At 45.1% G+C, this 72,089-nt stretch overlaps 1 protein-coding gene across 6 annotated transcripts; it reads left to right on the top strand.

The window, feature by feature from the left end:
* The first annotated feature begins 8,130 nt into the window (after nucleotides 1-8,130).
* On the top strand, nucleotides 8,131-31,970 carry ILF3 (interleukin enhancer binding factor 3). 6 transcript variants are annotated; one of them, XM_082252942.1, is made up of 18 exons: nucleotides 8,131-8,355; nucleotides 9,602-9,782; nucleotides 9,865-10,021; nucleotides 11,308-11,399; nucleotides 11,826-11,921; nucleotides 12,270-12,381; nucleotides 16,552-16,649; nucleotides 16,754-16,865; nucleotides 16,948-17,058; nucleotides 17,760-17,959; nucleotides 18,033-18,173; nucleotides 18,257-18,394; nucleotides 18,500-18,685; nucleotides 18,763-18,901; nucleotides 19,043-19,105; nucleotides 29,744-30,238; nucleotides 31,109-31,231; nucleotides 31,346-31,970. In XM_082252942.1, exons 1-18 carry the CDS (start codon nucleotides 8,132-8,134, stop codon nucleotides 31,480-31,482), a joined length of 2,805 nt encoding a protein of 934 aa, XP_082109068.1. In that variant the 5' UTR covers nucleotide 8,131; the 3' UTR covers nucleotides 31,483-31,970. The 6 variants fall into 6 exon arrangements, with proteins under 6 accessions (XP_082109068.1, XP_082109070.1, XP_082109069.1 ...); XM_082252944.1 differs by having other exon boundaries at nucleotides 29,744-30,202; nucleotides 31,346-31,969; XM_082252943.1 differs by having other exon boundaries at nucleotides 9,865-10,012; nucleotides 31,346-31,969.
* The last annotated feature ends 40,119 nt before the right edge of the window (nucleotides 31,971-72,089 follow it).

Raw genomic sequence — 72,089 nt, forward strand, 5'->3', positions numbered from 1 at the left:
TTGGCCAGAGTCGCAGGGGCGTCACTCCAGCGCACGTATCGACGGTCACGGGACTCTAAAGGAACGGCACCAGCGGTCGTTCCTTCTGAAGCGCATGCGCCAGTGACGGCACTGGATACATCGAAGGTAAATATCTCCTAAACGGTACATGTTTAGGAGATATTTACAGTACCTATAGGTACGCCTATGATAAGGCTTACCTATAGGTAAAAGTGTCAGAGGAGGGTTTATTTTTTAAAGAGGTTGTAAACCCCCATTTCTTTTAGCAACCTGCAAGAGAAACACATAATGAGCTAGTATGCATCGCATACTATTTCATTACGAAATACTTACCTTAGAACGAGCCCCCGCCATGCCGCCCGCTTACCTGTATGATGGGCGACTGAACAATGTTCAGTCACCTGTCTTTTGGGATCACGGCATCCGGCCATGTGATTGGCTGGAGTAGCGGTGAAGTCACTCCCGCGCTGACAGTCACGGCACGGGGCTCTGAAGGAACGGCTCCAGCGGCCGTTCCTTCAGAGTGCATGCGCCAGTGACGTCACTGGCTGCATGTAAGGTAAATCTCCTAAACGGTACATGTTTAGGAGATATTTACAGTACCTATAGGTAAGACTTATCATAGGCTTACCTATAGGTAAAATTTGCAGAGGAGGGTTTACTTCCTCTTTAAGGCCTGGTTCACACTGGGTTCAGTGTGATTTTGCAGAGAACCTCTGCAAACGCATCGCAAACCGTGAGATTGGATCACACTAATGCGGTCAAACAAGGATCCTGCACAGGTTTGGTCCAGATGCAATGCTAATTTAGCTGAAAAAGTTATGTAGACAACCTAGGGTATAGTGTTACCATAATCCCTGAACAGTTTGGTTTAGATAAAACCCTTGGGTGAATGGGACTTTAAAAGTAACAAATATGTAGACCATATTTCCAGAAAATGTAATACAATATAAGAAAATGCTTTTTATTGAACTGTTGACTGCAAAGGGCTCAACAAACTACCAATTCCTCAATATGTAACACTTGTACATCATACATACAGCCAGATGACATACTGGCTTGTCAAACACATTACATAGATATAAAAACATGTATAGGAGTGGTAGATAATCCCAATGCTAATCAGCTATTCACTGTGTATGGCTGAATTCACATAGACGTCGTATGTGATCTGCACCTCAATGCAATGTCTGGCATTGCACCAGTGTGAACCGGCCCCTAAGATGAAGAATGTCCTTGCTATAGGTGTAGGCCATATTCATTCCTCATGAAGCCTGACTGGAATAACTCCCAGGACGTGGTTAGAACTTTTCGAAGAAAGGCCTAGCTATTGCTGCTTACCACCATCACAGGGCTGAGCTCAGAGCTCCTGCATCAGGGAGAGAGTATGGGGTATGGGGGGGGGGGGGGTTGATTCAGAGACAAAGCTGAGTCCTGTGGAGGTGTGCAGTAATGACTAGGCCTCACTTAGCAGTGTCTTGGGAGTATTCCAGTCAGGGTTTGAGGTATGTAAAAGGACTACCCCTATAGCAAGAGTAAATAACACAGTATTTTATTTTACCTGCATAGGCAGTTTTTTCTATATGTGAACTAACATTTTGGTTTCAATGTTTCTTACTTTTATTAATAAAAACTTAACCTAAAGATGCATTGCATAATAATTAAAAATTACATGGAGTATAGAGAGAGTTGACCACACAAAGAGGTGTCGGCCCCGAACCGTATCTCACATGTCATAAGGGTTGCATAAACTTGCATATGCAAATAACAGCAGTGGTGAGAATTTGAAGAAAACAAGAGAATTTTTTTATTCCTAAAGAACGAGATTATCAAAGTTGCAATGCAGGAAGGAAGGGGCGTATAAACATGGAAATCAAACAATTGAGTCAATGGGTACCACCTGTGCTGGAAGATAACAAATGCATTTCAGCAGAGGCAAACATTAATACATCTGCATTTCTGCTAATTTTGTATGCCACTCTGCCACACGTCCCATCTATTCCTACACGCCTCAAGCTCATTAGCAGCTGTAGCATGCATCATTCATGTGTGTAATATTGATGCATCATATCCATCACCTCTCCTAATGAACTAACCTTTTAGTCTTGGTTTGCAATAGAATGGTGTTTGGGGAAACCCGTCATCCATGCACACATCCTGCACTGCATTTCACACAGGCAGTTGTCTGCAGCGGTTATAAATGATTACGTACCACAAATGGAACTCCCAGGACTGGGTCAGTGTCCCCAAAAGTAGTGCGTGCAATATAGGCCCATTCAAAATTAATAGGCTCAGGCTGTGCTGTACAGAATTGCATAGGAATGCGTATTCCTGTTTCACAGCTGAGGGTTATATCAGAGTGCAGGAAACTGGAGGGGGGGGGTAGTTCGGACAGGTCTGATCATTGGAGAGTACAGAGTTCCCAGCACAGTTGGGATAACTGGCCATAGTGTGCTCTCCTGCTTAGTGTGGTCAGTGTAACAGGAAAGCCAAGGGACTGGCAGGAACACCAGAACTACACATCCCATGAGGCATTGTAAAACTGACATTCAGACATAACTAGGCATGATGGGAATTGGAGTTCCTGAACGGGATGGGGGGGGGGGCATAGTTCATAAAGACCCCTGCTGTAGGGCTTTGTGCTGGGGGGTCAGATCACAGTGCAGGAAACCTGCATTCCAGGTTTTTCCCCAGTGTCCACAACACTCTGCAGTTGCCACCTGCTTCGGTTGTCAGTTACAGCAAAGGTAATAAAAGTCTAGTTTCCTCCTGCTAGAGCATCATAATATGCTAGTATGCATTGCATTACCTTGAAATGCAGCCCTCCAGCGGTGCACTTTCAGTGCTGCAGAGGCTCCCATTTTCACCCAGTCTTCCTTCTGTGTTGGCGGACTCCAGAGTGATTGTGGAGCTGTGGTGAAATCCCTCCCATGGCACGAGTATGCTATTCCTTCAGAGTGCATGCGTTATCACTGGTATTTCCTAAACTGGTGCACGTTTAGGAGATATTAATTTTTGCCTACAGGTAAGCATTATTATAATAGAACGGTTTACTACCACTTTAATGGCACCCCAAACACACTGTCCATGATGTGCATTTGGCCACATCAAATCGCATGTTACTAAAGTACCATGCGGTTGCAGTGTTCCAAAAATAGCGCATTCACGAATTCTGGTGTGACTTCAGCCCAATCTAAATGAATGGACTGCAACGTATCACACAGGTATGCACAGTGCTATCCCTATGTAACTACACTTGGGAACTGACTGCGGTGCTGATCATTGCAACACTCTTGTAATTTCTATCTGCCATTGTGTGAGGTGATGGATTGCCTAACACTAAAGCTGGCCACATGTGGATTGAAACTTGGCCTGTTCTGGAGTGACTGGCCGAGATTCAATCCATGTATGGACAGGCTAACTAAGTCGATCAAATCTATTGACTTGGGTGCAACCAGCCCTTTAGGGTTTTTTACATTCAATACAGATAGCGGCTATAGCTGGCAGTAAATCATTATGTTCTGCTGACCAGGGAGGCTCCCTACACAGTAGTCATGGGGGGGGCTTCCTCATCAACACTGTTGATGGGAGCAAATTTTATTTTTGCTTCCACCTCTATGACCTGCTTTAGGGCGCACCCACTGCAATGCTATGGGGAGAACCAGGCACATGGATGAGGTTTGCACCCCAGGCGTGTATACTAGGCTTATTGAAATGCGTGTCTTTTTTTTCTGCATACACTTGTGTTGTGTTTTTAGAACGTGTTCTGGCTGCATCTTGTGTAAACAAGCACTTATGATGGCCATATTGGTGTCATTCGAACTAAACCATATTTGATTTGACAATGATTGAATTGGACATTGAGTGAGACAAAGATGGCGTTGATGAGCGATGGCGCGTTTAACCCAAGCTGACCAGCTTCAGTGGAATTGGTGTGGTAGAAATCAACTGTAGAGGGTGATTGACTTTTCATACTACCAAGAAACACTATACATGAAGGTCCCTTAATAACCCTGTATTGAGCCCTTCAGAATGGTCCCTGTTTATTGCTCAACCATGCCATTGTCTCAGTGTGTAAATCTGACATCACATGTGTTCACCTTTTTATGGAAATGTGGACTAAAGGTACTCTGCCCCCATCCCTGCTGTACTTGAGGAATGCTGAGCTGTCTGCCCCCACAGCTGGTTCACCAGTCCAGGGATTTGCAGTGCCTCCAGGGCAAATAATTCACTCTGCAGGCACGGACCAATCAGTTTATTTAGATTTTCTGCCTTGCATGGTGAAGACAGCACAGGATCAGCCCATATAAACTATAGTAATAGTTTTCCACCCTGCTTATTATAGGTTGTCAGCCTGACTGTAAGAAGCTTGTGGTGGGGAAAAAGCTGTAAGCTTTTTCACTGAATGTTGTTGTTCAGGCATGGCCAGTGTCCTTTACCTGCAGCCGAGGACCCACACAAGCGGTGTTCACCTGTATGAACAAGTCAGCTGTCCTTGGGCTATGTAGTAGTTAGTCAAATTGGTGCAGAGATCTTGTAATGTTTGACTACCTTAGGGAAGTAAAGAGACCGGCCGTGATTCAGTTTAATTTTTTATTTGCCGATTAGACTTTTATGGCCTTTTCCTCTGAGCCCTTAGCGTGATCGACTTCTTCTTCTCTTGACCCTAGTGTGGGCAAAGTCTTCTCTATTGACTGAAGTTCATTGCACAGCCCAATGGGAATATCTGATAAAGCATGCTTAGGTGCTATTTCCTTTCGCCCCTAAAAATAACCATAAAACGGTAAACCACAGGACAAGCACACAAAGTAGGAATGCACAGTTAAAATTGAGGCTATGTATACTTTATTTTAGTGTAGTCAGATCACCTGCCAAGCTGTTTGTTCATTCACAGGTTTCATAAACGTGTTAAACTGTATCATGCTTGTAGTAACGTTCATTATTGACATCACAAACATGGCAATCAGATGTGTGGTTTATGCACAAAATGCTCAATACCCAGAATTATATGAGCTACATTGAAATGAATGGACTGCCCTATGCATGTAGTGCAAAATTGTGAGCTCACAAAATGCTAGGTGTGAATCTAGCCTTGGGGAAGATTCATCCTCTTGTGGTTACTGGGAGGGGCATGACAAATTTTGAATGCTCACTGCAACAATAGAGTTAATCTTTCAATGAGGACAGGAGTGGCTAGGTGACTACCAGGGATTTCCTCACTTCCTGTTGTGACAGACAATTACTTGAACAAACCTCACTGGTTGTAACTCCTATCCAAAACGTTTTGCCTTCAGCTCTGCATTTATTGTGGAAATGGTGCCTAACATGAGTCCTAGAATATAATTGGGGGGGGGGGGGAGTACATAATATGTAGAAGCTTAGTACACGGTAAAGCATAGTTAAATGAAAAAAGGAAGGTCTCCCATACCAATGCTTCAGAATTAAAGCTGTTTCTCAAAGAGTAACCTCCCCTCTACACAACTGGCCTACAAAAATGTCTATTTGCACTTGAAAGCTACTTTAAATGTGGTGGCTGCAAAAATATTTTCTGCAAATGCAGAAATTACCTGTTTTTGTGGAGGTGAGCACACATCTTTGGCTATCCTGTGTAAGCTACCCTCACCAATCCATGTAATGGATAAAGCAGATGTATCAGGTCAACCTGTGACAACCATGGCTGGCCCGTAAATACTGTGGTGAAAGGGAGCGTAGCTATAAGGGAAGTTTTTCACCTGGTACTTCTGCAGCAGCAAAGGCTGCAGGATCCTGTAAAGACTAAAGCAGCCACTACGTTGATCCAAGTACTTGTAAACTGCAATTAGTAACTTTCTGGGGCTTGGATATGCTTTTGAGAGCTCTAAGCATGTTTTTAGTGAACCTATTTCAGTGGGCACATTTAGGGACTTTCAAATGTATTTGCTTCTGCTCTGGGGAGGAGATGTCCCTTTCCCCAGTGCTTTCAGAGTGGGACTGGAAGCAGTCTATGTTGTGTAGGATGAAGAATAAAAACCTACAGAAGCAAGGTTTTTAAAATGTTAGGTTTACATCTCTAACATGGGGAAAGTGTTGTAGATTTTCTCATGGCAAGGCAGTGCTAAACAAAGGTCTGTGTGACAGATCACAAGATTGCAGCCTCTTTGTAAACTCTTCTATTGCTGCTATGAAGTGGCGCTGCAGCAAAACTGCCCCTCCTTGCCAGTTCCTAGCTGTGCATGCGTGTGAGTAAAAATGCCTGCATGCACAGGTAGCGCCTACAAAATAATGAACCTAGTTTGAGAAGCTGCTGGTTTTACCATTGGGGGTCAATCTACTTGTTTGCAAATTTGCTTGATAAAATGTCTAGTTGGGTACCTACAGCTAGAAGAGCAACTACATAAGTGAGTTCTTGGCAGTTAAAGGATAAATTTACTTTCTGAACAGGTTACTTATATATACGGTGTAAAATGTTCCGAATCGGATTCTTCTCTTGATTAGAGCCATGTATGGCCATACCTGGTCATGAGGGCTTGACTGACTAATGAACTGGCTTGTTGGGGATAAAACTTGCTTAGATGTCTGCTGTGCTGATCACTGTATCCTGATTGTGGGGGGGGGGGGGGTCTGTTTCAGCTGGGTGGCTTACAAAAACAGGAGCATAATAGCCAGCTTTAGGGTTTATAAACTAAAAACCATTGATTCTTAAATTCAGTGTGCTCCATGACCTTGTGTATGTAAGGCATTTGTGGATGTCAGTCTGGGGAGATGTGAGTGTTAGATGGACTTGGGCTGACAAATTAAAACTGAACTCTGAATCACTTTGAAAGCAGCTACAGTAATAGTCTTTTTGGCATTACGGTTTTGCATAAATGAATAAAACCTTCTTTGTGAACACCCCTTTCAGTGGAAAAAGTTAGTCTCAACCTTCCTGCTATTTTGTATGGACATCTTGGTCTGTTAAACTGAGTGGAAAAATAAGACAGTCTGGATCAACAGGTGAAAATAAAGCAAAGCTTAAAGTGCAGCAGACATCACATTGAAGAGAGTTGACGTTTGATTTCTTTGGGCTTCTGCTTTAAGGTGAACTTGCTAAGCTTTGTAGGTTTCCATTAATTGGTCTGTTCAGTGTGGCTTTCTGCCCCTTCCATTTCATATAAACCCCCCCCCCCCAAATCAGTTCTTCTGGCTTTGAAGACTTGTGCCAAGCCTTTGGTTTATCTGCTAAGCATAGATATTGAGTTTTGTACTATATTTAGAACTCAAGTCTCAAGATTAGTTTCTAAATGTATAACATGTTTTCTCTTGCATAAGATGCAACAGATACGTGTGAATCTAATAGCTTGGTCTTGGCAAACTAGGTTGTCATGCTGAGCTATAAGATGTTGGGTGGTATCCGATGCATTCCTTGCTGGTTTTATCTAGACTGAGGAAAATGGTTATAAAGCCATATTGACTAGTTAGGTGCCAGGCTTATTTATTATTTATTTTTTTTGTATGTGGTTATCTAGCTGACTGAAAAATGGCTCTAGAGGATTCAGATCTATAGCGTACTAAAAGTTTCTGCCTATACTTCTATGCTAGTAATGTGCATTTCATCACCTGTACAGTATCTTCTCCCTAGGTTCTCCCAAGGCCATCTTAACTGGCCAATGTGGGATCAAGCATGTGCAGGAGAATTAATTATTGTGGCAGATCTTTATTGATAAGATGGTTAAAAAGCCATTATATTGTAGAACTAGAAGAGATGCTACTAAACCTTTCTGCCTGCACATTTAGACTTGGACTACAACTCCTCTTAAGATTTCATTTGCAACGGCCTGGGGGCTGGCTGTTCACTTTCTCTCTGCCTGGGAAAGGGGGTTTAAAGTGCTCAATGCAAGAGTTTGGGTTCTGGCAGGCTTTTGAAAGTTATGTGAATCTTGTGCAGAAACAGACCCCCCCCCCCCCCATGTGGTACTGTGATTTCCTCTAACTCTGTGTGCTAACTGTGTGGGTTTGTTTTTCTTTTTTGTAGATCACTTTACCCCTGGGGATCAATTCATTTGAGTTTAACATTTAAAAAACCATAATGGTGAGTAAAGAATATTTCTAGGTGTACCATGTATTTCCTACTGTAAGTATCTATCTAACCAAACTTCTTAATTTGTAGCGTCCAATGCGCATCTTCTTAAACGATGACCGCCATGTCATGGCAAAGCACTCCGTGGTATATCCAACTCAAGAGGAACTTGAGGCTGTCCAGAACATGGTGTCACACACGGAAAGGGCCTTGAAAGCGGTGTCTGATTGGATTGACCAGCAAGAGAAGGTTCAGACTGGAGAAAATGTACTGCCAGAAGTTGAGACTCCAGAAGAGACCACAGAAGAGGGAAAGGACGGGTAAATGTTAAATCTGCCTTTAATTTTTTTCAGTCCTTTGACATGCAATGTCTTAAGTTGACATTCAGGCATAGTCTAGTAACGCACAAATCTGTAGCTTTAATTCAGCTGCTTTGTGGCTGCACATCTATCGTACTTTTAATTGAGGTGTAAAGCGAGGAGGTCTTCAATTAAAAGTTAAAGTTCAATGATGGCAGTCCAGCCACAAAGCAGCTTGCTTAAAGCTACAGTTTTGTTTGATCTTTGCCTGTTCACCTGGTGGAGTCCTTGACCAGGCATATGATCATTGTGAGAAATGTAATGCTTGAGTCTCTTGGTATAGCTACAGTTCTAATAATTGTGCTTTAACCACTTCCATACAGGCCATTTCTGGCACTCTGCTTCTACATGTAAAAATCCACTTTTTTTTTTGCCAGAAAATTACTCAACTAGGGATAGAACGATAATGGTTTTTCAGGGCCGATACCGATATTTTTGGTCACTAAGTATTGGTATTGGCCGATATTTGTACATTAAGAGTTTTGAAAAATAAGACCATTTTTTACACAAATCTGGTACTGGCAGGTCTTTTAGCTGTAATGTGCGGTCTTCCCTTCCCTCCCTGACAAATCCCATGTAAACCTAGTTTAGTGTCAATAAAATCCTAGCTTGCACTTTATTATTTTTTTTTATATTATGTCCAGTGTGGTGTTTTTGTAATTTTTACTTTCCCTTATAACCCTTATTACAAGGGATGTAAACATCCCTTGTAATTGGACTAGTGCTTGGCAGGTCATCTTTATGGTCAGGCTGCCAGGGACCATCTGGTCCTTGGCAGTCTTTATGGCATGCTGATCGCATGGGCGAGCCAATAGAAGCACCGAAGGGGGAATTTCCTCTCCCACTTCCTGTAAGAAGGATTAAGCAGCTGATGTTACGGTGCAGGGAATCTCCTGCTAAAAAAATATCTGATAGCTGCAGGCATTATTCTGATATCCCCTTAAAGCCCAGGATGTCATGATTTCCAGCGGTAAGGAAGTGGGTTAAAGTGACCCTTGTCCAAATAAGCTAAAACACTCAAACTTGAGAAACTCATTGCTCTGCTTTTCCTCTGATTTTTATCTAAATTTAGAAGGTTGAAAGCAGATTGGCTCTTAATAGTGTTTGCATGTTGGTGATAAGGTTAACAGTTCAGACAGAAGTCCTTTGCTTTGTCTAGAGGGTGGAATTCATCACCTAATGGTTTTTTTTTTTATCCTGTTTTCAGTGAAGCAAAGACTGGTGCAAACTCAACCAGGACACTTCGTGGTGTGATGAGGGTTGGCCTTGTTGCCAAGGGACTTCTCTTGAAAGGGGATTTGGATCTTGAATTAGTTCTTCTGTGCAAAGACAAGCCCACAATTTCACTTCTGAAGAAGGTGTCTGATAACCTTATTGTACAGTTTGCGGTAAGATTTATTTTTCTTTACTCTTTGGTTGACCATGTGGCTTGTAGTTTATAAATGGCTGACTGTATATGTTCTATTGCAGACTGTGTCTGAGGAGAAGTATGAAGTCCTACCTAATATCAGGGAGGCCACAATTGTAATTAAGAACACAAAGGAGCCACAGCTCACGCTTAACATCCGTCTGACCTCCACTCTGGTTCGGGAGGAGGTTGAAAAGATGACTGCCGGAGGTACGGAAGGTAGAAAACGGCCGATAAGTAGCACAGACCCCCCCCCTAAACCCTCTATTTCCTAATTTCTCTTTTCCCTTCACCCCCCCCCGACCCCCACTTCCTATTTCCTATACTGTTGTAGGCTTCCTAATAACATGTCTGCTCCCTAATGTCTGATTTATTTAATGTACCCTTCAGCATTGGCTAATCAGTAAATAAAAATTCCCCACCTTTCTGGGCTTTGCCAACTGTATATTGTAAGTTAGTATCCCCCATCTGTGGATATTAGTCTCGTCATACAGTGTTACAGGGCCTGTTCAACATGAACTGCAGGTCCCTGTGATGCTGTATCACATTAGATGTTAGATACATGGTGTTTTTTTTTTTTCTGCATGTATTTGATTGGACAGTGTGTGTTGCAGCAAGAATGACAGCCCCTGTCCTTATTTGGAAAGGGACTAGTCAGCATGTGAAGTATCAGGAAACAATGCAATGTTTTGGATAAAGTTAGACTGACTTACACCACACAATTTTTGCCAATAAATTCTAAAATTGTCTTTTCCTTCCCATAGATAGGCTAGCCTTATCTAAAACCCTGGGCATGAGACATGGTCTTGCTGCAGCATAGACTTGCTCTTGATCTGTTGTGCTGCTCTGAATATTTTGCAATATGGTTGACAACTGATCTCGTATCAAGACTTCTAGTTTGTCGATTTTTAGGGACGCTGGACCTTTGACCAACAGGACTCTCTCTGTCATGGGCTGTGGCCAGGGCAGTCGAGCTGGGTGGAAGGTTTAGTGTAGAAATAGTCTTAAGTTGATAGATGCAGCTCATTTTTGTCTTTTTTTTGCTTTATTTTATTTTTTTTTTTCTTGGGTCTCAGTTGTTACTTTAAAGCAGCATTCTGTCATAGAAATGTCTTGATGTATCCTATGTTTAAACTTTATGTATTGTGTGAAGAAAATTGAGGTCTGTAATGACCAAAATTATCTTGAGTTTTTCTAAATATATATCTGCCTTCGATGTCTTGTTATGCAGACTGCTGCTTTATTGTTTTTCATGTCAGCATAGGCTATGTATATAGTAGAGGGTTTAAAGGTTGTGTTTAAGTGATTTTGGGGATGGGGGAGCTGGGGATTATTTTATAAATGTATTGTAGTTGTTGTCCTAGAGCAGTTTAGCAGATTTCCAGGGTAATATGTGAGTGGTAGTACAAGAAGCCCCACTGCCCTCTGGAAGCTGCCTCATCCCCTGTCCACCTGACAGACAACCCCTTGGTCAAACCGTGCCTTGTCTTCTTATCCATGAATAGAAACGCTATCAGTCAGCGATCCACCGGACGTTCTGGACAGGCACAAATGCCTTGCTGCATTGGCGTCGCTCCGACACGCCAAGTGGTTCCAGGTTTGCATTTTATTATTTCTGTCTTAAGTAGTAAATGCCATTTTTATAATTTTCTTTTGTACATCCACTTTAATTTAACACAGTCCACATGACTAAGATATTTAAGCAAATATGAGCAGTAGCTGTGCTGATCTAGCTCCTGTCACTCACAGGCAGCTGAGGAAGCACACATTGAAAATGCACCTTTTCAAAAGGTGATACATTATGCTTAGTTCATAGTTGCTGCTTTGTTTTAAGAGTAATCCTGCCTCTGCTCTACAGTAATTGCTAATGTAACATAAGGCTTATCCTTAAACATAGTTCACACTTTTACCCTTGACAAAGTAGCACTACAAAATATGGCTTCTGTTTTTTAATTTCCTTTCTTTTTTTTCTGGCTTGTGTTGGGGTAGCATTGAAGACTAACAACATTTTCCATTGTCTCAGGCTAGGGCTAATGGTCTGAAGTCATGTGTTATTGTCATCCGTGTCTTGCGTGACCTTTGCACTCGTGTGCCTACATGGGAACCGCTAAGAGGATGGGTAAGTGCTTGTTCTTAATGCCTTAAAATCAGTACACACGTTTATTACGGTCTGGATTCTTTATGGAAAGGGTAAAACCTTCAGGAGCTAAAGTGGTTAATGAAATATCCCAAGTGACAAAGGAAACTTTCAGTGGATGTCTGTAATTCTGCTTTTTGCATGCACTATTGCTGGATTCCTTTTTTTGGATAAGCCTGTCTCTTGGATGCATTCAACATGCCACTTTGGCTCCTTTGGGGTTGTAGTGAAATCTTTATTGCTGGCATGGGATTTATCTGAGTATTAGAAAAACGCAAGTTTGCTTCGAACCCTAAACCTTTTTTTTTTTTTTTTTTTTCTCCCTTGAAGCCTCTTGAGTTGCTTTGTGAGAAAGCCATTGGAACAGCGAACAGGCCCATGGGAGCTGGGGAAGCTTTCAGAAGAGTCCTTGAATGCCTTAGCTCTGGAATACTGATGCCAGGTACATGTCTGATTGCACTTTAACTATTTCATTGCTTATTCACGACTGCTTTGAGGCACCAAGATGACAAGTTTAGTGGAGAAAAGGGTAAAAGTTACATGCCCCTGTTAGGTAGACTTTGTCCCGCTTACCATTACAGACTAAACAGTTTCTTTTTCATTGACTGAGACAGCTCCTCATATTCTTAACCATTGGGTTACACTGCCCCCTACAGGTGTAGGACACAAGGCAGAAAAAATTCTGGCTACACCTATGGGCAGTCCAGGGGGTATACTCTGCTTTAGGTACTCAGTGGTTTATTTTTCTGCCTAGAGTAAGGGCCTAGTACCTTGGATCTCTGGTCCTGCAAACTTCTTTTTTTTATTTTTTCTGTTGGATCTACAATCACAACTGCCAGACTGGGTTAACAGGCTAGATAATCTAGATCCAGTAGTCACCTCAGTATGTGTAGCTGAAGCTCCCCCACTATTGGCACATGCTGGTGCTGAGGATCTGTGGAACTGCAGCTGGGCCTCCACAAAAATTTGGGCCACGGCCTACTAGGCCATGTGGTCAGCTTGGCACCTCCCTTGGAAGGGAAGCGCTTCAAAATTTTGTGGGTTCGCTAGGTGGGCCCTTGGCCGGCGTCCCCTTTCGGATTTGTACTCGGTGGCCTCGCCCAGTTTATGATTTTTGGGGTGATCTTAGTATTTAGTGACCCTACTGGATCTGCGTCAACATTCCGACTGATCATATTAAGGAAGGATAATTCCTCTAGCTGCACTTAAATAGGCGCTGGTGGATGCGTTTGTGTCAGTGCGTGAAACTTTAAAATGCAGGTTGGGGCTCATGCCACGTCGGAGGCACTGGATCCTTTTGGCATCCTCACACCCTCCAAAGCGGCGAGGGTGTTCCTTTCTGCTTACCTTCACAACATTGGCACAACAGTGGGTTGTCAAACGCAGTAGTTGCCAAGCTTTTTTGCTTGCAGTATCCTTATGAGGATTAACTGTTACAGGTGGACAGTTCTATCTGTAGTAGACTCAATGGTTTCCAGGTCAAACTGAGCTTCCTTCATGCCGGTTGACTCTAGCCTTTACTGGTCCAGCTAATAAGAGGGTGGAGGCTCTGGCCCGCCTTATGTGGCTGGCTTAGCGATTACGCCAGTAATATTGCCCTGATGTTGCAAACGAGTGGGCTAAGGTTTTCATTCAAACCTGTTTATAGTTCCCAGGAAGGAGGGCAAGGTGCACCCATAACTGGACCTCAAGGCGCTAAACTGTTAGTGCGGCTACAGAAATTCTGCATGGTGGCGTCACTACATTAGGGGGATTTCCTTACCTGATTGACATCAAGGATGCCTACCTTCACATCCCAATATGGGTTGCCCATCAGGACAGAGGGTTGTCTGCTTCAGTGATTCCTATGCTGTTAAAAGATAGAAAATCTACTTCTTGGAAGGAAGATTTACCATCGCATGTGGACGAGAAGACTTGCATTGCGTGGTGTGAATCCCTCCAGGTTCACCCTCATTCCTTTTTGGTGGCTCCGATCTTGGCTTTCCTCTGAGGGCTTGTGCAGTGCCTGGCCTGAAATGCCATCAAGGGCCAGGTATTGGCCTTGTTAGCTACACACTCCTTGGTGTGTACTTTTCTCCAGGGCGTGGGACACTTGGTTTCTCCAGTACGGTCTCCATTGTTGCCTTGGGACCTCAATTTGGTGTTGCCTATTTTCCAGAAGCCTCCCTTCGAAAATATTCAGATTTCCCTGCATGTGTTGTCACAGCAGGTGGCCTTTTTTGTGGCCATTATTTCGGTGCGCAGGCTCCCTGAACTGGTGGCATTGTCCTGTTGACCTTACCAGGTGATTGTGTCCCATGTCCGTCAAGGTATTCTGACTCATCTGAATGAAGACGCTGTTGCCCTTGCGGTGTCCTAAGCATCCTAAGGCAGTTGCCTTGCACTCCCTGGATGTGGTTTGGGCAATAAGGGTGTAGCCTGCAGCTACAGAGCCTTCTTGGAAATCCGACTTATTTGTCATCACAGATGGATCTCCCAAGGGGCTGGCTGCTTCTGCTGCAACCATTTCCAGATGGATCATGCTTAATTCTATTAAGGGTCGGGTTCCTCCTTCTGTGAAGGCGCACTCTACTCAGGCACTTGGTGCTTCCTGGGCCTTCCATCAGTCGTCCGTAAAGCAGGTTTGCAGGTGGCTACCTGGTCGTCTGTACACTATTACAAATTTTTTTTTTAAAGTGGGGATATGTTATCTGCAGGTGCTTCTTTTGGTTGTAAAGTTTTCCAGGCTGCGGTTTAGAGGACTTGTCCTATTTGAGGGTGTTTTTTTCCTGCTGTTCCACGTTTATGTGCTTGAAACTGCTTTGGGGGATGTCCCTACGGTCAAGATGAAGAGCTATATCTGTCAATGAACGAAGGATAATGGAGATTTTTGTCTTACCATAAAATCAATTTCTCTCATCGTTGACGGACACAACATCCACCCCTCTATGGAGTTGGCTTTTTCTTCTGACACTGCTGGTTTCCAAACTGAATAACCTATAGCTGGAAGTGGGAGTTATACCCTCAGGAACTGCCCTATAGACTTTTTCTCTGCCTAATGTCCTACTCCTGTAGGGGGCAGTATAACCCTACAGTTAAGAGAAGGGCTGTGTACTTCAATGAACATCAGATGGATTTTATGGTAAGACAATTTTTTTTTTTTTTTTTTTTCCCCCTAGAACATTAAAAGGGAAATCTTCACATGGGGACACTAGTTAAGGTGATCAGGGGGGTATTACCTTAATTTGCAGGTGTTTCTCATTTCTATTTTTTGGCAATAAGACGAAGTGGAGGGAACCTCCCTAATGAGGCACACATGGCAAGAAACTGACTTTAGGCACTGTAGATCTAGTGAGGATTAAAGTAGTCATACCCATAAAACTTTCCACATTTTTTTTTCATGTTGCAACCAATAACGTAAATTTTATTGGTATGTGATGGACCAACACAAAGTGGCACAATTGTGATGTGAAAGGAATGATAAATGCATGCCACTTTTCAGATATTTAAAAAAAAAAAAAAATTGTCTTCAGCCCCCTTTACGCTGATACCCTAACTAAGGCTCCATGTACACGGGACGTTGTGAATGCTGGAATTTTTAGGACGTTTGAAACGTCCGTTCGGTCGCGTTTGTACCCGCGTTTCTGGGCGTTTGCGTTTAGAACCGTTCTAGAGGTCAAAAAAATTATTCCCATTTAAAATGGAAAAACGCGAACGCTAAACGCGGGTCATCGCGTTCGGACGTGTTTGTGCGTTTGAAACGCCGGGAAACACACGTTCGAACGCAAATGATTGCGTTCTAAAAAAAAGTCATATCTGCAAAGCTGGTAGACACTCAAAGACTTGCAGTAAAATATAAATGGGGGGGGGGGGGGAGTGCTGAATACAAATGCATGCCATTCTCCTTTAAGGGTTTTTGAACATTTATAATTTTGCTTCCACTTCACAATTATGTGCCACTTTGTTGGTATATCACAAAATCCCAATAAAATACATTTACGGGTGGAACATGACAAAGTAGAACATTTTAAGGGGTATGAATACTTCAAGGCACTGTTTCCAAAATAAAGAAATGTTTGTTTTGAATAAATTGGGATTGGGTTGAACTGTCAGTTTTAGTTGTGGCTAAGATTTCACCTCCTATTGGCTGTATAGGAAGTGAGGCTCTCATTACAATGTAGGAAATGCACTGTTCAGAACAGGTGTGCTGTTGGGTTTTACCTCCCATACCTCTTCTGATGGCAGCTCAAATTACTCATTTCCACTGACTGGGTGGTTTTTGGTGTGAATCTCAACATGGGCACAGTTGGCAATGGAAACATCACTGGTTCTAACCTTCACCACTCTATCCATATCTTGAAAGATTTTCCTTTTGTTATACTTAAAATCTCTGGACACATCTGTATGCATCTACAGGGAGGTAGGAAAGGTTAAAGCTCAAATGCTTTATTTAGTTAGTCTCTGGTGTTTACTGCTCTTGTAGACCTTATTCAGTGGTGTTTACTGCTCTTGTAGACCTTATTCAGTGATCAAGACTGCCCCATTTCACTTTTTCCTAATTAAAAAAAGTTTGCAGTTGATCTGGCAAGCTCACTTTAGTGATTCAATTTTATCTTGAATCCTGTTTTTATAGATGGTCCTGGCTTGTATGATCCATGTGAAAAAGAAGCCACTGATGCCCTTGGTCACCTTGAAAGACAGCAGCGTGAAGATATTACCCACAGTGCTCAGGTATTGTGTAGTTTTGTTAACAAGGAGACTTCATTGGTTTTGGGCACAAATGGGCAACAATGGGTAAATTTTTTTTTTTTTTTTTTTTTTCTTTTTTCTAATAGCATGCTCTCAGATTGGCAGCATTTGGTCAGCTTCACAAGGTATTGGGCATGGATCCTCTACCAACAAAGTTGCCAAAGAAGACAAAACCTGACCCTCCCATCGATTACACAGGTATTTATTCTTGCAGAAGGTTCTGTAGGAGCTGTCCTGTAACCATTCCCATTCTTATTAAGTTTTGAAATTTTCTTTACAGTCCAGATTCCACCTAGCACCACCTATGTTATGCCAGCTCTGAAGCGCCCCATTGAGGAGGATGGAGAAGACAAATCGCCAAGTAAGAAGAAAAAGAAGATTCAGAAGAAAGGTATTTGAGGGCCATTAGGCAGGATTTAACTTTGTTTTAATATACAATTCATACCACCTATGTCCGTTGTGACTGTTGGCTAGCGTCAAAGCAAGTGTTGTAGTCAAGACCAAAAAAGATTCCCCAGGTATATATTGACTCTAGAACTGCTACAAGCAGTCTTGCCTCTTAATGCCTAATCTAATTTGTACAGTGAGGAGTTTAACAAGGTACTGCTAGGGGAGACTCTTAACATGCTGTAACTTTTTTAAACATGCAGTGCATAAAGTGGAAATATAAGTTTACATTTTGTTTAATGGAGGGTAGCTTGTTGCAGAAGCATAGCCTGACATTTTGCAGTAATACAAACTTGGTGCCTGCCTGCAATTTTCTCATCTACGCTGTGCTGCACATTCATGGCACACATTCAGCTATGCTGGAAAGCCTGACTTCTGTGCTCATGCGTGGGATGTCACTTCAAACCACCCACCTCTCTAATGCTTGGCTGAACACTTGCTCAGGCTAATGCTGGATTTAGGAGTTTTTGGAGTTTGCAGTAGGTCTAGTTAATGTAGGTATGCACCCACTTCTCCCCTGCCTTGGGATTTGGTAACGGGTGGTGTAGAGTCATTATCTGGTCTTCTGTTCTTGGGCAACAGGTATTTTTAAAGTCTTTAGACTAAGCTTTGTGTATGGTGTTAAATAATTGTGATCCTTTGCAGATGACAAGTCAGAACCCCCTCAAGCTATGAATGCCCTGATGAAATTAAACCAGCTGAAGCCAGGCCTCCAGTACAAACTGATATCCCAGACTGGACCAGTCCATGCTCCCATCTTTACAATGTCTGTAGATGTGGATGAAAAGAGCTTTGAAGCCTCTGGGCCCTCAAAGAAGACTGCGAAGCTTCATGTTGCTGTTAAGGTGAGAGGACTAAAAGAATTCCATAGTTTGCTTGACTTTCTGTGCAGAAAACTTAATTAGGTTTTTATTGTAGGTCCTGCAAGATATGGGCATTCCTACTGGAATGGAAGAGAAGGAAGAGGTTCCTGAGGAAACGGAGCAGAAGCCTGTGGTACAGACTCAATCTCAGCCAGAATCTGCACAGGGTGACTCTGCCACTGGAGACCAGTCAGAGGTGAGTGACAAGTGGCGCTATCTTCTGCATATGTTCAATGCTGGATGCTGCTGTATCATAACTTTGGGGTGTCTTATTTCTAGAGTGCCAAGACGCAAGGACCTATTCTCACAAAGCATGGCAAGAACCCAGTTATGGAGCTGAATGAAAAGAGGCGAGGACTGAAATATGAACTTATATCTGAAACTGGTGGAAGTCACGATAAGCGATTTGTAATGGAGGTATATCACACTTGACATTTTGGTCTCTAAATTGGCCTGTGTTGCCCTTATCAATCTGACTTGGTCTTTTAAGTTTGCATCTCATAAGGTTGCCTTGACTTGTAGGTTGAAGTGGACAATCAAAAATTTCAAGGTTCCGGCTCTAACAAGAAGGTTGCCAAGGCCTATGCTGCGCTCGCTGCCTTAGAAAAACTCTTCCCTGACTACAACATGTACGCTGAGGCCCCCAAGAAGAAAAGACCACCAATGATGCCGAGGGGTGGTCCTAGAGGTGGAAAAGCTGGCTACGATGTAATTGACTCTCTTTATCTGGTTTTGGCTGGGTTTGTTTGGTTTACTCCTTACTGAGAATGTGACCTTCTCTACAGCATAACCAGGGTTTTGGAATGATGTACAATGAAGCTCCTCCACCACAACCCATGCGTGGACGTGGAGGCCGAGGAGGAATGAACCGTGGTAGAGGACGGGGTCGTGGCTTTGGTGGCAACCATGGTTACATGAACTCAGGTATAGTCTTAACATTTGAAGTTGGGTTTTTAAATGCTATGTTAACCTCTATGGTTGATGTATTTCACTCAATTTGGAGAAAAAGCTTGTGTATTATGCTTTTTGTATGGATGAATTTCTAAAAATTTTTAATTCATATAGGTGGCTATGGAGGAGGCTATGGTGGAAACTACAATTATCAAAATTCAGCAACTGCTGGATACAGTAAGTAAATTCATGTTCTACATATTACATGGCTGTACACAAACCATTCAAATTGTATGTCTTGTTGCAAAGCATAATCCCACATCAGACCTATGATCTCGTTCAGGAAGCTTTCATTTGTAGTTGGTATTTCTGCTTGCTATAGGGCTTAAAAATCCACAAATGCAGGTAAAGAATTTCAACTACATCGTTAACTTGTAAATACTTTTAAAGCTGTGATACAATGTCTGCCACTGCTATGCAATACTAGTTTTTAAGATGAACCGTCAGGTAATTGTAAGTGTGTGCAGTGGCCTGATTAGAATTCTAATCTTTGCGTATGTTGGCCTGGTTACATAAGTTCATTATTCTGCCTTCTGATCACTAGACACTCCAGCCGCACCCTTTTCTTTATAAAACCATACAGAATCCTGTACAGGATGCTTCTTGTAATACCCCCTTTTTCTCCTGCAAGAGGACAGGAATCCTTCTGGAAAGGCCACTTGAATAGAGGACCAAGACTACCTTTTTTGCCCAGAAAGTGGACGTGTTACTGCACCTTATTACAGCAAATGTTCATGTATCACGATTTAAACGGTTTTCCTTTGCATGTTGCAGTAATGGCCCACTATGCAAACTGAAAACAGTTTAATGTTTGACAAGCTAAAATAAGCTGCTTTTCTGAGAATACTGCAAGCAGAAAATGTATCCAAACCGGTTTTTAAATGTGGTGGCGTGTATGGATTATCTTCCAATACGGATCATTCTCTGCACTAATTGGTCCTCAAAAGTAGATTGGTGCACAGAAATTGACCGTTGAAGCACCATAGGCACTATCGCATGTGGCTTTTGCCTCCTGGTCAGTCTTCTCAGAATTGAGCAGTATGTATATTTGGCTGTCTTTAATAAGTGTACCATCTTCCCTATACATAGTGGAGGCAGTCATTTTGTGACTTGGAATATTCAGCCTATTCACAGGAAACTGGGCTCCCTAGTCTCCTTTTGATTGGGTGGCTGCCTCGCCTATTTGTAGGTATTGCGTACATCTTAAGGTTTGCTCAATCCAAATCTGTTATCTTGGTTCTGCATGGTGGTGACTAGGACTCCTTCATAAAGAGGTCTCTCCATGGCTCTGCCTACCACTGAAGTTCACCAGTCAGCATTTTGTTGATGCTTTTGTAGTCTGTGATTAGTGCCCTTCAATTGGGTTGTCTGACACTGACGGCAAAGAGCTGAACCTCAGTTGGATGTTTTCAGGCCAGAGCCCAAGTTGGAGATGCTAGGAGGGTTCCCTATTCACCACCTTCCAAAGCCAACTTGCTAGATTTAGGTGGCATTCCTTGAATTGGTAAAGTAATAATGTGCGTTAATTCTGTCAGTCATTTTACATTTCTCTGCTTTTGTGAGAATGACTCACACCTCCAATTTTCTATTTAGTTCCCCCAATTCCCCTGTCGCCACCAGGAAGATCTCAACAAACTTTTTTTGTTGTGGGGAGACAGGAGCAGAGAAATCTAAAAAAAATCTAAAACCATCTGTGGCACAATGGCCATTCTACAGAGGATTCTAATTTTATTTCTCTCTGCTGTCTCCCCCTTTTTGTAGGTGACTTTTTCACAGACTGCTACGGTTATCATGATTTTGCCTCTGCTTAGAACATCTCTAGCGTATTGCACCCCACCCACTCAAAACCCACAAATCAGCTCTTTACTCCTGTCTCTTAAACCCTGCAAGATGAACAATTCTTCACCATTTTGTTTTCCACATACGTTTTTTTGGACTGTTCACTTCAAGCTTTCAGACTGTAGCCTGTGGCAATGTATTGTGGAAGTGTCAACCTTCCTCAGGATTCTTGATGATACAAGTGGAACTTTATTTTTATGGTTACTCTACGGTTGATCTTTACATTTGGGCAATTGTTCTGTCCCTGAACAGTGGAGGCTGCCCTGGCAGTAAAGACTTTGTGGGCAAAGATTTTTTTTTTTCCTTTTTTTTTTTTTTTTTTTTGTTTTTTTTTTACCTAGTGTTTTTATTGTTGCAATTTTTTTGCATTTTACTTTGCGTGACCATGTTTTAATAAATCTTGTATAAATCAGTGTTCTGGAAGTCATTGAAATATTGCAGGAAATCCTCAACTTGATAAGCAAAGGGAGTTAATAGTGCTTTAGGAAGTTATTTTAGGTTAATGCCACCCACCGGATACATTTGCTATCTGCAGTTTTTATAGTGCACCTTTTTTTAAAATGAGATGGCATACCTGAACAGTGGTGCTTCCGTCTAAAAACTTTGGCAAATTCAGACTTGAGTTCTTCCACTCAGGCCCGAAACATGACATTGCATGCTTTTTGCTTTTCAGTGGTCATAGTTAAAGAGGTTGTAAACTCGTTTGAAAGTTTTTTTTTTTTTTTTTTTTTTTTTTTTTTCAACCTGCAAGAGAAACTCATAATGAGCTAGTATGCATCGCATACTAGCTCATTATGAAATACTTGCCTTACGAGCCCCCGCCGTGCCGCTCACTCACCTGTGTGACGGGCGACATGTTCAGTCGCCCGTCTTCCGGGATCGCGGCATCCGGCCATCCGCCACTGTTCTTTCAGAGCTTCCAGGGTGGACCAGATTTCTGATTTGGTTTGTGCACTCAATGTTAACTGCACTGACCAATATGAATCCTATCTGGTCCACACTGGTGAACAGCAGGCATTTTATATTCTGGACTGGCAGGGGCCCTGTTGGCTCAGGATTAAAAAGTACAATGGGGTGTGAGGAGGATGTTGGGTTGGTCCTTTGACACTGTCAAGAAACGAACCACAAAGTGGTTCACAAACAGGTAAGTAGCTTGCCCTTTGAGTCACTCTGGTATTGGTTTCAACAGTTTTGCCTGGAGTTCCTAAAACTAAACTCCATGCTTTAAGCTAACTATGCTTTAAGCTAACTATCTACATTATTGGTAGGTTCTAAGGTGTCAGGTGGCATTGGTTTTCTCTTGGCTATGCCAGACCAATTTAAATTTGGGTAATGGATGAAAATGCTTTGGACAGGATGGGTCTCATTTAATGGAAGCCTTAATGCAGGCAGATCAAGCTGGTTTTAGAAAATTCACACAGATCTTTTGTGGCTTTAATCAGATGAATTGCTCCCACTTGCCACTTAGAACCTGTTAACGTTTGATATGTTTATGCCCCCTTTCTCGAATATTCAAAGACTATCTTTCTGGAAATTGGGTACACACAGCCCTGTTGGTGCTCCCTTCAGCCTACTGTTTTCATTTGAACATGAATATTGTAGTTGGGCTGATGTTTCATTTTGGAAATGCTAGGTGCTTGCTACAAGAAAAACTAAGGCTTTTTGTCTTAGAGCTGCTAAATCGAAGCATGCTTGTCAGGTCTTTGCCATTGTCAGGAACCTCTAATGGAGTCAAAAAAATTGGTAAGCTTTACTTATGTAAAGGTGCTGCATTTTCTCAAACAGGTTAAGTGTTCAAATCCCCTATGATTTAGCGCCTCTAGTCTTAAACTGCAAAAACTGTGGCTGTACAGCATAAATGACAATAACCGCATCTTAAAGATCCTGCTTTAATGTTTGTTTCCATATACATAGTTTTAAATATGCAGCACATCTGTAATCTCAGTTTGTCAAATGCAACTGGAGGCAGTATATGTTGTAAGTAAGGGGTTGATTTACTAAAACTGAAAGTGCAAAACCTGTTGCAGCTGTGCATGGAAGCCAGTAATTTAACTTTTAGCAACTAGACTTGGAAAATGGAAGCGGGTTGGTTTCTGTGCTGAGTTAGACCAGATTTTGCACACTCCATTTTTGGTAAATCTACCAGTGTGTGCACATCTCTAAGCAAAGTCTCTGCAACTAGCTTATGGACCTTGTGTCTGCAAAATGGCACCCTTGGCTGCGCAGGAATGCCAAATTGATACGGACTTCCTAAAACTTCTCTTACTCTGAGCAGACTTGTAATTGGGTCATTCGCAAGTCTCTTTTAGAGCAAGAGTAATTTGAATGTGTAACCTTGCGATTTAGTATTGCCAACAATTGATATCCTTGCAAGTGCCATTTATCCTTTAACCACTTAAGGCTGGCTCGGCTGTGCGTACCACCCTACCTGTACGGCTGGCGCGCCCATAAGTCGGCAGGGGACAAATAGACAAATTTTCCCCTAGTTTTGCGCAAACCAAAATGCACTTATGGGATTTTTTTTTACCAAAAATATGAAGCGGAATACAAATTGGCCTAAATTTATGATTTTTACTTTTTTTTTGATGTTTTGTATAGCAGAATTTTTTTTTTTATGAGAAATTGCACAGGTGATCAAATGCCACCAAAGAGCTTTGTGTAAAAATTGGACATCACTTTTTGGTAGTGTCGCACAACCGTGCAATATCTGTTAAATGCATTGCAGAATCTCAAATGGCCTGGTCATTAGGTGTGGTTTTACACCTGTGGTTCCAGTCCAGAAGTGGTTAAAGTTAACACACAGCTGTGTTTGTGCTGTGTAAATTGGCCCTTTTGTATCTAAAATGCCCGATTGCTCTTGGCTGGTGCTGCCCTCCCCCTCTGTAAACTGACTGTATCATGGCTGCTGATCCATGCCATGGTCAGTTTACGTGTCAGTCGGCTAGTGACTTTGCCAATCTGCTGTGGAAAAAATGTATACTCCGCGCATGGGGTCAAATACTCTATTATATAAATAGTTGAATGTGTATTGACATAGGGCCTAATTTACTTACTACAAAATTGTTAGCGAGCTGCTGCCCCCAGTTGTCCCACTACAGGAGTGGGGTCTGTTAAAGTATTGGGTAGAGGCACTGCCTTAAGTATTGCCTGAATTGGTCATGCTAATTGCCGATTCCATGAGTGTGCTAGGTGTAATGTTAAATCTCAAACAGGATTAGTGGATAATACTATAAAACTAAAAATATAAATCCTTATGTGCAAACTGCCACAATCAGTGCAAATCGCAAAGACTAAAAACCAAAAACAATCGTGCAAGAATTGTAATAGGGATTAATGTCCAAAAATGTCACGGTCATCCAGATAATGTGTCCATAAAAATCCAATGTGTGGTTTCTGTAATGTTGGACTTGCTGAACCTTATAGTGCCATCTGTGGGGGAGACATTATTGTGGCAACACGTTAGAAAAACCTCGGTGTTTCAACATGCAGTCTGTATCCCCACTTGGGCCCCCCATCTGGTATTGCACTCGCCAGAGAATCCTACCCCTTTGAACAAGGGTGTTTTGCTTTGGATAAATATACTGGTGTTTAGTGTAGTTCATAATTTCAGAACATGGGTTGTGAATTAGAGTATATACACTAATGACCTCTATAATGAAGGCTGGGGTATCGTTGAATGCAGTGTATAGAACGTGGGGAAGCAGTATGGTGTGTGTATATATATATATATATATATATATATATATATATATATATATCTCCCCATCTGGATGAGTTAACATTTTTGGACCTTGCGCACCAACACTTTATTGCATTTTTTTTTTTTTTGCACAATTGTTTTCTCTGCTATTTGCACAGAATTGTAGTATTTTGCGTAAGGATTTGATTTTAGCATAATTTTAGTTTTATAGTATTTAATATCCACTAATTGTGTTTAAGTTTTGCCATTACACCTAGTACTCGTACCTCAAAAAATTCAGGTAATACCTAGGGCAGCACCTTAACCCAATACTTTAATTTTTAAAGTGCCAATCTGCTACCCACTCAGTCCCTCCTGCTATAACGGTCTTATTCCTACAAAACCCTGCTGTTGCACTAGGTCACATAATTTATGTGCGCTTTTTAAATATGCGTTTTGGTACCTTATTTTCATAATGCCGCTCACGTGACTGCCTGCCTCTCTCCTCCTGAGTGAAGGGGGAATTCTTAGCCCTTCCCGCATTAGTTATCCGGTCGGGAGAAGAGCATCGGGCAGTCATGTGGGTGCTGGGTGGCGCTATGAAAGTATAAAGCTGCTTTTTTTTTTTTTTTTTTTTTTTTTTTTTTGGGAAGCCATATGGTCATCACATCTCCCTTGGATCAGGTGGCACTGTGGGGTCTTCTTTTTTTTTTTTTAATGAATCTTGCTGCTATTGTGTGGGGCACCTGCCTTTTTAGCGAGGGTACCATGCCTATGTTTATGGAGGGTGACTAGTATAGCGACCCTACTGGGTCTGCATCCATGCACCCTGAGTGCTCAGATGGTGAGGATGATTTCTTTGCTCCTCTAGCCACGCTTAAATAGTCACTGGAGGATGCAGTTTTTGTCAGTGTGTGAAACTTGGAGGTTGCGGCTAATGCGGTGTCGGAGGCACTAGTTAGTTTTGGCACCCACAGGCCCTCCCAAAGCGACGGTGGTTCCCCTTTCAGCTAACTTTGACCACATTGTCACACAGTGGGGTTGTCCAAAATGCAGTGGTTGCTAGGCATTATTTTGCTTGCTGCGGTATTCTTGATCTACAGCATAAAAGGTGGATGGTCCACCTGCAGTGGACTCGCCGGTTTTCAGGTCAAATTGAGTTACCTTCATGCTGGTTGAGGAGTCGCCAACCTTAACAGATCCAGCTTGTAGGGCAGATGCTCTGGCCTGCCATGTGTGCTGTGGCTGGCTTGAGGATTAAAGTGGTTGTATCCTCATCGGAGAGAGGGGGGGAAAAAACCCTGCAGGACAAAGGCATAATGAGCTAGTCTGAATCGCATACTAGCTCATTATGAAATGCCTTAAGCCCCAACACGGTCGCCCGGACACCGCTGAGGGAGCTGTTATGTTCCCTCGGCGGCTCCGGCGCTGTGAGTGGCCAAAGCCGCGATGGGAGTCACTTTCTGGCAAAAAGGCTCTGAAGGTCAGCCGGACCTTCAGAGCGCATGTGCCGCTGGCTTCAGTAGATGCATGCAGAGCAAATATCTCCTGAACCGTGCAGGTTTAGGAGAATTAATTTTACTTGCAAGTAAGCCTTATAGGCTTACCTGTAGGTAAAGGGTAAAAAGGCGACGGTACTTCCACTTTAAGCTGGTAATTATTATTGCCCTGGTGTTGCAAACTGACCGAGTGGGCTGAGCTTTTAGGCTGTCTTTGCAGAGCTGGTGCATCAGTTGGTCCCGGGGCTACAGTTTTGTCTGTGATACCTCTTTGGATGTGGCTCCTTTGATTCTTGGCTGTCTGTATCTACAGTGGTCGTTTGGTGTATTGTCTGGCTGAAATGCTGGTCTGGGGATGACTTCTAAGAAGGCCACATCTGATTGCCCTCTTGTAGGGGATTGCCTGTTTGGAGCTTACTTTGATGACATTAAGGGTCTCACGAGGGGAAGAGTACTCTTCCGCAGGCTACCAAGGGCAAGGAGCCTTGTCAGACTTTGGCCATTCTCCTTGGGCTCCTAAGCGGTCTCTCAGGATCCCAAGTTTAGCAGTCAGTCATGGTCTCAACCAGAGGTTCCAAGAGGACCTGGTCTGGCAAGCCACGAGCAGGCTCTTCTAGACCTGCGGACAAGACTGCTCCTGCATGAAGGGGTTCACTCATCTGTATCTAGGATGGGGGGAGGCGGCTTTGGCAGGGAAAATCCTTCTCCTGTACTGGATGGTTGTCTCCACGTAGGCCAGTCTGGGAGGGGTTGGGTCCTCGGCACAAATGTACTGAGGGGGTCTGGACTCTGGCAGAGCACAGACTCCCGCTTTATGTACTGGAACTCCGAGCAATCAGACTGGCTCACTTGGACAATTTGCTTTAGGGATGTCTGGTCCGAATTCATTTGGACAATGCCAGGGCCGTGGTCTGTCAATCACCAAGGGGGCACAAGAAGTCTCCTGGCGGCTCAGTGAGTAGCCAGCATTCTAAGGTGGGCTGACTGATTAGTTCCAGCCCTCAAACTTCAGCCACGACTCCTGTGCAGGTTTCAGGCAGAAGGGATTCTGTTCATCTTAGGGGCTCCAGACTGGCCTTGCCGGTCTTGGCACGCTGATCTGGTAAGGCTGTTGCTCCTTGGGAACTTCTCAGTAAGTAAGGATCTGCTGTCCCAATGACTGATGCTGATCTTCCATCCTGCCTTAGTCACTTGCTCTAATGGCTTGGCTGTTGAATGCCGGGTGGAGGTTTGTTTGAATCTGGTTCCTATGCTGTTAATCTAGGAAATCTGCATCTAGGAAGATCTACCATTGTACGTGGAAGATGTACATTGCATGGTTTAAGTTTCTTGGGGGTTTATCCTCGCACCTTCTGATCGGTCTTTCCAATGGCCTTTGGCCAAATGCTTCCCTGTGCTTTTTTTTTTTTTCTCCCTTCAGGGTGTCCGACATTTGGTTCCTTCAGTGCGGGCTCTGCCTCCCTGAAATCCTATTGTGGTGATGCTTCTTTGAAAATATTTTGGAGGTTTCCCTGTTGCGTTGCTACAGAAGGTGGTGGCCTCCTTTTTGGTGGCTATGCTTGGTCTCCTGGGCTTCCAGTTTTCAAGTGTCAGTGAAGCCCGGTTTGCAAGGCAGCCACCTAGTCATCGGTGCACACTTTACAAGTTTTTTTTATTTTTCTTATTTCTATTTTTTTGTGGTTGGCATCTTCGGATTCCTGTTTTGGCCGCAAGGTTTTGCTGGCTGCTGTTTAGAGGTTCTGGTCCTCTGAGGGTGTTTTCAGGTTAGCTACAAGTTTAGCCTTGAATTTTTTTTCTGTTTTCCCACCCCTCAGGTTTAACACTGCTTTGGGACGTCCCAATGGTTGAGAATCAGGAGCTGTGCCTGTCGAACGATAGGGGTGGAAGATTTTTGACTTGCTGTAAAATCAATTTCTCTTAATTGATGGACACAGCACCCACCCCTCTGTGGAGTTTGCCTGTAACAAACGGTGCCTATAGCGGAGTGGGTGTATACCCTCTGGGACTGCCCATAGGCGTAGTCGAGCGTTTTCTGCCTAGTTTCCTACTCCTGTAGGGGGCAGTAAAACCAGTGGTTAAGGGGAATCGAGAGCTGCATCCGTCAATGAACAGAGAAATGGATCTTACTGGAAGTCAAAAATCCCATTTTTGCAGTGTGCTCTGCACAATTTGAGATGGAGTGCATGCAGCTGGTGACATCACCAGTATATTGCTCTGAAGGGCCAGCTTCAGAGCCCGTTCTGTAAACAGCTCCCACACACATACATGGGAGTGATGTTATCACGCCTCAGGTCATGTAGCCGGAGGCTGCAGACTGGAAGGAAGAAGTCAGACCTGTCAGCGATCTAAGGAAAGTTCCTTATGTGCTAGTATGCGATGCTTACTAGAATATTATGACATGGTTCTTTTAGACTAGTTTTTCTAGTCCAAAGATGAGTATGTTAACTGACCTATCTTTTGCATTTTTTAAATGGATACAACTTAACACTGTATTGACCAAAAGGTGCAATTAAAGCTCATTGTAGAGGTTTGTTTTTCCATTGCTCACTTTGTAGGAATCTGGTGGTTTTTGTGGGAGTCTGAAAAAGCATTGCAAGTGCAATGCAAGGGATCCTGTAGACTCGGTGTAAGCGGTTTGCTTGCACAGGCAAGGCAGGCGGTTGCACAATGACAGGAAGAATCAAGTATCTAAAGCGCTCAACAGCACCCTGGTAGTTAACTACAAGCTGCCAGCTACAGAGGCGTTACTTGACATTCACAGCATTTTGTGAATTAAGCGGCCATGTGGGCAAGCCCTACATGGTCATGCTTTTGTCAAATGGTGACAGTGAGTGTGGAGAGAAGATCCCCCCCCCCCCCCCCCCCCCCTGCCTGCTGTTAGAGGGGAGGATTGGGGAGTGACTGCTTATTTGACATGGAACATGTTCCCAAAGGTCAGCTTGTCCTTTAACAAATCCAGGCATGTGCACATCTGTCCAGTGTTGCTGTGAGTGCCTTGTATGTCCTACACCATGCACGCCCTAGCCAAGTTATATCAGCCTTTCAAAAGATTCCGTGCTGCAAATTTACAAAGTGATTCTAAAATCAAACGGTTTACCTTGATGTGTTGCCCACTTAACTGTCTCTGTGTTGCCCACTTAACTGTCCCTGCCAATCTCCATTCATAAACGCTTGCCTGCCTCTCGTTGTTCCATTGGTCTTGGCTCCAGCACCGCTCTCCTTTTTTCTCTTACAATGAGGGCAGTAGGTGCCTGCTGCCATTAAATCCCTGTGAGGGAGAAGGCATGGTTTAATGACTGCATCTGTGGATGCAAATAGTCTGGTTCAGGGGAGTGCCTGCATGGGTGTCCCATAGCACACAGCTTGCTAATGTGGCACCTGAAGGAAGCAGCAAAGGGTTCTGAAAGGGTTCAGCTGAGATGGCACATGACCATGCTATGAAGAAATTCTTCAAAAAGCTTTTAGTGGACAAACCCTCCCATCTTTAGCCAAGGGCGCTTCAATCTTGACCTCCATTTGATACTCACCTGCCAGGATGCTGCACAAGTGCTTAGTTATTATAATGGTTTGACAGTGGTTCAGGGCAAAAGTAAATTTCATGGGTTTAGTTCCACTTTTAGCTTCACGATGTGGCTTTATAGTTTCTGTTCTGATAAATGGGGAAACTGCCCAAATGCTTTGTTCGAGTTTAACAGCTTAATTGTGCTGGTGCGTACCTTCCAGACTTAATGCCAATCTATTTTGTTTACCAAATTGGTCCTGATGTGCATATAACCTTTGGCTCCAATTTATTTACAGGTCAATTTTACAGCAATGGCAGTGGATCTGGCAATTCAGGTGGCGGCTCTGGCTCTGGCGGCTATGGCTCCGGCTCAGGCTCTGGATCTGGAGGCTATGGCTCCGGCTCTGGCTCTGGGGGCTACGGCTCTGGTGGCTACAGCAATTACTATCAAGAAAGCTATACTGCACCAACTCCCCCTAAACCATTTGTGAAGAAGCCACCACAGCAACAGCAACCAGCACCACCACAGCAGCAACAGCAGGCCCCAGCCCAACAGCATTCACAACAGTCCAAGCCTTCCTACAATCAGGGCTATCAGTCACACCAATCCCAGCAACAGCCGAGCTACAACCAAAACCAGTACAGTAACTATGGACCACCACAAAAGCAGAAGGGAGGCTACAACCAGGGAAATCAAGGAGGCGGCAGCGGTTCTTATAATTACTCCAACACATACAACAGTGGGGCTTCGTCAGGTGAGACTGGAGTAGACAACAGTGGGGCTTCGTCAGGTGAGACTGGAGTAGATATGGAGGTGTGGGACTGACATTACCAGCCTTCTGCAGCTTCTAAATGGTTCTTTGAATGCCTTACTAAAGGTTAATCCCTTTAAAATTTGAAATCAGTTTTATCTGGTTCTGTTCATTGTGAACTGAACAAATCAAATCTTTTCTAATAGATCGACTTCCCAAATCAAATGTTTACACCTAAGCAAGTGGGAGTTGCATTGCAGCCACTGGCAATTTCACCAGAATAACTCTAGGTTAAATTAACCACCTAGACCAATGGGGTTGCTCATTATCCTACAGATTCTGGATGCTTAAGTGATTGACTCCATAGGAAAGTGGATCTATGAGCTGCTCTGTGGCTGGAGAGTTGTCATTCCCAATGGGTGCCTTTCTGGGACTTCAGATCTACTAGCCTGAAGGTGATATCTAAGCTCTGATGGGCAGCAACTTCACCCTCCTCGCCCAGTTTTTTTATTAGGGTTCATATGACCATATGAAATTCATCTAAGCTTGGGCTTGTACAATTTTTTTTTTTTTTTTTTTTCTAGCGGCTACATAATTACTCTCAACACTTTAGTGCTAATGAAAAATGTTCCAATGAGGTATGGATATAGCTAAGCTGTTACTAGGCAATTTGACTTTCTTAGTCATTCAGTTGGCTCCTGCTACTGAATCAGTAGTGACCCTAATGAATGCAGTTATCAATAACCATGGTGCACTGTGTAGAAGCATTCTAGTCGGCTTCATATTGCCAGGAAAAAGTGGAAAGGTTGGTAATGAATGCAAACATACCATAGTGATGGGGCATTTGCTCCTATGCTTCTATGACAGAATTGTCAAGTCCTGTGAAGTAACTGCAGCTTCTTTCTGCAGGCTATAACTCTGGCGATGGATCAGGTGGGCGAGGTGGCAGTTCATACACACCAGCCAGCACCGGCTACAGTTCTGGCACAAATACAAACTATGGCGGGGGTGCCAACAATACCTCTTACCAAGGTAAGAATGGTTAACAGCCTGTTTTTCATATTGTATCAAATTCTGTTAACTTAGAAATTATCCAGTCAAATCTTTTGCTGTAGATTTGAGTACTTTTTCTTTCTTATCCTTTAGGTTACTCGCAGACCGGCTACAATCAAGGTCCTGCACAAAACTACAATCAAGCTCCCCCTTCTTACCAGGCAGCTCAAGGAGGAACTGGCAATTATGGCAGAACTGCAGATCACAGCATGAATTACCAGTACAGATAGACTTTGTGCCCAAAATTCCCCTTCAGTCTCCCCTCTTGACCCTCCTTCCCCCCTCCCTGTTCCAAGAGGGGCCCCAAACTTTTGTTACCACTTGATGGTTTTACAGCAGCTATGGGTAAAGGTTGTTTGCCTTCCACCCCCCCCTGACATTGCAGTGCTTTTAGGTCATAACATTACCCCCCCGTTTGTGAAAAAAAGTTTCATATTTGGTCCCAGTGTTGTATCTGTATCACCCTTTGCTATAGCAGAAGTCCTGTTGTGCATATTTTATTTTTCCATAAAGACTTATGTTTTTTTTTTAACTTTAGTTCTGGCAATTAAGTTCACTAGAAATTGGATGTCACTTCTGTATTTGGGTCTTGTCATGACTTACAGCATTGTAGTGTAAAGGTTTTGTCACAGATGTAACAATCACTCTGCTTGTTGTGGTGCAGTGAAAAAATGTTCTGATAAAACTTTGGTCCTGTGTTAAGCTGCACACAGTAGGCCTAATCACAGTATCTGACCTGGGCTTGGCCTTGTAAACCATAATCTCACTTTCATTTTCTTAGTGCATCTTGGGTGCATGCAAGGGGATTATTGTTTACCACAAAAGGTTTTTCCTATACTTTCACCAGGCTAAGAGCATTTTTCTAAGGTCAAATCTTTAAACCTGCAGCTGTCAGTGACCACATGACCAGGCATTCAAGCAAGGTGTCAGGTTTATGAGCTATGCTTTTTAGCAAAAGTTTTTGTCACCTATTCCATATTTAGTCTACAGATGCGGTGTTGCTAAAAAAGCAAAGATTTGCAGCCACAACGTTCCTCTGGTTGGTACTACATGTGTGTAGCCAGCCCATTTAAAGCTTCCTGTATAATTTAATGGCAGTTGTTGGTTTTGTAAAGTTCAAGACCAGTACATAGTCATCTACACCTGTTTTTTTTCCTTGTTAAATGATTCTGTGAAGTGACTTAACAAGCTTAATGTAATTTTAATGCGTTAGTGTTGCGATTTTGTTTTCCTTTTTGCTATTGTTTTTTAAGTGAAGATATATTATTTTAAGACAGTGGGTCGTGTCAAGGGTTTTTTTCAGTATGTCTCGTTTCATTCAGGCAGTGTCTGGAGTGAGCCGAAACAGATAAATAAACATTTAAACTAAACCTCTTGCCTGTTTTTTTTTTTTTTTTATTTTTTTTGCATGCTTTGTAGTCTTGATCCTTTTGCTGCCAGGTATGCACCTGCTTCCAGCTATAGGCACTCAGTTTTCCCTTGTCTTTTTCAGGACAGGCATTTCTGGGAGAACCTGGCTCCTCCCCTCTTAGGAAACACTGCCCCAATCAACAATTTAAGCCTCCCTCCAGCTGGCTGCCTCTGTTCTGATGTTTCCTCCAGCAGGGAGACTGTCCAGAGGAGCCATAGCTGAGGCTGAAGCTACAGGGGAGTCAGGTACTCAGAAGCGACAGAGACAAAGACCGGGAGGTAACCACCTACCTGTCAGCCACAGAACGTTTGCCATCACTTTCACCTGCTCAGGGGAGCTTCCAGGCTGGGGGGGGGTCTGGAGGGTTGTGTGACGACCCTCCACCCCCGCTGTACGTCTGGTGTGGCGCAGCCGGGCTGTATGAAAAGGCCGTCACTTCTGGTAGGGGCAGGCACTCTGTCTGCACCAGCGACTTCTGGTTCCTGGTGGTGGTGAGCGGGTCGGATAAAGAAGGCTGGTGCGGTCAGATGCACGGGGACAGCTGCAGAAGAATGTTCGTGAGCCATGTCAGAGGCACAGGCCTCGAGAGAACAGCACCAGCCACCATAAGGTAAGGAACACTGGGGGTGGTTCTTCCTTGTATTCTCCCACTAGCTCCACTATATTTCCCCTAGAGGCTCTTTTAACCACTTGCCGACCGCTGCAAGTACATATACTGTGGCGTTCAGCCCCGGCCAGGCAAATCGATGTACCGGTACGTCACTGGCTTGTGAGCCAATAGTGGGCGCGCTCGCCGCGTCTCGTTCCCTAACAAGTCGGTGCGTGTGACCGGCAGACCCGATGTCCGCCGGTCACTAGCGATCATCTGCCGGGAAGGGAGAAAGGCAGGCGGCTAATGTAAACAAGCCGTCTGTCATTCTCCCCTGTGTAAAAATGGAGATCAGACGGTTCTACTATGTAGGACTGTTGATCTGTTTTTACACTAGTAGCCATGTCCCATCAGTTAGAAACACTCCCATAGGACACACTTAACCCCTCCCTCTCCATATGTATAGCACTGATTACTGCAGTAATGTCACTGGTAACCCCAAAAGTGTCAGTCAAGGGTCCGATCTGTCCGCCGCAATGTCGCAGTCCTGCAAAAAAATTGCAAATCACCGCCATTACTCGTTAAAAAAAAAACAGCAAAAATGACAATCTTTCCCTTTGTTAGTAAACGCGATAACTTTTGCGCAAACCAATCAAAATGCGCTTTTTCCCCCAAACATATGTAGCATAAAACAAATTGGCCGAAAAAAGTTAAATTTTAAATTTAGATTTTTTTTACATTTTTTTTGGGGAATTTCATATAAAAAAAATTTGAAAATTATTTTTGCAAAATTGACGCTGGTGATCAAATACCACCAAAAGAAAGCTGTTGAGAAAGATGTCTACTTCAAATTCGTTTAGGTACAGCGTCGCACGACCGCGCAAAATCTTCCGGGGTTTAAGTGGTTAAGGGGACGAGGGAGGCTTGAGGGTTACACTGTAGGATCTTTTGGTGGTCGTCCCTAGCAACACACTCTTTTGGGGGCACTAGTGATGGTGTGTATTTTACTATGTTTTTGTTTTTCAGAATAAGGCCCCTGAGAAATCAGACACCCCATAATCCAAAGAGATGCCCTTCCTGCAAGGCCAATATGGGGAATCCTGGACTAAACCTTTATGCAGGGATTGTTTAGACAGTTTAGTCAGGGAACATACTGAGTCATAACTCAGACTTAGCCGCATCTGTTAAGGAGCTTGCTAGCACCTTTCAGTCCTTCAAGGACTTATTTGCTAATATTCAGCTTCTGCAGAGTTGCCCCCAGTCGGCATGATAGGAAATTGCTCCAACCCTGCTGGTAGTACCCTCCACAAGTGGGGAAGCACCCAGGGGTTCTGAATATCAAAGGGAAGAGTGAATAGCACACGCCCCAATTCCCATGGGGAATCCAACAGAACCTCCAGATACAAGTTGTCCCTGGAAGACGTGGAAGGCCTTCTAGGGGCTATCTACACTACATTGGGAATTCAGGAGGAAAATGAAACCTTATCCCTACATGATCAGATGTATGTGGGTTTAGGCAAACCCAAGATCTTTTTCCTGTACACAAGGTCCTAGTAGATGCAGTTAAGGAAGGAATGGCAGGATCCAGAAAGAAAAACATTTTTTTCCCCTAGGGCTCTGAAAAGGGTTTCCTTTCTCTGAATATGACTCGGCAGTCTGCAATAAATCACCAAAACTGGACTCGGCTCTTTCACGCGTCTCCAGGCATACAGACCTGGCCTTTGGATATGGGGTGGCTTCCTGATCCTATGGACAAGCGAGCAGACTGCTTCCTGGAAAAAAAAGCATGGGACTCCTCTTTGGGAAACTTAAACCTGCCATGGCGATCAGTGGTAGCCAGAGGGGACCACCCCCTGGGGGTGGGATATGCTAAAAGCTTTGAGGAGGAGGATTTTGTACTATTAAAAACCCTCTGGCAGTTTCAGGTTGATCCTAAAGCCCCTGAATTGCTCGATCAGGTTCAGGATGGGCTAGCCTTCCACCAGAGTTTCATGGCCTCTATAGACCTCAAGGATGCCTACCTGCACATTCCCATTGCAGAGGGAGGCAAGATATTCCTGAGGTTAGCTGTAAGAACAAAGGAGGGCATACAACATTGACAATTTCAGGCCCTCCCATTTGGTCTATCCTCTTCACCCCCCGAGTGTTTACCAAAGTCATGGCAGAGACCTTGGCATTCATGCGCCTACAGGGTTTATCGGTCATTGCTTACCTAGATGACCGGTTACTGTTCGCTCATTCCCAGGAACAATTGTCTAGGGAACCTCAATAGGGGTTCTGGAAAGTCTAGGTTGGTTACTGAATTTTGAAAAATCATCCCTAGTACCAATGCAGATGATCGTGTTCCTGGGCTATGAAATAGACTCCACTATCCAAAAAGTTTTCTTACCCCTAGACAAAAAGCAGAGGATAGACAGGGCAGTGGGCCGGTTGCAATCCAACCAAGCAATCTTGGTCAGTCTGTTGATACTGAGGTTGCTAACAGCCACTATCCCAGCAGTTCAGTGTGCAGGCCTACATTTTTGTCCCTTACAGCTATTCATCTTGGAGGCCTGGGATTGCACTCTGGTCCACATCCCAGCAGGGGTGAAGAGATGTAAAACGGAGTGATAACTGCGCCAAAGGTGAAAAAAAGGTTAAGAAGCAGTGACTTCAAGTGTGACCACACCCTTGAATAATAAATAGAAAAAATAAGTCGCGCTGAGTGAAAAGGAATAAACAAATCAATGTCCAACAATCAAATGTCCCAAATAAAACTTGAATAGTGAATGGTGTTGAAAGAGCGAGAATCTTGAACAACCTCCAAGGTCTCTTAGGAAATGTGCTTACCGAACGAACAATAAAAATCTGCGAGATTCATAAGTCGAGGTACATTCACAGGCCAGGGAGATTGACTGGAGTTCATGTGCCAGGATCCTCAATGGGTATTGCCATATATTAAACATGAAAGAAATTCTCCATAGTGTGATACCGTACAAAAATGAATTGTAATGATCAAATGTATGAATCAGATTAGATTCCACCACCACGTGTGTGCAAATCCTTGACCAAATGTAAAGCAGCTTACCAAATAAAAGATTAAGCCAGTAAATATCCCAGTGTTAGGAAAAGAGGAAGGGGAAACCACCACCGAATGTGAAGCCTCTTACCAAATGGAAATAAAAATGAGTCCGTGTACCACGACCGGCGTGGCCAGTCTGGGGCCACCAGAATCACCAACTTCGGTTCCGAGACCAACCTGCGAAGGAACCTGGACAACAACTGAATCGGAGGGAAGGCATAAATCAGGCGATACTGATTCCAAGGCACCACCAGCGCATCCAAGGTGACTGCCAGAGGATCGCGCATTCTTGCCACAAACCATCCCACCTTGTTGTTTAGCCGAGATGCGAACAGATCCGCATCCGGGGTTCCCCATCTAGCACACAGCATCTGAAAACACCTCCGGGTGTAGGGACCATTCTCCCTGGTCCAGGGTCAGGCAGCTCAGATAATCTGCCTGCCAATTCTCCACACCTGGAATGTGAACTGCCGAAATCGCCGGGACGTGCGTCTCGGCCCAAGACAATTTGTGTCACTTCCTGGGCCGCCCGGGCACTCCTGGTGCCCCCTTGGTGATGGATGTAAGCCACCGCAGTGGCGTTGTCCGTCTGGACCCGCACAGGGCGGATCCGAAGATGATCCGACCAATGGAGCAAGCACCGTCTGATCGCTCGCAGTTCCAACACGTTTATTGGCAGGGAGGATACCTCCTCCAACCAAGTGCCCTGGGCAGACAGAATGCCCAGAACGTCACCTCAGCCTGACAGGCTGGCACCCGTGACGATTACAGTCCACAACAACGGCCGGAAGGGAGTCCCCTCCGTGAGACTGGAGCTCTCAGAGAAGATCCTCTCTGACTTGGCGACTCAGAGATATCCTCCTTTCCAAGGATTGAGGATGCCTGTCCCATCTGGCCAAGATCTCCGCTTGAAGAGATCGCATGTGGAACAGTGCAAACGGTATTGCCTCGAAGGCTGACACCATCAACCCCAGGGACTGCAAGCAGGCCCTGAGTGACGAGAAATCCTTGTCCCGGAGGGACCCGACCTCGTCCAGCAGAGTCCGGAGCTAGTCCTCCGGTAGCAAGACTTTTGCTTAGGCAGAGTCCAGGACCATTCCCAAGTAAGGGAGACGAACAGAAGGGGACAAGGTCGACTTCTGAACGTTGATGGGCCACCCGAACTCCTGGAGCGTCTGAACGGTAGTTAACAGATCGCGTAATACTCGGGCTGGCACTCGATCTTAACAGGAAATCGTCCAGATATCCCAAGATCGCAATCCCCTGCACCCACAACAGGGCCAGAACAGGAGCCAGCACTCTGGTAAACACCCTTGGTGCGAATTGGAGGAACCTCTGATGACCCCCGAATATGGGGATGCGTAAAAAAACGCATCCTAGAGATCAATGGAAGCCAGGAAATCTCCCGGGCTTAAAGAGGCCACCACCGAGCGGAGGGATTCCATGCGGAACTTTTGAACCCGCACAAAGCGGTTCAGAGCTGTCAAGTCCAGAAATGAAAGTACATTGCCCTCCTTTCTGGGCACCGTGAACAGATTCGAGTAAAAAAAACCCCCCAAGACCTGTCCCGATGAGGCGAGGAGATACAGAACCGCCCGAAGAACCCCGATCTGGGGTCAAATGAGGAGTTGAGGGAAAATCTGTCTGCTGGACGCGAAAGGAATTTGATTGTGTATCCTGAGCGAATGATTTCCTGAACCCACCTGTCCGGAATCCAGAGCAGCCAAGGCTAGAGAAAACCGCGCAGACGTCCCCCTAAATGTAGTGTGTCCTAAACCGAAGCAATAAGCGCAGACACAGCAGCGCGTCCTGCAACTGCTTCAGGGGAAGAATCATCCCCATCCTCTTCCCCACCTCCCTATCAAAACGAAAGGACTGAGACCCCTAAGGGGTAAACTGTCCAGGGCAACCATATCAGAGTCAGAGGATAATGAAAATCCTAGCTCTTTTTCTAGAACCCCGCTTGGACATCAATAAATCCACCTTGGACGCTAAAGTCGCAAGTGCAGCAGCAAGAGAAAATGAAGATTCAGGAGTTCCTGAATCATTCACCAAGGCTGGGGGGAATATGCAGTCCTGGGTCTCCATGAGAAACATACTATGGCGCTGGCCCTTTAAGACGCGATCGCGGAGACCCACCGCAATGCACCGCAATAGGGATCCCACTAAGGTACCCCCCTGAGATGGGAAAAGCACTGAAAACAGAAGAATATTCCCCAAAACCAGCAAAAAGATCCCCCAGAAGTGTTACCACGCTGCTGGAAATGATCTCTGCATACAGTAAAGGAAGTGATGTCACCAGCTAGAGGCTGAACAGGAACTGGTCTAAGGGAAAATGGTTGCCAATGCATCTTAATGGGAGGCTCCGGGAAAATGGCCGCCGAACATGTGCAAAGAACAACACCTTGCCACACACAAGATGCCGGCCGAAGGCGCCAAAAACACTACATAGAGAGCTGCAGAAAGTGCCCACAGTGAGGCCAGAGCAGCTGCCCATACCCAAAATGTCCACACCGCCATGTCTGCACCCCCAAACACACTAATAAAGCGGACAGGGATAGGGACCCCCACATGGTGATACCTGCGCCTAGAAGCCCCCGCAGGGACCGGGAGGGATGCGAGCCCGGACACAGACATGAGGGGAGAGCACAGACACATGCAGACTGTCATCCCCAAACATAGACCCCACACAGAGGTTACTTACCGCTCCATACGGCGTGGGCGCCTCAATATCGCGGGAACCCCCCCACCCCAGATGATCCAACTAACTAAGCGCAGAAACAAATAAAAAACTAGTATTGCAAAGAAAAACACATTTGCAGAAAATAAAAGTAATAAAACAGAAGAAAGGCTGAGACACGTAGCCCCAGCACAGGGAAAGCCTATCTTACTCCTTGCTAGGCAGAAGAAAAACTGAATTGGGAATGAGGCTATCCAGGGGTATTGGACCAGAGGGACAGCCCCCTGTGGGTGTGTCTATGTAAATTGCTTTGTTTTTAACAAGTCTTATCCCTAGCTTGCTTCTGTGGATAAGAGGTCAATACCCATTGCTGAAGACTGTATGAGTGGGCGGCGACTGTCAGAGGACGTAAGAGAAATAGAATTTGTGTAAGAACTTACCGTAAAAATATTTTCTGAGTCCTCTGACAGTCGCTGCCCCTGCCCCTCTTTTGGGGTTCATGGACTATCTACTGCTTGCTACCAAACTGAATTGGGAATGCTGCTAGCAGGGGGGTATTGGACCAGGGGGACAGCCCCCTATAGGTGTGTCTATGCAAAGTTTTTGTGAATGTTTCTTACAAAATCTTCTGCCTAGCTTACTCCTATGGATAAGACCAATACCCAGTAGTGAAGACTGTAAGAGTGGGAGGTGTCCGTTAAAGTCACGCAAAATAGGCCCTGGTCAGGAAGGGGGTAAAATCTTCCGGGGCTTAAGTGGTTAAGGCCCCTTTCACACCTGGCGGTCTGTCGGTGGACTCCGTTTATCTCAGCGGGGGATCGATCCGCCGATCCCCTGCCGAGCAGGCGGATGGCAGCTCTGTCTCCGCGCTGTGTGCAGAGACAGAGCTGTCAGGTCCTCGCTGTTCTCTATGGGGAAATCAGATGAGAACGGACCGTCTGTCCGTTCGTTCTCATCCGATCCGATCCGCTGGACGAATAGAAAAAAGGGTTTCCATCCATCCAGATTTGACGGATCGGATGTCAGCGGACATGTCTCCGCTGACCTCCGATGCCCCATAGAGATGCACGGGTGTAACGCTCCTGCGTTTTTATTATAGGCTGGATTTGCAGCTGCAAAATCTCCACTCAGTAGTCATGTAGAGATGTGTTGAATACCAGATCCAACTCTCCAGGACTCATCACCGTGGGCCTGTCAGCTTCAACATACAGATATATACACACTCAATGAGATGTTCCTGGAGTGATAGGATGTATATGATAGTATGAAGGTGATGTGCTGAAGGGACAGGTGTGAACAGTGACAAGGATGGTAATCACTTGATAGGTTTTGTATAGGAGAGTTCAAGATGGTATTTAGGAATGCAGATAGGTTAGTATCGAGTATGCTAACAGGTGGTGAGGACAGCAGATGACAAATACAGGATAGTTAACCCAGTGCAAGGATAGATAGTAGTAGACAGGAGAGCTAGCAATCTATGCAGCAGTGCAGATGATAGATGGTAGTAGGCTCAAGAGCTAGCAATCTATGTAACAGTGCAGATGATAGGATAGTATGGATAGGTGGTAACAGTCCTTAATGTGCATAGGTAGATAGTGCAATAAGGTTATGGAGGGTTCCCCTGCGGGGTACTTATCACTTGTAATGTTAGTAGTTTAGAGAGGTCCAGTAGATAAGGAATGATCCGGTAGCGAGATACAGGGATCAGTAGCGAGGTTCCGGTCTGCTCCAGGTAAAGGGAATAGCTGGAGGTTCCGATCGAGAGACAGGCTTGAAAGCATGTGGATAACAAGGCAGGTTGAACGAACAATGTGAGTGAGACCGCCGGCGGTTGAAATAGCCGCTCTGCGGCGCTCAGCAGTGACATCATCGTTCTTAAAGGTATATGCGTACCACCTGAAGAGAAAGGTGGGACGCATTACAGAGAAAGTGGTGATTAAGGGTACCGGAGGTACCAGAATCTTACAACGGGACATCCGTTCAGATCTGCCAAAAAAACTGAACGGTCCGCCTGTGTGAAAGGGGCCTTATAGTTTGAATTGCTTCAGATGGGACAGTAATATTTGTCAGCAATATCTTCATATAGAAATATGAAGATTTATTCCCACTTTACACTGGGAGACTTAGACTGTTATAGACCATTGCCATAAAGTCTGAATCCTAAATAATGTGTTTATTCCATGTCCCCCCATGCCAGACAGGCTTCCCTATTGTTTGTATATTGAAATAGAATGTGGATTGTGCCTGTCCCATTGTTAAATGTTAATGACCTCACATTGTTCTGTCCAGATGGCCAGCTAATTAGTTCAGGATTAATTCTCTTCCTGTATATACTTTCATCTGCATATGATAATGTAATCATTCAACCCCTGACCTGTGTGTAGTAATTTGATGAGGAGGGGGATGTGCTCGTGTGTATAAATTGAGTGTGTGTCTGTTCATTAAACAGTCTCTTTTCTTCATAAAGTCTCGACTCATGTTGGGGGGGGGGGATATGCTACAAGGGATTGCTATGCTCTTCATACTCCCTTGCATAATCGCAAAGCTCATGTAAGAGCTTGTTCCTGCTTCACTCTCTGGGGAAAAAGAGGGTCACCCATGGGAACCTGGAGCCTTGTCGTAGGTCCAGGGTGGGTAGGAGACGGCGGAACCCCAACCAAGCTGCATCGGTTTGTGGGGTCTGAAGTAGTTATGGTGTCTGGTGGAGTGCTTAGAGCCCTCGGGAAGCACTAGGAGCATCTGTCAATAGAGGTACCAGGTCGGGGTACCGGTTGATCTGTTACAGTTCTACTTTAGTTGACTGTACTGGAATGCACTGAATTGGTGTAAAGTAGGCAATGGGAATCAATGGTAAATGCTAGTCAGTTCATGTATTTTTGACCCAGAATAAAAACACATTGGACTGCATCTGGTGTGAACCAGTCTTGAGTCCACTTTTCAATCCATAGGATCCCTAAAGGTATTGAAAGGCAAAGACACTTGTGCACCAGATGCTTAAGGGCCCCATCCACTCCTGGAAGTGCATTACTTAAATATGCAACAGCCAGCTCATTGGATAAAGTTTGGAGAACTTTTACTGTAAATTAGTCTTCTTATCAGATATCTCCCATTCTTTATCAATGAGCTTTGAACTCTGTCATTATGGGAAAAGAAGACCCTTCCTTTTTCACATTGGGAAATATCTGTGTGCTTTTTGCGATGGAGTGGCCTGTGTCTTGCCTGTGGCATGGATATTTGCCACATAATTTCCGCTACAGCCTCCTCAATCTAGGCTTTGGAATTTTTGCATCTGCTTCCTTATTCATTGTGATTTGAGGCAATCTGTGCAAATGGATTTCCCATAACTGCAGACTGCATTCAGGTCCAACTTTCACCCAGGGCTGGGCAAGGCATCCCCTATTGCGCTGATTTAAACGCCTGTGAGCCATTGCCACGTGAGCTGCTTGGGAAGCATGAAAGCTGCCCTGTGCGGGAATCTGGGGAATGCAGATTTTCCAGGTCAGGAGATGACCAGTGGCGGATCTTATGTTTTTTGGAGTTTGTTTGCGTTTAGGGCTTCTGCTCCTAAAATAATGCAAAACACCAAACTTTGCATTCCTTGAGCCACGTTGCCCCCTTGTACCTTTTGCTAGTCTTCTTTGCCACTGACTGGTGTGGTTAGCTCATATTTGCACAAAAAATATGGAGAAAATCATAATTTTCTCACCAAGAAAAATAGCTACACTGTCCTTTTAGGACCCATCTGCTTTCATCCACTTACTTCAGAAGCAGTAGCAGGTAAGCCCAGACAGCCCTTCCAAAAGGGCCATACACACTATAAGATTTTCTGAAGACTTTTTCCTTCAGACTTACCAAAACCATATAATATGAGATCAAACCTAAACACTTTCAATTTGTATACAATCTTGCAGGCCCTTGCACTACATAGAAAAGGTAAATCTGAAGGAAATCTAACCACAAAAGTTGGATAGTGTGTATCCAGCTTAAGGCAAACAGGAGACACAGAATCTGAGACAAAACCACATCCGGGAATGCACAGCAGGGGAGCAAACAGCAACAAGGCTTTACCTCACAAGAGAAAAATGGCAGGACTGCAGAGAGAGAAAGGGGGAAAAGCCAGTCCCTCTGCTGGCTCTAAGACTGTTTAACCACTTCCGGACCGGAAGGACTTGCCCTCTTAATGACCAGGCTATTTTTTGCGATTCAGCACTGCGTTACTTTAACGGAAAATTGCACGGTCGTTCAACACTATATCGAAAAAAAATGAATGCCCTTTTTTTTCTCACAAATAGAGTTTTCTTTTGGTGGTATTTAATCACCTGTGCGATTTTTATTTTTTGCGCTATAAACAAAAAAAGAGCGACATTTCTGAAAAAAAAAAAAAAAAAACAATATTTTTTAACATTCTGCTATATAACATCCCCCCCCCCCCCAAAAAAAATTAAAAAATTAAAAATCTAAATTTTTCATCCTTTTAGGCCAATTTGTATTCTGCTACATATTTTTGTTTTGTTTGCGCAAAAGTTATCGTGTCTACAAACTAGGGGAAAGATATATGTAATTTTTATTCATTTATTTTTTTTATACTAGTAAAGGCTGCGATCTGAAATTTTTAGCAGGTACGGCATAAGGCTATCCTTCATATAAGATAGGGCCAGGGACTATTCATAGGATTCAGATATATTGGGCAGACTAGATGGGCCAAATGGTTCTTATCTGCCGACACATTCTATGTTTCTATAAGCCCAGGACTCACTCACCGCTCTGGTAGAGTGCGCCTTGACAAGGAAGGGCTGTACAATCGTCTGTATGATCCATCTAGAAATGGTTGCCGCAGACGCAGCCATACCCTTCCGAGGTCCCTCAGGAAGGACAAAGAGAATCCGACTTTCTGAAGGATTCCGTGGACGACAGGTAGACCCTGATCGCCCAGACAATATCCAAGGAATGCAAGGCACACTCCTTCGGATGCTTAGGGTTCGCACATAGCGAAGGTAAGACAATATCCTCGTTAAGGTGAAAATCAGAAACCACCTTAGGAAGGAAGGATTGGTTAGGTCGCAAGACCACCTTATCCCTATGAACCACCAGGTAAGGGGAGCGGCAAGAGAAGGCTGCCAACTCTGACACACTGCGAGCAGATGTGATAGCCACCAGAAAGGTAACCTTTCTCGTCTGCAAAACGGACAGGACCAAGTTTGAGTCCCAAGGAGGTAAAGGCGCTCTCCGAGGAGGAGCCAAATGAAGCACACCTTGATAAAGGTGCCTATCAATGAATTAGATGCCAAGGGGCGCTGAAAAAGGATGGCCAGTGCAGATAACTGGCCCTTAATAGTGGTCAGCGCAAGACGCTGGTCCACACCAGATTGGAGGAAGGCTAACACCCTTGTCACTGAAAAGGAGCGAGGATGGATGCCCCTGGATTCACACCAGGCAAAATAAGCCTTCCAAGTACAGTAATAGATCTTACTGGACGAGGCCTTCCTAGCCCTGAGCAGGGCAGGAATGACCGACAAGAGACCCCGATCTTTCAAGACCTGGCTTTCAAAAGCCACGCCGTTAAAGCCAGCGACCATAAAGCAGGATGGAAGATCGGCCCCTGAGACAGCAGATCGTCCTGTAATGGGAGTCGCCACAGAGGCTCGACGACCAGTTGTATGATGTCCACGTACCACGACCGGCGTGGCCAGTCTGGGGCCACCAGAATCACCAACTTCGGTTCCGAGACCAACCTGTGAAGGAACCTGGACAACAACTGAATCGGAGAGAAGGCATAAATCAGGCGATACTGATTCCAAGGCACCACCAGCGCATCCAAGGCGACTGCCAGAGGATCGCGCATTCTTGCCACAAACCATCCCACCTTGTTGTTTAGCCGAGATACGAACAGATCCGCATCCGGGGTTCCCCATCTAGCACACAGCATCTGAAAACACCTCCGGGTGTAGGGACCATTCTCCCTGGTCCAGGGTCAGGCGGCTCAGATAATCTGCCTGCCAATTCTCCACACCTGGAATGTGAACTGCCGAAATCGCCGGGACGTGCGTCTCGGCCCAAGACAGAATTTGTGTCACTTCCTGGGCCGCCCGGGCACTCCTGGTGCCCCCTTGGTGATGGATGTAAGCCACCGCAGTGGCGTTGTCCGTCTGGACCCGCACAGGGCGGATCCGAAGATGATCCGACCAATGGAGCAAGCACCGTCTGATCGCTCGCAGTTCCAACACGTTTATTGGCAGGGAGGATACCTCCTCCGACCAAGTGCCCTGGGCAGACAGAATGCCCAGAACGTCACCTCAGCCCGACAGGCTGGCACCCGTGACGATTACAGTCCACAACAACGGCCGGAAGGGAGTCCCCTCCGTGAGACTGGAGCTACCAGAGAAGATCCTCTCTGACTTGGCGACTCAGAGATATCCTCCTTTCCAAGGATTGAGGATGCCTGTCCCATCTGGCCAAGATCTCCGCTTGAAGAGATCGCATGTGGAACAGTGCAAACGGTATTGCCTCGAAGGCTGACACCATCAACCCCAGGGACTGCAAGCAGGCCCTGAGTGACGAGGAATCCTTGTCCCGGAGGGACCCGACCTCGTCCAGCAGAGTCCGGAGCTAGTCCTCCGGTAGCAAGACTTTTGCTTGGGCAGAGTCCAGGACCATTCCCAAGTAAGGGAGACGAACAGAAGGGGACAAGGTCGACTTCTGAACATTGATGGGCCACCCGAACTCCTGGAGCGTCTGAACGGTAGTTAACAGATCGCGTAATACTCAGGCTGGCACTCGATCTTAACAGGAAATCGTCCAGATATCCCAAGATCGCAATCCCCTGCACCCACAACAGGGCCAGAACAGGAGCCAGCACTCTGGTAAACACCCTTGGTGTGAATTGGAGGAACCTCTGATGACCCCCGAATATGGGGATGCGTAAAAAACGCATCCTAGAGATCAATGGAAGCCAGGAAATCTCCCGGGCTTAAAGAGGCCACCACCGAGTGGAGGGATTCCATGCGGAACTTTTGAACCCGCACAAAGCGGTTCAGAGCTGTCAAGTCCAGAATTGAACTTACATTGCCCTCCTTTCTGGGCACCGTGAACAGATTAGAGTAAAAAAAAAACCCCGAGACCTGTCCCGATGAGGCACCGGGACGACCACCCCTGGGCGAGGAGATACAGAACCGCCCGAAGAACCCCGATCTGGGGTCAAATGAGGAGTTGAGGGAAAATCTGTCGCGAAAGGAATTTGATTGTGTATCCTGAGCGAATGATTTCCTGAACCCACCTGTCCAGAATCCAGAGCAGCCAAGGCTAGAGAAAACCGCGCAGACGTCCCCCCCACCCCTGGAATGGGTGAGGGCGTCCCTTCAGGTTGAGGCGGAAGGACCCGCAGGACCAGCGTGGGTGGAATTTGGTTTACCCGCCCAGGGCTTCCTCTGACCACCCAGGCCCTTAAAGGGTTATCCCCTTATCCTGTGCCTAGAAGGCACGAAAGGACCCCTGATTTGGTTTAAAATAAGGGCCCCGCTTACCGTGGAAAAACTTACCCTTGGGGTTCTGGGGAAGCAGAGTGCTCTTGCCCCCAGTGACCCCCATCACCAACTCGTCCAGGAAGTCCCCAACAAGACGATTCCCCGCATAAGGGATGTCAGACACCGTCTCTCTGGAAGTCTGGTCAGCTGACCAGCTCTTGAGCACCAGATGGCCGTGCCACTAGAAGAGCCTCATCCAAGGCCGTGTCACACAGGTACAAAACCGCCAGACGCATCTGCTCCACCACCTCCACAGTAGTCTGAAGCCTCAAGAGTGGGTTTGAGCACCTGGGCCCAATCAGCCACAGCCTGAGAAGACCATACCAGAGGCATAGATGGGCATCAGCAAAGAACCCGCCACCATCTAAGCGTGGCGAGTAAGAGATTCCACCCGCCTATCCGTAGGGTCCCTGAACACTGGAGAATCCTCCGAGGGCAGGAGAGTGCCCTTGTTTAACCTGGACACTGTGTGATCCACCTTATGGGACACAGTCCATCGCGAAAGGGTAATGGAATTGAAACCGTTCTGGTACCACAAATGGGCGCTTTAAATGACGCCATTATTCGTTCACCGTTTCGTGAAACTTAGCGGGTCAAGGGAACACCCGTGCCGCTTTTTGGGTTCTGCGAGTCCCAAGGGAAGACTGCTTACCCGGTGGGTTGGGCTCATCCTCTAAATGTAGTGTGTCCTAAACCGAAGCAATAAGCGCAGACACAGCAGCGCGTCCTGCAACCGCTTCAGGGGAAGAATCATCCCCATCCTCTTCCCCACCTCCCATCAGAACGAAAGGACTGAGACCCCTAAGGGGTAAACTGTCCAGGGCAACCATATCAGAGTCAGAGGATAATGAAAATCCTAGCTCTTTTTCTAGAACCCCGCTCGGACATCAATAAATCCACCTTGGACGCTAAAGTCGCAAGTGCAGCAGCAAGAGAAAATGAAGATTCAGGAGTTCCTGAATCATTCACCAAGGCTGGGGGGAATATGCAGTCCTGGGTCTCCATGAGAAACATACTATGGCGCTGGCCCTTTAAGACGCGATCGCGGAGACCCACCGCAATGCACCGCAATAGGGATCCCACTAAGGTACCCCCCTGAGATGGGAAAAGCACTGAAAACAGAAGAATATTCCCCAAAACCAGCAAAAAGATCCCCCAGAAGTGTTACCACGCTGCTGGAAATGATCTCTGCATACAGTAAAGGAAGTGATGTCACCAGCTAGAGGCTGAACAGGAACTGGTCTAAGGGAAAATGGTTGCCAATGCATCTTAATGGGAGGCTCCGGGAAAATGGCCGCCGAACGTGTGCAAAGAACAACACCTTGCCACACACAAGATGCCGGCCGAAGGCGCCAAAAACACTACATAGAGAGCTGCAGAAAGTGCCCACAGTGAGGCCAGAGCAGCTGCCCATACCCAAAATGTCCACACCGCCATGTCTGCACACCCAAACACACTAATAAAGCGGACAGGGATAGGGACCCCCACATGGTGATACCTGCGCCTAGAAGCCCCCGCAGGGACCGGGAGGGATGCGAGCCCCGGACACAGACATGAGGGGAGAGCACAGACACATGCAGACTGTCATCCCCAAACAGAGGCCCCACACAGAGGTTACTTACCGCTCCATACGGCGTGGGCGCCTCAATATCGCGGGAACCCCCCCACCCCAGATGATCCGACTAACTAAGCGCAAAAACAAATAAAAAACTAGTATTGCAAAGAAAAACACATTTGCAGAAAATAAAAGTAATAAAACAGAAGAAAGGCTGAGACACGTAGCCCCAGCACAGGGAAAGCCTATCTTACTCCTTGCTAGGCAGAAGAAAAACTGAATTGGGAATGAGGCTATCCAGGGGTATTGGACCAGAGGGACAGCCCCCTGTGGGTGTGTCTATGTAAATTGCTTTGTTTTTAACAAGTCTTATCCCTAGCTTGCTCCTGTGGATAAGAGGTCAATACCCATTGCTGAAGACTGTATGAGTGGGCGGCTACTGTCAGAGGACGTAAGAGAAATAGAATTTGTGTAAGAACTTACCGTAAAAATATTTTCTGAGTCTTCTGACATTCGCTGCCCCTGCCCCTCTTTTGGGGTTCATGGACTATCTACTGCTTGCTACCAAACTGAATTGGGAATGCTGCTAGCAGGGGGGTATTGGACCAGGGGGACAGCCCCCTATAGGTGTGTCTATGCAAAGTTTTTGTGAATGTTTCTTACAAAATCTGTCAAAATCTATTTGTCAGCAATATCTTCATATAGAAATATGAAGATTTTCTCCCACTTTACACTGGGAGACTTAGACTGTTATAGACCATTGCCATAAAGTCTGAATCCTAAATAATGTGTTTATTCCATGTCTCCCTATGCCAGACAGGCTTCCCTATTGCTTGTATATTGAAATAGAATGTGGATTGTGCCTGTCCCATTGTTAAATGTTAATGACCTCACATTGTTCTGTCCAGATGGCCAGCTAATTAGTTCAGGATTAATTCTCTTCCTGTATATACTTTCATCTGCATATGATAATGATCATTCAACCCCTGACCTGTGTGTAGTAATTTGATGAGGAGGGGGATGTGCTCGTGTGCATAAATTGAGTGTGTGTCTGTTCATTAAACAGTCTGTTTTCTTCATAAAGTCTCGACTCATGTTGGGGGGGGGGGATATGCTACAAGGGATTGCTATGCTCTTCATACTCCCTTGCATAATCGCAAAGCTCATGTAAGAGCTTGTTCCTGCTTCACTCTCTGGGGAAAAAGAGGGTCACCCATGGGAACCTGGAGCCTTGTCGTAGGTCCAGGGTGGGTAGGAGACGGCGGGACCCCAACCAAGCTGCATCGGTTTGTGGGGTCTGAAGTAGTTATAGTGTCTGGTGGAGTGCTTAGAGCCCTCGGGAAGCACTAGGAGCATCTGTCAATAGAGGTACCAGGTCGGGGTGCCGGTTGATCCGTTACAGTTCTACTTTAGTTGACTGTACTGGAATGCACTGAATTGGTGTAAAGTAGGCAATGGGAATCAATGGTAAATGCTAGTCAGTTCATGTATTTTTGACCCAGAATAAAAACACATTGGACTGCATCTCCTGGGACTCTACTTCCCGCCAAAGACGCTGCATCATGAGTTCCTTCAGAACTTATACCCACTCCCAGAATCCTCTGCGGCAGAATCTGCCTTCTGCGGTAGATACAGGCCTGAGTGTGTCTCTCATTGGGTTTCCTCCACTGTCCAATGAGACTCCTCTCTTGGAGCCAATGGGGAGACTCCCCTCTCAGCAGACATACCTGGGAGACATGAAAGCCAGCGGAAATCAAGGCCCTGCTGGTAGGCAGCCAAGGCCCACTATACTTTTACCTAGCACCTACCTGTAGGGTGCTACATATATATTTATATACACATTTTATTTTTCATTTATCACTTTGTATTTCTGTATTTATTTTTTGATCTACTAAATTCTGGGTATTTTATCCATTTACTCATTTTTCTATTCATTTTTCTTTTGTTTGTTAAGGTTTTGTATATATTTAGTTAATTTTGTTTCTCTGGATTATGGTTTGTTTTTGTCATTTACTATATGTGTAAGTGTCATTGAGATTGCAGTTAGGTCTTTCAGCACAGGATGGCACACTTTCTTTTCCGCCACTCTTTCTTAATTATTTATTACTTAAGAAAGTTATTATTATAATATATACATGGTCACTCTGGTTTATAAGAACTGTTCCAATTTTCTGATAAAATGGTCCTTCTGTTTTCCAACTCCCTGGCTTCAGCGTATGGAACGCAAATTGTATTTCTGCCTCCTGGATATTTAAGGCATCTCTGTAGTCACTTGGCCACGCCCCTGGTAATGTCTTTTTGATGGCAAAACGTGTTGGGTGGAGTGCTGGCATGTGACGTCATGGGGGAGTAATTCACTAAGCTGAAAGAATTGCACTGCTCCAGTTCTATTTTTTTCTCGCCGCGTTAAATTTACATTTACTTACATTTACCTTAAGGGCAGGTGTCCTCCTCCTCCCTCTCCTCCTCCTCCACTGTCTCCTCCCCTGCCTCCTCCATCTCCTCCTCGCCCTCCTCCTCCTCACCCATCACTGATGCTACATAAACCACAAAAGAGAAAAAATACAACACAAAAATGCAGTCTTCCAAGTTAGAACAAAGACACAGAGCACATTCACAGTCAAAGTACTTACAGTGGGCCTGAGGGGGATGAGCCTCCTGCTGCTCCTCCTCATCTTCACTTGTCTCTATAGAAATAAACAGCACAAGTTAGACACAATTTTCGGACACACACCTCTCCACATGGTAGCAATATACTCAATGCCCCTACAATTTCTAAGACAAAGCTAGGAATACATTAGGGAATGTCCTTTGGACATTTACTTGGGGCAGGCAGTACATACAGGAGCAATGACATCAATTAGATTTATTGGGCATGTTTATAAACAGGAGGTCACTGTCCATCCACTATGGTGCCCCCCCCCATACCCATACCCATACCCATACCAATCCCCACACTAAAGAATGTAGTGGCTCCCACTTTCAGGTCACTTGAAGCAGCCTGAATATCATGTGTTCACTATGCAGTCACATTAGCCCTAGCTCCACAAAGCTGACCTGAAAGCAAAAGCTACCTGGCCAAATCAGACCACTTTTTACAGTACAATACAATTCTGAGTATTTTAAAACATTGATGGTACACCTCCCCTCAAGAGTAGTTGACTGTTACCATGTTGCTCCCAAACTGTCCAGATAGAAGTGTTTTAAACCAAAGGAGCCAAATTTAAAACCAAATATTACAAAAACATTATTTAGGCTCCACAATACCCCCAAAGTAATTTCAAATTAACATTTCTAAAATTAACATGTGAGACTGAGAGGACCCTGCGCTTATGGAAAAAGTGCTTGAGTGCAACAATATACTAGTGAATTGTGTGTAAAAAGCTGCTAGCTGCAGTGTAAAAGTGCTGAGTGCTCTTTTGAAATGTGTAAAACTGTGATTTGCAGCGCTGCTTAAATTGGTTTATAAATATATCAAAAATTCATATAAAATAATAGAATAAATGGAATACTTCATATAAATTAAATAAATAATACAATACATAAAACTCATAAAGTGCTGTAGTATTGGTGAAAATAAATATATGGCTCAATGTCCATTATATCATCGTGTTGCCGTGATGAATCTTTTCACTTGAACTCATACAGGTGCTAAAGTGCTTGATTTGTGCTTTGTTCGGGGTCTCCCCCTTTGGTTATCTACTCACCGCTAGATGGTAGTTTTCAGGCATGTAAGGATAGTTTTGCCCTGCTTCTCCGCTTGATGTATAATTATTTCTGTGAGTATTAATTCCTCCCCGATGTCCTCATGAAAAGAGAGTCATTCATGGTGAAGATCGTTTAAAAAGGGGCGTGTTTATTGAAAAAACAATGGGAATATACTCACAAACATAGTATAATATCATGCAAAAAAATGAATGAATGAAGAGAGCGGCTCGGCGGCTGACTGCTCCCGCAGCATCCACTACACCGGCCGGAGGTCACGTGATACGCTCGACCAATCACTAGACGCGTTTCGATGTGTAACACATCGTCCTCTGTAGCTACAGAGGACGATGTGTTACACATCGAAACGCGTCTAGTGATTGGTCGAGCGTATCACGTGACCTCCGGCCGGTGTAGTGGATGCTGCGGGAGCAGTCAGCCGCCGAGCCGCTCTCTTCATTCATTCATTTTTTTGCATGATATTATACTATGTTTGTGAGTATATTCCCATTGTTTTTTCAATAAACACCCCCCTTTTTAAACGATCTTCACCATGAATGACTCTCTTTTCATGAGGACATCGGGGAGGAATTAATACTCACAGAAATAATTATACATCAAGCGGAGAAGCAGGGCAAAACTATCCTTACATGCCTGAAAACTACCATCTAGCGGTGAGTAGATAACCAAAGGGGGAGACCCCGAACAAAGCACAAATCAAGCACTTTAGCACCTGTATGAGTTCAAGTGAAAAGATTCATCACGGCAACACGATGATATAATGGACATTGAGCCATATATTTATTTTCACCAATACTACAGCACTTTATGAGTTTTATGTATTGTATTATTTATTTAATTTATATGAAGTATTCCATTTATTCTATTATTTTATATGAATTTTTGATATATTTATAAACCAATTTAAGCAGCGCTGCAAATCACAGTTTTACACATTTCTAAAATTAACATGCTTCTGCTTACCATCAATGATATGGAGCCACTGCAATGGTCCCCCCCTGGGGCCACATACTACAGGATTGCCGTCCTCCTCCTCCCCTACTTTACCAAGCAGACCACTGCTTGGCACCAATCAGCTGTGTCTAGAACAAGAAGACAAAGAGGATATAATTTAATGACAAATTCTAAAGGAAGTTCCAAAGGCTGTGAACACACACACACACACACATCCACATCTTTTGGCATATTTCTTCCACATATTGACTTACCAGAGATTCTCGCCATGGCCTTCTTCAGCGCTCTTGGGTTGCGCCTCTTTACGTTGCTCCAAGAGCGCTGAAGATCTTGCAATGATGTGCGGTGGCGGAATCCCTGCCACAGCTTCAATCTCAGGTGCCTCATAATGGTCTACTTGGCAAAGTTTTTGATTGGTGAATCATAGCGGTGGAGGAGGAGGATCTGTGGAAAACAAAATGTATGTTTTACTAACATTCCAAAAAATTGTGTTAGCAAATCTCAAAACACAGCCTTCAGACTAAATTTCTCATTTAACTTCCTCACTACTTATCACAGTTTCAGAAGCTCTGAAATGTCAAGATAACACAAACCCTTGCCCCAAGAGAGACCCCTTTTCTGAAAGTAGACTATCTTGTGCTATATTGGCATTTCAGGGCCTCCGCAACTGTGATAGGTAGGGAGGAAGTGAAATGAGCAATTTACACCCTTAGAGAGCCTGAAGGCGGTGATTGGTTTTCGGGGTCCTCTATGCAGCTAGACTGCCAAAAAGTCTCACACATGGGGTATCCCCGTACTCAGGAGAAGCAACAGAATGCATTTTGGGGTGTAATTCCACATATATACATGGCCTGTGTGAACAATATATATTTTTAATGACAACTTTGTTTAACCGCTTGCCGCCCGCCCGCCGTCATATGACGGCGGAGCGGAGCGACCATTATCCTGGGCCGCCGTCATATGACGGCGGCACTTTAAGCAGGGCAGGCGCGCGATCGCGTGCGCGCCGCCCTGCACTGCCGGTGTCGGGGTGTCCCCGGGACACCCCCCGTCACCGGCAGGGGGGAAACAGCCAATGGGCGTGGCTGTTTCCCACGTGATCGGCTGTGTTCCAATGACACAGCCGATCACAATGAAGGCGCCCACTAGATGACCGCGCATGCGCGATCGGGAGCGCGCAGCGCGGTCATGTCGGTGGCACTGTGTTCCGTAGGAACACAGCTGTCACCTGCGGTAGTAAACAGTCACTGATAGTGACTGATAGTGACTGTTTACTATGTGATCGGCTGTGAATCCATTCACAGCCGATCACAAAATGTAAACAAAGAGCAGTAACTCACTGTTACTAACTCTTCTCTCCTCATACAGCTTCCAGTATGAGGGGAGAAGAGCTAGAAATAGTGAGTTACTGCTCTGTACACATGTCACAAAGTAAAAATCACACAAATAAAGGTCCCCACACAGTCCTCAGCCCCCCAATGTCACCTGTCACCCAACAGTCACCTCATCAGTGCCCAGAAATTGACACCCATAACGTTCACATGTGAGCGCAGCGATCGCAGGCAGAATCACAGCGATTCTGCCCGCGATCCGGAAATCATTGCATATCGCGGGACGCCTGTGCGTTGCCCCTGATTTGCAATAGCACCCCAAACGCTGTGCGATGTTGCCGCCATTTCCGCCTGCCGAATCGCGGTAACATCGCGCAAACATCGCATGACGCCCAAAAAAGGTACAAGAGTTTCTTTGGAGCGTCATGCGTTGTTTGCGCGATGTTACCGCGATTCGGCAGGCGGAAATCGCAGCAACATCGCACAGCATTTGGGGTTCTATTGCAAATCACAGGCATTGCACAGGCGCCCCGCAATTTGCAATGATTTCTGGATCACGGGCAGAATCGCAGTGATTCTGACCGTGATCGCTACGCTCACATGTGGACATAGCCTAAAGTTCACCGGTCACCAGAGACTGCCATCAGTACCGCCGTGCACCATCGCCCGTCACCTGTCACCCATCAGTGACCATCGCCGTCACCTGTCACCCCATCAATCACCGTCACCTGTCACCCCATCAGTCATCGTCACCTGTCACCCCATCAGTCATCGTCACTTGACACCCCTTCAGTGATCGTCACTTGTCACCCCATCAATCATCATCACATGTCACCCCGTCAGTGACTGTCATCTGTCACCCCATCAATCATCGTCATCTGTCACCCCATCAATCATCATCACCTGTCACCTCATCAATCATCGTCACCTGTCACCCCATCAATCATCGTCACCTGTCACCTCATCAATCATCATCACCTGTCACCTCATCAATCATCGTCACCTGTCACCCCATCAGTCATCGTCACCTGTCACCCCATCAGTCATCGTCACCTGTCACCCCGTCAGTCATCGTCACCTGTTTGCTATATACATGCAATCACTTACTGACCCCCTAACGACTATATGCGTTGGCCATTAAAAGCTAAATACTGGGGTTATGGCAGCAGATAGCCCCCATAACCCCGGTATTTTTTGAAACGGCGGGCGGTCGGCTTTCAGATAAGGGTGGTCCCAGTGGCGGATTCGCCGCGGAATTACCCTTACGGTGCAGGGGAAGAGGTGCCCCCCCCCCCTCCTGCTGTGTCCCAGACGTTTTCCCAGCTTACCGGACCCGCCGGCAGCGGGGAAAACTATCCGGTCCCGGATCCTCAGAGACAGGAAGTCGAGTGAGGGCAAGATGGCCCTCACTCAACTCTATGGTCTTGGAGGACCGGAGCTACGTCAAAAGACGTTGCCTAGCAACCGGTTTAAAGGGCCGCTTTTTTTTTTTGCTTTTTTTTTTCCCTCTTTCAACAATTTTTTTTTTTTTTTTCTTTTTTAGTGTAGTTGTGAGGTGTGAGGTCTTTTTGACCCCAGATCTCACAATAAAGAGGACCTGTCATGCCAATTTCTATTACAAGGGATGTTTACATTCCTTGTAATAGGAATAAAAATGATCAAAACATTTTTTTTTTTTTAAACTGTGTAAAAATAAAAAAATAATAAATAAAATAAATAGGAAAAAAAAAAAAAAAAAAAATTAAAGCGCCCTGTCCCCGTTAGCTCGCGCGCAGAAGCAAACGCATACGCAAGTCCCGCCCACATATGTAAACGGTGTTAAAACCATACATGTGAGGTATCGCCGCGATCGTTAGAGCGAGTGCAATAATTTGAGCCCTAGACCTCCTCTGTAACTCTAAGCTAGTAACCTGCAGAAATTTTTAAAATGTTGCCTATGGGGATTTTTAAGTACCAATGTTTGGCGCCATTCTGTGAGCATGCGCAATTTTGAAGCATGACATGTTGGGTATCTAATTACTCGGCGTAACATTATCTTTTATATTATGGAAAAAAATTGGGCTAAATTTACTGTTTTCTTATTTTTTAGTTCAAAAAAGTGAATTTTTTTCAAAAAAATCGCATTTGGAAGACTGCTGCGCAAATATGGTGTGATAAAAAATATTGCAACGATCTCCATTTTATTCTCTAGGGTCTCTGCTAAAAAAAAAATATATAATGTTTGGGGGTTCAAAGTAGTTTTCTAGCAAAAAAAATTATTTTAGCTTGTAAACACCAAGTGTCAAAAATAGGCCCAGTCTTAAAGTGGATAAATGGACAACTTTGTGTAAAGCGCTACTTGGATGTGAGGCCTATGTATGTGGCCAGGCTGTGAAAAAGTGTTACACATGTGGTATCGCCATACTCAGGAGGAATAGCAGAATGTATTTTGGGGTGCAAGTTTTGCTATGTACATGCGATGTGTTAGAAATATTGCATAAATGGACAGCTTTGTGTAAAAAAAATGTGTTTTCATTTTCTTTCCACATTTTCCAAAAACTTGTGGAAAAAAATGACATATTCAAAAGACTCATTATGCCTCAAAAATTATACGTTGGGCTGTTTGCTTTCCAAAATGGGGTCATTTTATGGGGGTTTCCATTGTCCTGGTGCTCCAGGGCCTTCAAAAGTGCGATAGGTTGTCAGGAAATGATATGTGTAATTTGTGCTCCTAAAATGCCGGACGCTGCTACTCGGATGTTAGGCCTCTGTATGTGGCCAGGCTGTGAAAAAGTCTCACACATGTGGTATCGCCATACTCAGGCGGAGTAGTAGAATGTGTTTTGGGGTGTAGTTGCAAGTATACATGTGCTGTGTGAGAGAAATAACCTGTTAATACGGCAATTTGTAAAAAATAAAAAATAAAAAAAAAAAAATCTTCATATTGCAAAGCATTGTGGGAAAAAATTACAACTTCAAAAAACTCATCATGCCCCTTATTAAATACCTTGGAATGTCTACTTTCCAAAAAGGGGTCATTTGGGGGGTATTTGTACTTTCCTGACCTTTTAGTGTCTCAAGAAATGAGATAGGCCTTCAGTACATCAGGTGTGATCAAGTGTGATCAATTTTCAATGAATAGCACCATAACTTGTGGACTCTATAACTTTCACAAAGACCAAATAATATACACTTATTTGTTTTTTTTTTACCAAAGATAAGTAGCAGTATAAATTTTGGCCAAAATTTGTGAAGAAAAATGACTAATTTGCAAAATTTTATGACAGAAACAAAGAAAAATGCGTTTTTTCACGATATTTTCAGTCTTTTTTTATTTATAGCACAAAAAATGAAAAACCCAGTATTGATCAAATACCATCAAAAGAAAGCTCTATTTGTGTGAAAAAAAGGACACAATTTTTGTATGGGTACAGTGTTGCATGACTGAGTAATTCTCAGTCAAAGTGTGAGAGCGCTGAAAGCTGAAAATCGGTCTGGGCAGGAAGGGGGTGAAAGTGCACTGTAGGCAAGTGGTTAAAAAAAAATAAATTATTTTTTTGTCACACTTGTGACAAAAAAGTAAATATTCAATGGGCTCAACACGCCTCTCAGCAAATTCCTTGAGGTGTCTACTTTCCAAAAAGGTTTTTTTTTGGGGGGGTTTGCAGTGCCCTGCCATTTTAGCACCATAGATTGTAGACGCTATAACTTTTACGCAAACCAATAAATATACGCTTATTAAGATTTTTTTTATCAAAGACATGTAGCTAAATACATTTTGGCCCAAATGTATGAAAAAATTTCGTTTATTGGATATTTTTTATAAAAGAAGGTAGAAAAGGATTTTTCTCAAAATGTTTGGTCTTTTTTCGTTTATATCACAAAAAATAAAAATCCCAGTGGTGATAAACTACCACCAAAAGAAAGCTCTATTTGTGGGAAAAAATGGACATAAATTAAACCAAATTGTACCCAAAATAAGTTTGGATACAGCATTGCATGGGTACCCAATTACCAGTTAAAGTCACACAGTGCCAAATTGCAGAAAATGGCCTGGTCAAGAAGGGGGTAAAACCTTCCGATCGTTAAGTGGTTAAAATGACCCAAAAATAAAAGAGGAAAAAAAATATGTGGAATGCATCCGGAAGCACATAAAAAAATGTTTTAAAAAAGTGCATGCAGAAACGCATCCAGAATGGATCTGGACGTTTTTGTGGTGTGAATTGGCCCTGACAGTTAATACATATACATAGCTAGGGTGACCAGATGTCCCCAGTTTCTGGGGACAGTCCTCGGACCAAGTCTGTCCCCGGTTTTGTCCCCGGATTGGATTTGAACAGGGGCCTGGGCAATTTCAAAGACAGTCAGTGCAGATTAACCACTGACCAGCTGCTGTAGTTTTACTGCGGCAGGTCCGCTCTGTCCCAGATTCTGACCCTAGATTCTAAACTCCTTGAAGGCAGGGATTGGTGTGTGTGTGTGTGTGTGCGTGTGTGTGTGTGTGTATATATATATATATATATATATATATATATATATATATATATATATATAGCACCGTGTAAATTGATGGCTCTATACAAGTATCTGAAATAATATCCATTTAAAGTTGCCCATTTAAGAGTCCCATAATCATTTTAAATCCTTACTAATTAACTAAATTCCAGTTTATCGATATATATCTATAAAAACGATATTCGATGTTTATGAAAGTGGGCATAATGCAAAATAAATAGTTTATTACATTACATTCTGTCAATTTCTATTAACCTGTCATTGTAAAAAGTAATGCTCAAGTTAGTCACTAGAGGTCACTCTATCCCCATTTTCTGTGCCTTAACAGAGTATAAAAGCAAGCTCAGATCTGTAAGCATAGATCCCTACAATATTAATCTTTTTATTTATCCATATTGATTGCAAGCAGTGGCGTAGCGTGGGCTGTCAGCACCCAGGGCAAGGCAAGTAATTTGCGCCCCCTACACAAACCTACTAGACCACTACAAAGACCTACCTTACTCCTACACTGACCTACCTGATTACTATACTGACACCTACACAGACCTACCTGACCTCTACAGAGACCTGCCTTATTCCTGATCTGACCTACCTGAGTACTATACTGACACCTACACTGACCTACCTGATCACTACACTGAGCTATACTGTATAATTACTATACTGACACCTACATTGAACTACCTGACCACTACACAGACCTACCTGACCAATACACTGACCACTACACTGACCTACCTGTTTCCTGTACTAACCTACCTGATCACTATACTGACACCTACAGAGACCTATCTGACCACTACAGAGACCTACCTGACCGCTACACAGACCTACCTGATTACTATACTGACACCTACACAGACCTACCTGACCTCTACAGAGACCTGCCTTCTTCCTGATCTGACCTACCTGAGTACTATACTGACATCTACACTGACCTACCTGATCACTACACTGAGCTATACTGTATAATTACTATACTGACACATACATTGAACTACCTGACCACTACACAGATCACTACACTGACCTACCTGTTTCCTGTACTAACCTACCTGATCACTATACTGACACCTACAGAGACCTATCTGACCACTACAGAGACCTACCTGATTCCTACACTAATCTACCTGGCCACTACAGAGACACCTACACTGACCTACCTGATTCCTGCACTAATCAACCTGATCACTAAACTGAGCTACCTAATTTTTATACTGACACCTACACTGACCTACCTGGCCACTACACAAACGTACCTGACTACTACACATACACCTACTCTGACCTACCTTATTCCTTACACTGACCTACCTTATTCATGCACTAACCAACCTAATGTCTATACTGACACACAGACGTACCTGAACACTATACAGACGTACCTGAACACTATACAGACGTACCTGACCACTACACAGACGTACCTAACCACTACACAGACGTACCTGACCACTACACAACCCTACCTGACCACTACACAAACCTACCTGACAATTACACTGACCACTACACAGACCTACCTGTTTCCTGCACTGACCTACCTGATCACTATACTGACACCTACAGAGACACCTACAGAGACCTATATGACCACTACACAGACCTACCTGATTCCTACACTAACCTATCTCATTACTATACTGACACCTACACAGACCTACCTCACCACTACACAGACCTACCTGATTCCTACACTAACTTACCTGATTACTATACTGACACCTACACAGACCTACCTGATTCCTACACTAACTTACCTGATTACTATACTGACACATACACTGACCACTACAATGACTCCCCCCTACATTTCCACATACACTGACCCCCCCTACACTGACGCCCCCATACACTGACCCCTACACTAACACCCCCTACACTGACCTCCCCATACAATGACAACTATACTGACCCCCCTATACTGACCCCCTTACACTGACCCCTACACTGGCACCTATACTGACCCCCCCACATTCTCACATACACTGACCCCCCCATACACTGACCCCCCCCATACACTGACACCTACACTGACCCCCCTTCACTTACCCCCACTACACTGACACATACACTGACCCCCCCATACACTGACCCCTACACTGACCCCCCCTTACATTTCTATACACTGCCCCCCCATACACTAACACCCCCTACACTGACACCTACACTGACCCCCCTACACTGATCCCCCCATACACTGACCCCTACACTAACACCTATACTGACACCCCCTACACTGACCCCCCCATACACTGACACCTATACTGACCCCCTTACATTCCCACATACACTGACCCCTACACTGACCCCCCCATACACTGACCCCTACACTGACTCCCCCCTAAATTTCCACATACACTGACCTCCTACACTGACCCCTACACTAATAGCTATACTGACCCCCCCATACACTGACACCTATACTGACCCCCCTACACTGACCTCCCCATACACTGACACCTATACTGACCCCCCTACACTGACCCCCACATACACTGACACCTATACTGACCCCCCTACATTTCCACATACACTGACCCCCCTACACTGACCCCCCCCATACACTGACACCTACACTGACACCTATGCTGACCCCCCTACACTGACACACCCTCCTCTACACTGACCCCTCATACCAGGGGCGTAACTAGAACTTTCAGGGCCCAGGTGCAAGAAATCATGAAGGGCCCCCCCCCCCCCCAACACTGCCTTAAAACTCCTTCAAGACCCTCAACCTCTCACAGGCTTGTAAGGCCCCCTGGACACCGATGGGGTACATACAAAAAAAAAAACGACTGTATATACTTTATATATAATATTCTTTCATTAAAGGGAATGTGAACCTCTACAATCAATTTCTTTGATTTGCCTCCTTAGGATCGGTAAAATCAGACCTGGGGAATGAGACCAGTAATAGTGCTGGTGGGGAAAGGGGTGTGTATGGGATCAGTGGCAGGACTGGTGGGGAGGGGGGAATGAGACCAGTAATAGTGCTGGTGGGGTAAGGGGGGGTATGGGATCAGTGGCAGGACTGGTGGGGAGGGGGGAATGGGATCAGTAATAGTGCTGGTGGGGAAAGGGGGGGGTATGGGATCAGTGGCAGGACTGGTGGGGAGGGGGGAATGGGACCAGTAATAGTGCTGGTGGGGAAAGGGGGGGTATGGGATCAGTGGCAGGACTGGTAGGGAGGGGGGAATTGGACCAGTAATAGTGCTGGTGGGGAAAGGGGGGTATGGGATCAGTGGCGGCGGTGGTGGGGAGGGGGGAATGGGACCAGTAATAGTGCTGGTGGGGAAAGGGGGGGTATGGGATCAGTGGCAGGACTGGTAGGGAGGGGGGAATGTGACCAGTAATAGTGCTGGTGGGGAAAGGGGGGTATGGGATCAGTGGCGGCGGTGGTGGGGAGGGGGGAATGGGACCAGTAATAGTGCTGGTGGGGAAAGGGGGGGTATGGGATCAGTGGCAGGACTGGTAGGGAGGGGGGAATGTGACCAGTAATAGTGCTGGTGGGGAAAGGGGGGTATGGGATCAGTGGCGGCGGTGGTGGGGAGGGGGGAATGGGACCAGTAATAGTGCTGGTGGGGAAAGGGGGGGTATGGGATCAGTGGCAGGACTGGTAGGGAGGGGGGAATGTGACCAGTAATAGTGCTGGTGGGGAAAGGGGGGTATGGAATCAGTGGCGGCGGTGGTGGGGAGGGGGGAATGGGACCAGTAATAGTGCTGGTGGGGAAAGGGGGGGTATGGGATCAGTGGCAGGACTGGTAGGGAGGGGGGAATGGGACCAGTAATAGTGCTGGTGGGGAAAGGGGGGTATGGGATCAGTGGCGGCGGTGGTGGGGAGGGGGGAATGGGACCAGTAATAGTGCTGGTGGGGAAAGGGGGGGTATGGGATCAGTGGCAGGACTGGTAGGGAGGGGGGAATGGGACCAGTAATAGTGCTGGTGGGGAAAGGGGGGTATGGGATCAGTGGCGGCGGTGGTGGGGAGGGGGGAATGGGAACAGTAATAGTGCTGGTGGGGAAAGGGGGGGTATGGGATCAGTGGCAGGACTGGTAGGGAGGGGGGAATGGGACCAGTAATAGTGCTGGTGGGGAAAGGGGGGTATGGGATCAGTGGCGGCGGTGGTGGGGAGGGGGGAATGGGAACAGTAATAGTGCTGGTGGACTAAAGAAACACCTCCAAATTCACCCATAAAAGGCAAACAATTGCGCTCAGGAGTATAGGACAATGTTGCTACTTATATAGAAGTAATTATAGGTAATGAAATCATGTATAAATGTTGTAATATGAATTAGATCACACAATACAAAATAGAAAAATTATAGTAGCGCAGGAATGGTGGTACCTCCTAGCCACCTTTAAGGCTCTTTCACACGGGCGTTCCGATCAGATCGGCCTGTCATTGTTTTAGGCGGATCTGATTGGATGCCCCATTCAGCCCTATGGAGCAGCGGATGTCAGCGGTGACATGTCCGCTGCCATCCACATCCGATCCTGTCCGTGAAATCCGGACGGATGGAAACCCTATTTTCCATCCGTCCTGGGGATCGGATCGGATGGGATCGGATGAGAACGGACAGGCGATCCGCTCTCATCTGATTCCCCATAGAGAGCAGCTGGGCTCTGACACCTCCCTCTCCGCACACAGAGCGGAGACGGAGCTGTCATCCGCCGGCTCAGCGGGGATCGGCGGATCGATCCCTGCTGAGCAGTGCATGGTCCGCAACGGAATGCAGACCGTGTGAAAGGGGCCTTACGTGTTTAAAGTAAATTGGGAAAACCGACTATAATATAATAACAGAATTACTGCGCACTTCAGCTTAAAATCATTTAAAAGTCCTTAAAAGTCCATAAACTCAAATGGGCAATAACTTGAAGCACACACACGTACATATATCTACACACATATAAACACACACACACACACATACATAAACACACACATACATACACACACATACATATATAGATGCACATATGCACACACATACAGTACACACAAATACATACACACATACATACACACATACATACACACACATACATACACACACATACAGTACACACACATACAGTACACACACAGTACACACAAATACATACACACATACATACATACATACATACACACACATACATATATAGATGCACATATGCACATACATACATACATACATACATACATACATACATACATACATACATACATGCACATACAGAAAGCCTTTTTAAAAAACGAGAGAGGACTGTACCTTCCTGCCGGGTATTGCACTGTAGGGGGAGGCAGAGAGCACAGCACACACTCTGGTTTCACTTTACATTGCTTCCAATGCTATGTGAGATCAGCTCCGTCGGGAAGATCGGGGAGCTCTCGGTCTCAGCTTCGCTTGCCGCTCCTCCTCTCAATACATACTGGGGGCCCTCTAAGGCCCCCTGTAGCATGGGGCCCGGTCGCCATGGCGACCCCTGCGACCCCTGTACGTCCGCCCCTGCCTCATACACTGACACCTACACTGACCCCCCCTTACACTGACAGCTACACTGACACCTATACTGACCCCCTTACATTCCCACTTACACTGACCCCCCATACACAGACCCCTACACTGACCCCTCCATACACTGACCCCTACACTGATCCCCCCCTACATTTCCACATACACTGACCCCCACTACACTGACCCCCTACACTGACCCCTACAATAATAGCTATACTGACCCCCCCATACACTGACACCTATACTGACCCACCTATACTGACCCCCCTACACTGACCTCCCCCATACACTGACAAATATACTGACCCCCCATCACTGACCCCCACATACACTGACACCTATACTGACCCCCCTACATTTCCACATACACTGACCCCCCCTACACTGATCCCCCCCATACACTGACACCTACACTGACCCCTCCATACACTGACCCCTACACTGATCCCCCCCTACATTTCCACATACACTGACCCCCACTACACTGACCCCCTACACTGACCCCTACAATAATAGCTATACTGACCCCCCATACACTGACACCTATACTGACCCACCTATACTGACCCCCCTACACTGACCTCCCCCATACACTGACACCTATACTGACCCCCCTTCACTGACCCCCACATACACTGACACCTATACTGACCCCCCTACATTTCCACATACACTGACCCCCCCTACACTGATCCCCCCCATACACTGACACCTACACTGACCCCTACACTGACCCCCCCATACACTGACACCCCCTTCACTGACCCTCCCCTCCCATGTCCACTTCCCCTACACGGACACCTATGCTAACCCCCCTACACTGACACCCCCATACACTGACACCCCCCCACCCCACTTCCCTGGGCCCGGGGGCAGGCAAGACATCACTTACCTTGTTCTGTGCCAATACATTGGCGACTCGAGGAGGGGAGAGACAGCATGTCGGTGGCCGGCCCGGACAGCAGGGGGAGACTCCGGAAGCAGTGCTGCACATGCACCGAGCCACAGACTGTCAACTTCATCCACGACCAGCCCCGCCCCCTGGCCGCATGACACCTTCAGCGGTCCGCCACTCGTCTTGCACAAAGCGGCAGTCACTGAGCCAAGAGGTGGAGTGCGGGCGAGCGGGCAGGCGGGCGGGTGTGCGGGCAACTTTAGAATAATGGGACACTTTGATCCCGCCGATTGCGGGCGTGGGATGCGCCCCCCCTAAATGTTGCGCCCGGTGCCAGTGGCCCCTCCTGCACCCCCCACGCTACGCCACTGATTGCAAGTCCTGTACCCACCTTTTAGGTCTCAGTGAGAGGTTTGTTCTCCCTTAAACTTGAAAGCCCACCCCGGTTTGGCTCAGATTAAAAAAGGAAATATGGAGGGAAATAAAATAAATTAATAAATAATATATGTATATATATATATATATATATATATATATATATATATATAAACTGTATTGTTAAAATTATTTGGACGCCTGCCTTTACACTCATATGAACTTTAACCACTTCCATACTGGCCCATTTCTGGCACTCCGCTCCTACATGTAAAAATCATACTTTGTTTGCTAGAAAATTACTCGGCACCCCCAAACATTATATATTTTATTTTAGTAGAAACCCTAGGGAATAGCAACTTTTTATGTCACACGGTATTTGCTCAGAAATTTTCCCTGCCAGTGTAATTATTACAGTAACAGTGCATATTTATAGCACTGATTGCTGTAGTAATGTCACTGGTACCCCCAAAAGTGTAAAAAATGTCAGTTAGGGGTCCGATCTGTCCGCCGCAATGTCGCAGTCCCGGAAAAAAAATTGCAGATCGCCACCATTACTAGTAAAAAATAAACAATAAAAATTAGAAATCTTTCCCGTGGTTAGTAAATGCAATAACTTTTGCGCAAACCAATCAAAATACGCCCATTGCGATTTTTTTTACCAAAAATATGTAGCAGAAAACAAATTAGCCTAAAATGTTAAAAAATTTTGATTTTTAAATTTTTTTTGGGAATGTTATATACAGCACAGTATCAGAATGTAAAAAATATTGTTTTTTTTTTCAAAAGTGTCGTTCTTGTTTTCAAAAATTAAAAATCGCACAGGTGATCAAATCCCACCAAAAGAAAGCTCTATTTGTGGGGAAAAAAAGGACATAAATTTAATTTGGGTACAGCATTGCATGACCGCGCAATTGTCCATTAAAGTAACGCAGTGCCGAATCGCAAAATATAGCCTGGTCAGTAATGGGGTAAAATCTTTTGGTCTTAAAGTGGGTAAAAATACGCTGATTGAGGATTTTTTTGTCAACGACATGTAGCTAAATACATTTTGGCCTAAATATATGACAAAAATTGAATATATTGGATATTTTTTTAACTGTCAAAGTAGAAAATGTCAATTTTTTCACAAGATTTTCACTCTTTTTTTATTAATATTGCAAAAAATGAAAAGCGCAGAGGTGATCAAATACCACCAAAAGGAAGCTCTGTTTGTGGGAAAAAAAAGACGTAAATTTCGTTCGGGTATGGCGTTACATGACCGCGCAATTGTCAGTTAAATTTGCGCAGTGCCAAGTTGCAAAAAGTGGCCTGGACGTAAAGCAGGAAAATCCTCCGGTGGTAAAGTGGTTAAGGGAAAAATAAATTGATTTTAAATTTTATGGCATCAACACATCTAAAAAAAGTTGGGACAAGGCAGTGGCGTACCAACGGGGGGAGGCAGGGGTGCGGCCTGCCCCGGGGTGTTTTGGGTATCCCGTATGCAGTGTGAAGGCAGCTGCAGTGGCAGGCTGGCAGCTCCTTCAGCTGCGGCGGGAAGAAGTGCAGCGTCCCACTCAGGACTCGTGGGAACTGCAAATGTATTACTTCTTTGTTATTGCTGTATTTTGCATGTGCATTGCTACACCTCTTTAATCCCTGTTCATAGGCTGGTCAAGTGTGCTTCATACTTCCCACCACAAGATGGGGATAGCACCACTTTGGGATATCTATCCCAGCTCAGGTTTATCTGTGGTCAGTTGTAGAGTTCAGGAAGTCAGTGTACAGGGAGAAAAGCACCATGTAGAGGTTAGAAAAGGTCAGTCCTAAGAAGGGACAAATTGGAACTGCTTAAATCAAAGGGTAAAAGCCAACCAAACGACAGCAAAGACCTTTGAGAATAAAGGTGAAGGATTCCTTAGCCACTGGCAACCTCACCAAATTTCACTGGATTCTAAAGGGACCAGAAACAAGTAAGCATTATACTGAACCACAGCCTGAGTCAAGACCTACCAAAACCTATTAACAGTGGATCAGCAGAATTCCTCTATTTACCCAGAGACTGTATTCTATCTGGATGTTTATGCTGCAATCAAAACCAGTCACAGTAAAAGTTGTGAGTTGTATCCTACCACTGTCTACCTCATTCTTCACTATTGCTATTACAACTGGTTGTACCACCATTAACGGTACTGGCGTCACCACAAATACCATCAAGGGACCCAGCCACCACAAGCACTCTAAACACCCCTGTCATCACGGGCACCTCAACCACCATCTTGGCTGGCGTTTCCCTATCACAGAGCGTGCCCCGGAGCATTTCGTGCTGTCTTCCTCTTCACTGTGCGACCAGCCCAGGGAGGCTTTCTGCTAACCGTGAGTAAACCGATGAACTGTATTATTTCTGTCTCTCATCGGCCCACCGTGCACCTCACGTGTCACCCCTGCGGTTCTGGCTCATCGCATAAAAAATTTGGCGTCACGAACAGGATATTAACCCCTGCGCCTTATCTAAAAGACTGTCACATCAGAATAAGCCCCTTTGCTTTATTGAGAGACTGTTTACTTATTGCACACTGTGTGGGGCCACAGAACTGTTTAAACTGTTTCAAAGTCGCATGGAATTGTTATCCCAGTTATCAGCATAAAAATCGCAGCATCCAAAGAGAGGAAATCAGACATTTGTGTGTCAACAAAACTGCTTGCTGTATTTGAATTGACTGTTTCTATTCACTTAAAATGGCTGCCGGAGGCCTTCCTGTTCAAAAATGTCTGTGCCATCACTGTGGATAAGTTAGTGACACCCCCTGGAGAGCGGGAAAGTTTGGTGCCACCCATTTATGCAAAATTGTCCGGCCAGCCCGCCTTACCTTTGCTGTGTCAATCCTGGGTGGAGAGTGTGACAAGCGCACGCCCCAGAAGTCGCGAGACTTCGCATGCGAGCAAAAGAAGAGAAAATAATCGCATTGCTTGCCGTCCGAGCAGTAATCTCAACCTGGCAGTTGCCTCTACTAACTATAAGGAGCACTAATAGCAGGAACTCTGCCAGAGACCCAAAATCAACATTGCTGCAGCATTGTATTCAGCTGACATTAAATTCTTAAAGGGCCATACACCCGCAAGACAGCGGTCGCCCATAGCAAGGCCGCACAAAAAGTGTCTAAAAAGGCATTTGACTTACCTAACTATAATTCACCTGCTGTCACCATGTCCGTGCAGGAAGATGACGCGCAGCCTGACCTCAGCGGACCCCCTGCAGCAGCCGCAGTCGGTCCCAGTACAATACCAACCGCTGCAGCACCAAGCTTAATGCCTTTAACCATGCCTTATTATTTTGGGGCCCCCTGGTTCCCACGATATTCTGGAGAAATTCATACTTTAAGGGACTTTAAAGAAAACATTCTTGCTGTGTTCAGATTGTACCCTGTATCCTCAGAGCAACAGATGGAGATTCTTCTTGCGCAATTGGAAGGAGCTGCGCTCAGAGAAGTGAAATCTTGGCCGAGCTCAGAGAGAAAGACCATGGAGCAGATTTTTGAACGTCTCTACACCACCTTTGAACCCAGAACCGTGTCAGAGGTCAAGATGAGGTTCTTCAGCAAGAAACAGCAATCTGGTGAGTCACTCAGAGACTTTGCATTATCTTTGCAGGAAGCCCTTAGAGCTGTTGTCCAAGTAGACCCCCGTGAGGCAGAGAATCAGGACAAAACCCTGAAAGAACAATTTATTGAAGGCGTCCATACAGACAATCTAAAGAGCCAACTAAGAATGTTAGCCGCCCAACATCCAGGAGCTACCTTCTTAGATTTTAAAGAATTAGCTATCAGCATACTGGGAAAAAGCCCACTAACAGAACCTGTTAGATCTGTTGAAGTGCCTGTATCACAGCTGGTTACCCCTGCAAAGTCTTTACCTATAGTCAGTCAGGCAACCCAAGCTCCAGTTCCTGACGCAGTTGCTGCCTTGACTGAGCAAGTCCATTTAATGACTAAAAGTCTGGAGAAAGTCCATCAAAAGTTGGAACAATGGGAGAAACCATTAATGCTAGAGGATAAGAAACCTGTGTCCAGAAGACTCTTCCCCTCAAATTATAGAGAGACTTATTCTAGAAATTCTGGCGGACGCCCCCCTGACCGCACTAGTACCCCTAAGCGGCCTATCTGCACGTACTGTCACAAGCCAGGCCATACAGAAGCAACCTGCTGGCAGTTAAACAGGGAAACTCCCGAGGCCAAGGACCACCCCTCGGTTGTTAAACCAATAGGTCCAGAAGATCCCCACTGGATGCCAAGATACGTTGGATCCCGTCCTGAAGTGGCACTTCAAATAAATGGAGTTCCTTTTGTTGCCCTAGTTGACACCGGATCCCAAGTCACCACTATCCAACAAGCAGCCTTTGAAAAATACTGGGATCAAATTCAGCTAACCCAGCCTCCAGAATCCTGGCTGAGTCTCATAGCCAGTAACGGCAAACCCGTACCAGTCCATGGTTATTGGGAACCTACCATTCAAGTAGGAGGAACTACACTTCCTCGACAAGGCCTTATTGTGGTACGAGTCAGAGACAATAACCCTAACCCTCCAATAGTCCTAGGAATGAATGTCCTCAGGAACTGTTATGTTGAGATGCTAGAAGCCTTGCACCAGTTAGTGCCTACTGCCTCTCCTGATTCTAAGAAGGTGATCCAACAAACCATCCGTGTACTAAATGCGCAACAGAGATTCGCCAACAAAAAAGGAGAAATTTGCTGTGCCCGCATCCGAGATAAGCAACCTGTGATCCTCAAACCCAACACCGAAACCCTCTTGTGGTGCCGAGCTGTAGTCGGAATTCAAGGTCAAGACTACCAAGCCCTGGTAGAGCCTGTTGTTTTGGAAGACTATCCCCTAGTTAGAGCTGCAAGAAGCCTAGTAACCGTCTCTGAAGGTAAAGTGCCTATACGACTCCTAAACTTGAGTGATAGCAGTGTAACACTAACAAAACACCGTCCTATCGCACAGCTAATCCAAGTCACTTTTCAAGATGTCATCAGTGTGGCTACAGCTACCACAGAGCAAATTACCAAGAGACAGAACCCACAGGACCAAAATGTAAACACATCCTGGTGGAAAGAACTTCATGTTGGAGATGCTTCCACACCAGCAAACCAAATTGAGGGCGTACTAAAAATTGTGAAGGAGCTTCACCGTGCCTTCAGTAAGCATTCCACAGACTATGGAGAAGTGGATATCATCAAGCACTCCATCCCTACAGGTTCACACCCACCGATCAAGGAAAGATATCGGCCTATACCACCAACTATGTACCAATCCGTAAAGCAAATGATCCAAGAGATGAAGGACTCCAATGTCATTAGAGACAGCCATAGTCCATGGGCTGCACCTCTAGTCCTTGTCCGTAAAAAGGATGGTAACATCAGATTCTGTGTGGATTACAGAAAAATTAACCAAATCACCCACAAGGATGCTTACCCTTTACCAAGCATAGAGGAATCTTTGACAGCTTTAGGATCTTCAGCCTACTTCTCTACCCTTGATTTAACCAGTGGATACTGGCAAGTACCAATGGCACCTGAAGATCGTGAGAAGACTGCATTTACCACCCCTATGGGCCTATTTGAGTTCAACTGCATGCCTGTTGGACTTTGCAATGCGCCCAGAACTTTTCAAAGATTAATGGAACGTTGTTTAGGACACAAAAATTTTGAAACCGTCCTGTTGTACTTAGACGATGTCATCATCTACTCCAAATCTTATGAAGATCACTTGAAACATTTGGCCGAAGTTTTTCAAATCCTCATTAAACATGGACTCAAAGTCAAACCATCTAAGTGCTATCTACTGAAGTCAGAAGTCAAATACTTAGGGCATATTGTAAGCTCTGAAGGTGTTAAACCGGATCCAGAGAAGATAGCCGCAGTCCGAAATTGGCCTACTCCTACTACAGTGAAAGAAGTGAGGAGTTTTCTCAGTTTTGCAGGATACTACAGGCGCTTTATTCCTCATTTTGCCCAAATTGCGGGGCCAATATTAGAACTTCTGAGAGGACATCCTAAGAGGTACCAAAAGTCTCCAATACCAGTTGAATGGAACACAGAAAGAGAAATTGCCTTCCAGCTCCTGAAGAAGAAGTTGACAGAACCACCAATCCTAGGCTATCCAGATTACCAGCAGCCATTTCATCTTTACACAGATGCTAGTAAGAAAGGTCTGGGAGCTGTCCTGTCGTAAGTACAAGAAGGTAAAGAAAGAGTTATTTCCTACGCTAGTAGATCTCTTAGAGGTACTGAAAGAAACAACCAAAACTATAGTTCCTTCAAATTGGAATTCCTCGCACTCGTGTGGGCTGTTACAGAAAAATTTAAAGATTACCTTGCCGCAACACCATTTGTGGCCTTCACAGATAACAACCCGCTAGCACATCTTAATACCGCTAAGTTGGGAGCGTTGGAACAAAGATGGGCCTCACGCCTAGCTAACTACGATTTCACCATAAAATACAGAACAGGAAAAGCAAATGAAAATGCGGATGCATTATCCTGTCTGCCTACCCAAGAAGACCCTACTACACAGGAAGATGTTTGGGAAGAGGTAGAAATGCAAGCTTTTTACAAAAATTTTGCCCAACAAGACATTATCACCATCAAAGGAAGAAAAGTCCTTAACCTTCAACAACAAGTGGATCCAAGATCCCAAGTGGACAAAGAAAGGTGGATCAAGCTGCAAAATGAAAGCAGAGTGTTGGGAGAACTGCAAGATTTCTTCAC

This window comes from Pelophylax lessonae (genome assembly GCF_965119305.1).
Source record: "Pelophylax lessonae genome assembly, chromosome: 4".
Classification (NCBI taxonomy): domain Eukaryota; kingdom Metazoa; phylum Chordata; class Amphibia; order Anura; family Ranidae; genus Pelophylax; species Pelophylax lessonae.

What these genes read in the sequence shown, in the direction of transcription:
- ILF3 (XM_082252942.1), top strand. Translation starts at nt 8,132, where the DNA reads ATGCGCATCTTCTTAAACGATGACCGCCATGTCATGGCAAAGCACTCC. An exon ending in GGGAACCGCTAAGAGGATGG is followed by an intron (nt 11,922 to 12,269) that starts GTAAGTGCTTGT and finishes TCTCCCTTGAAG; the next exon opens with CCTCTTGAGTTGCTTTGTGA. An exon ending in CCCTCCCATCGATTACACAG is followed by an intron (nt 16,866 to 16,947) that starts GTATTTATTCTT and finishes TTTTCTTTACAG; the next exon opens with TCCAGATTCCACCTAGCACC.